General features: G+C 32.8%; 6 protein-coding genes across 7 annotated transcripts; 3 read left to right on the top strand and 3 right to left on the bottom strand.

Moving 5' to 3' along the window:
- Positions 1-18,659: 18,659 nt before the first annotated feature.
- LOC133324482 (alpha-tubulin N-acetyltransferase 1) lies at positions 18,660-42,548 on the top strand. Of its 2 annotated transcripts, none has more exons than XM_061533314.1 (6): positions 18,660-18,781; positions 18,891-19,046; positions 20,714-21,094; positions 25,861-26,023; positions 31,692-31,738; positions 42,493-42,548. In XM_061533314.1, exons 1-6 carry the CDS (start codon positions 18,675-18,677, stop codon positions 42,533-42,535), a joined length of 897 nt encoding a protein of 298 aa, XP_061389298.1. In that variant the 5' UTR covers positions 18,660-18,674; the 3' UTR covers positions 42,536-42,548. The 2 variants fall into 2 exon arrangements, with proteins under 2 accessions (XP_061389298.1, XP_061389299.1); XM_061533315.1 differs by lacking the exon at positions 42,493-42,548 and adding an exon at positions 42,253-42,308.
- Positions 42,549-45,524: 2,976 nt separating this feature from the next.
- On the bottom strand, positions 45,525-50,149 carry LOC133324481 (cleavage and polyadenylation specificity factor subunit 5). Its single transcript, XM_061533313.1, has 5 exons — positions 49,994-50,149; positions 48,630-48,894; positions 47,993-48,158; positions 45,804-45,918; positions 45,525-45,727 (listed from the first exon to the last, which is right to left on the bottom strand). Exons 1-5 carry the CDS (start codon positions 50,131-50,133, stop codon positions 45,706-45,708), a joined length of 708 nt encoding a protein of 235 aa, XP_061389297.1. The 5' UTR covers positions 50,134-50,149; the 3' UTR covers positions 45,525-45,705.
- Positions 50,150-50,227: 78 nt separating this feature from the next.
- LOC133324493 (ero1-like protein) lies at positions 50,228-53,595 on the top strand. The gene is made up of 5 exons (XM_061533327.1): positions 50,228-50,248; positions 51,757-52,433; positions 52,498-52,651; positions 52,825-52,979; positions 53,054-53,595. Exons 1-5 carry the CDS (start codon positions 50,228-50,230, stop codon positions 53,103-53,105), a joined length of 1,059 nt encoding a protein of 352 aa, XP_061389311.1. The 3' UTR covers positions 53,106-53,595.
- Positions 53,596-53,798: 203 nt separating this feature from the next.
- On the top strand, positions 53,799-54,781 carry LOC133324490 (putative nuclease HARBI1). Its single transcript, XM_061533324.1, has 3 exons — positions 53,799-54,089; positions 54,148-54,292; positions 54,358-54,781. Exons 1-3 carry the CDS (start codon positions 53,946-53,948, stop codon positions 54,717-54,719), a joined length of 651 nt encoding a protein of 216 aa, XP_061389308.1. The 5' UTR covers positions 53,799-53,945; the 3' UTR covers positions 54,720-54,781.
- A 21-nt stretch (positions 54,782-54,802) lies between these two features.
- On the bottom strand, positions 54,803-56,178 carry LOC133324492 (uncharacterized). The gene is made up of 3 exons (XM_061533326.1): positions 55,878-56,178; positions 55,622-55,808; positions 54,803-55,564 (listed from the first exon to the last, which is right to left on the bottom strand). Exons 1-3 carry the CDS (start codon positions 55,889-55,891, stop codon positions 54,803-54,805), a joined length of 963 nt encoding a protein of 320 aa, XP_061389310.1. The 5' UTR covers positions 55,892-56,178.
- A 3,086-nt stretch (positions 56,179-59,264) lies between these two features.
- LOC133324491 (acyl-coenzyme A thioesterase 13-like) lies at positions 59,265-60,076 on the bottom strand. Its single transcript, XM_061533325.1, has 2 exons — positions 59,990-60,076; positions 59,265-59,609 (listed from the first exon to the last, which is right to left on the bottom strand). Exons 1-2 carry the CDS (start codon positions 60,074-60,076, stop codon positions 59,265-59,267), a joined length of 432 nt encoding a protein of 143 aa, XP_061389309.1.
- Between the last annotated feature and the right edge of the window lie 12,013 nt (positions 60,077-72,089).

Raw genomic sequence — 72,089 nt, 5'->3', positions numbered from 1 at the left:
TAAGTACTATACATCCATATCTCGATTCTACACTCCAACAGCAACCATTGTTCCAAATTTTATGTTTCCAGCTCTCTCTTCGTTCACCCAAATCCAAATTGTGCCAAATCTAGTGCCGTTTAGTACTTTTCGTACAAATAAATACGAATTTTCAAAGCTGTATATATAGCTCAATCCTCAAAAGTAATCCTAATTCCAAATTCCATGTTTCCAGCTCTATCCGTTCACCAAAAATCCAATTTGTAGTAAATTTATTACCTTGTAGAACTTTTTGTACCCATAAGTACGAATTGCCTAAACTACCTCAACCCTACACTCCAACTGTCATTTTAATTCCCAATTTATTCTGTTCACCGAATTGACTGCAATTTGGTATATTGGATACTCGTTGAGAGCTAAACTTCTTACCACAAATCAAAAATTTTCTCAGCTTTTTTTCGGGTGCTAACGATATCTCCCAAATTTCGGTATTTTAGGAAGTTTGGGCACGACGGTTTTCAAACAGTTGGCTGTAATTTAGTATTCTGGATTCATACTATGTTATTTTATACTAAAAATATTTTATTCCCTTATTTTTCCAATTGCCACATGGCAACCCATGTCGATCATATACTATTGTTGCTAGCCAGTGCAAGGGTTTGTATTTAAGATTGCATATTTGTGTAAAGTATGAGATTTTTTCTTCGCTATTTAAAGTCAAAATTTTACGTTGGAATTACAGCTATTTGAAACGGAAAGTGTCATAGGAGAATGTGACCTTGCAACTGTTTTAGTAAGATAGGAAAATCTGACCTTGCAACTCTTCTTTTTTCAGTTTGTTTGTATAACAAACGTATGTTTTGCACACTTCCATTGTGAAATCTTCTTTGTCTGCATATACTGGAAAATATTCATTCATGTCTTATATCATTGTCATTCAAATAAAAAAATTGATGATATTTCAAAGCTTATCTTGCTGCTTATGCAAAAAAATGATGGGGAAACATGTAGCATTATGTAAATGAAGAGCAGAAAATTTTAAAATTACGAAAACAGCATCAAGGGACGAGACTATTTTTTTACGTCGTCAAATCCGCATCGATCCTTCTGTAAATGGCGTAATTGGCTGACAGTTTAGAGTGCTTACGCCTCAATCAGTGCGAAATTACATCAGAATAATTGGTTTTAAAGTTGGTATGCTTAGAAAGCCATATATTAACGGTGTTAATAAGCAACAAGTACCAAAATAACACACATTAGTTGGATGGATGAACAATGTGTAATGTTCGGCTTACTATTGTGGCGTCAAGATGGACTAGATAACCAAAAAAAGTTTTTGGATTATTTAATACCCGATCCTCATCGAAAACCTCATGCAAAACTTCGTAGCCATCAGCGTTACATTTCCGCCCTCTAGTGTGGTAATGGTAATACTAAACAATGTCAGAATACTTAGACACTTGTAAGTATTTATGTAAAACTATCACATCCGAGTAGATAGAATAATAAAATTGATATCAATTTGTAGGTCAACCACTCCTCTTGGGTATATTAACAACTTCTCCGGTTTATGTCCTTCAGGAGTAAACATAGAATACAAAATCTGTAATTTTTCACACAAAAGTCTGGTTCCATTTGAACCGCTAAAACAGTCATGCTTATTTTATGGTCAGACACATTTCTCCTTGTAATGTTGGGCTCATAATTGGGGCCTCTAGAGCGAAAAAACAAATGTTGTTGCTCAATTTAATCCCTTAAATGTTAATGGATCATTCATTGGTCCGAATGGGAACTACATGCAGAATTTCGTAAAGATTGGTCCATAATTGTGGCCTGTTTCTTGTTTAAAAATTAGAATGGACAGGGGGACGAAAAGACAGACATGTCTAGATCGAAACAGCTAGTCGAGATATGACTATCGTCGAAAAAAATTTGCGATAAATTTTGAAGAAAAATTATTGCACCTGAAGTAATCTCCAAACTAGTGGAATTTATGCCTAGGCGTCTAAGTGCGGTCATAAAAGAAAAATGATATCCAACAAAATCCTAACCTTTATTGGAATGTTTAAATTATTCTTTAATTTTTTATCTTGTTTCTCTGTAAGTATACGGTTTTTGTCATTCATAATATGAAAACTTTTTCTTCAATAAAATAATAAATCTATTTGAAACTTTGAAAAATCTGGATTGAAACTTCGAAAATTCTTCATTTTTATTGGGATTTTGCATAGTGTATCTGACGTTGAATTTATATTTTTTGGGCAGAAATTTGTTTACATTTACAGAAATTCGCAAATGTAAACAATGGCACGTTCTTTTCTCCTCCGACAATAATTATTTGCTGATATTGTCTTACAAATTCGTATATGTGCGTTTCTTTCATCTCTTCCAACATATGTTTCATTCCTACTATATGTTTATACAATGACTCGACATTAAAAATGTCGCTCTATATCTCGTGTATAAATTCGCACTTTCTAAACAAATGAGGCCTCTGTGGGCCCGATTGAATGACTACTGCTCGCTGATTTCATACACTTTCTGAAAAAAATAATTTATGTATGTTTATGTCATGCTTTATACTATACAAACGCACGTTTTACGCACCACACACAACTTGTCGGCGGTTATCAACAGCATACATATGAATAAACTGAGGGAACGATCAACAACTGGGCACACATGATCACGTGTTTCTCGCATGTTTTGTTTTGCTTGTCTTGTTCTTGTTTTCTTCGCTTCATATCTTCCGTTAAATGTACTCGGTAATAAATGCTAACAGTACAAACGTTTATTCTACTACTCTCCCTCTTTTAAGAAGTCAATAAACGGTTTATAAGATTTGTACAAACAAACATATGTATGTAAGTGTGTGCGTTATTCCAAAACAATAACATTACCTGGATCACCTGATTGTAAATAAACAAAACTAAGTGGTAGATTTGTTGTCTTTTGGTGGTTTTAGTCAGTATAAATCATATACGATTACATACAAATGATTTTGATCATGATTTCATTTTTATTACAGTAGATATCGGATATAAGAAACTCAAAGAAAGCCGGCGATTTCTTTCTTATATGCGTTTTTTCTTATGTGGAATTATCGGATATATGAAAGTTGTTTCTTATATGCTTACATACGCCTATAAAAGTACAAAATCATTAAATTAAAATCAGTTCACAGTTTGACTAAAAATAGGTGCATATTTTTCTATTCGTATAAATAATATTCTTTCAAATGGTTTTTAATGGTCCAGTTATTTTAAATATATAATTTCTGTGAAATAGATTTCGATAGAACCCTATTTGATTTGCCTGGCATTAAGCCCTCATTTTACATGAAATCAGCTCGCCTATATCAAGGAGGAGTTACACCAATATTTTGCAAAATGTGCTAAATGTTGGTAAATGCACTGCAATAACGTTTAAAGGAAAGCCTAAGGTGGTATACCCAAATTTGAATTCGTTTGTGCCTGTCCTGAGAATTGGTTTATAACTTATAAGTAACTCTGACCGAACTAAACACCTTGGTGTGATATTAAATAGCAAATTTGACTTCCGTAGACATATTGACCAAATTTTGGGTAAGACTTTTTTTATTATGGCTACCAAAATCTATAAAAAATGAAAGAGCGCCCACAAAATAAGATTAAATTTGTAATATATTTCGCCAAATAGTCAGAAAAGCATTCCCTGCGTGGTTTGGGATATCATTGCCTAGGCTTGCGTCCAACCATAACGTTTGATGGAAATTCCAAAAGCCACTCCTCTAGAAGGGTATATGACGGCTACAGCTATGACAGAATCGACAAATTGACTAGTCAATGGGGCGCACCATAATAGGCAATTATATCATAAGATATTGTAGCTTTTAGGAATAAGTCGCAGTTGCTGCTTGGAAGTCGTGAAATAAAAATTCTAAAGCAGGTCATGAATATTGAATAATTCTGGAGCATATACTTTATATTGTTAGACCTTCATCTTGAAATTACCTCCATTGAGGTTATACCTTATCTTTTCTTTTTTCCAATTCATAATTTTCTCAGTACCAGTACTAAAAATATTTTCCAAATTTCTAATTCCGGGGAAGATATGTATAGGGTATCACAAGGTCGGCTAAAATCTTTGTTTATTGGATTTTGTTTTGAATAATTTTTTCTTTGTCACATTAACCCCATGTAAATGATTCGTAAATTATTTTCTGATTTTGTTTTTTTGTTGTTTCTCGCTTAACAATGAAGAGACAAATCGACCAGAGAACAAAAATGCGTTCGCAGCCGAACTGTCCGGTTTATGGTAATGGCCTACATTTGTTATGCAGTTTTTGTACGTGTTATTGTTGTTGTTCTTCACAATAACATAACAAGCTGTTTATTTGTCGGTTGTTTTGGACTTCTGTATTGCCGTTGTTTTATCACAGAGTTGTACTATCTTTGTTGGTTTAATTTTATCTGATTAATTTATTTTATTATTATATCGGTTCATTAAACTTTAAACGAATTTAAATAACAAGTTATGTTATCTACATAAATGTACCCGATGTCAGAATATTTATTTTGTAACTAAATATGGAAAATAAATTGAGTTCAACAATATCAATATGAATAATGGAAATTGCAGCAATGTTGAGTTATTTCGTCTGTTATCAAGCTAGCCATAGTTATTTCGTCCATTATATAGAGGTCTAACATACTGACAAGAACTGCGACCGCGTAGACTGAGCTGTTGTCGAAGCACCGTCAGTGAATTAGTTCCATCTCCAGCCGATAGAGGTCCCTATGACATGACAATCCGAAATCCGATAAAACATAAATATAAATATTCTACTAAATAAAAATATTATAACGTTGATTTAACATAAAATAAAATAGGTAAGGAAACGTAGATTCAAACAGGTGGGGAAGGTATGGGGAATTCCATAATTGAAAATTGGAGAATAGGAATATCATGGTGGGGTGGGAATTTCTCCAGGCACACAACACAATTAAAAGTGCCAAGTAAACGAATCAATCTCAGGCCGACAATAACTTAATGCGTTACCAAGTGATTCGATGTGGTGTTACTTCTTGTGTCTTCCCGCTGGCCATAGTTATTTTGGAACTGCGACCCCATAGACTGAGCTGTTGCCGGAGCAAACTGTCAGCCGGCCAGCGCCGTCAGTGAATTAGTTCCACCTCTAGACGATAGAAGTCTCAAGAACATGAGAAAAATTTGATACAATATTGCATCTGAAACATGAATTAGAAAATTGATTTAAAAACTGGATGGGATCAAATATCACGCGAATTAATCTCCAACTGATCGAATCCATGACAAGCCGTTTAAGTGCAGCCAAAAAAACTCAAAGGATATCCAACAAAATTCTGACTTTATAATCTTTATTATTTTTTATCTTGTTTCTCTGTACGCAAACTCTATTAAGATAGCGGAAGTCAGTTGTTTTTTTTTTCTCAAGTCTAATGTCAAAAATTTGGACTTTGTTTATGTTCTCATTATAGAAGTTAATTCACAATAATGGATTTTGGCAGCAAACTTGAGTGGCAGCTGATATCCAGCTGGTCTCCCTGGATGACCTTATTAATAGACCTTGTCTGTACGAATACGATTTTTGTCGTCCATAATATGAAAACATCGCCACCTAGCGTTTTTTCCACCATAAAAATAATAAATTTATATGAAATTTTGGAAAAATCAACTTATTGGAATGAATACTTTGTAAATGCTTCATTTTTAGTGGGGGTACGAATACGGTTTTGGTATACTGTACTTATTAGGACTCAGTGTAGATTAAATCCTTTCTATAGATCTTCAATCGTTAAAATACTATGTCTTCTTTTTTTAACAGATAAAATATATTCTATAGATAAAACATTATCTACTATATTTCAATAAATATAATACCTTATATATAAATATTATCTGGGGAGTAAAAGTTGGACAATTCTGTAATCTAGAATTGATCACATGTCGTTGTTTTTCTAGTTGTTTGTTTATATTGAATATCTTTGGAATTTCTAGTTAAATTACAACAATACAAACTGATACAAAAAATTGTAAAATTTTGTAAACATTTTTTTTACTTTTCAAAAAATTGAAAAAAAAAACAATTAGGAATGCCCATTGGGATAGATATTGTTAAATTTCCCTATACATTGTTAGTAATGATATCCTTATTTTTTAACTGACTTTTATTTTCCCAAGACGTGTCAAATATTTTAAATTTTCCTTTTGGAATTTTTATAGTTATTTTGGGCCACACAAATATAAAACCTTAATTAATATTAGGAAAACAAAAGTTCGCCTTCTATTCCAAGTTTCACCCCTGTGGGATTTTAAAATACACAATAATATTTTTTTATTTTTAAAATCGTCATCTACACAATAAAAACTTCTCAAGTGTTTTTTTCTAATTTACAACCCTCTTCCGTCAAGTAGTTAGTTACACGATCAATCTTGGAAACTAAACAATTATCAGCTATACTATGTATAGACATACATAATTTAATAATAATAATAAAAACCGAACTGATAGATGAGTCATAAATGCAAAGAATAAATAACAAATAAACATAACACTCGAAAAGCAAACACCTGCCAGCGGTTATAGCAACGTGCAATGCCCCTGTTTAGTTTAGTGTCGTTTACACGCGATTTACCTGTAAACAAAGTCCCGCACATGGTGTAATCCATTTCTAATCACATTGGGCGGGTTGACAACAAACGTTTATAAAAAAATATTTATTTTCTAACCTTCGTTTCTAAGCCATAAAGCAATTTCTTCGAAGTGCGTCATTTCCAATGCGAAATATTAGACAAAGAAAACAAATAAGTCCCATTCGAATATACAATAAACAAAATCGAAAACATTTCTATTGTAAAATTATTCAGACACGTTTGAAAGGTATTTTGCAATAATAAATAAATATTGGTATTTTCCTAACGTCAAAGTGTTTCTAGCGGCATGAAAAATAGTAATAATCACGAAGATGATGATGCATCGTCTCCATCACTGGCATCATTAATATTGTCCCGTCCTGTTAGCAAAGTGTATCAGCTGTCTGACACAGAAATTCTCCAATGAATTGTTGATGGAGGCTGAGTGATCTAAACGTGGACGATAGACAGACATTTAATCTTGATTTGTATTTTATAATTGCCATGCGAATTGAAATGATATTGGATTGGTGGCATCTTGCATCATTTTATTGATTACAATACACTCAAAAAAAATATATACTTTTTTTAATTTGGGTAGAAGTTGCATTGATTGCCCAAATAACCTTAACCCATATAACGTCAGACATTTTATCTTCAAAAGCATAAATTTAATTTTCTACAGTATGCAAAATTCGTATTCATACACCCACCAAAAATTAAAAACCTACAAGTATTGAATCGAATAAGCAGATTTTTCAAAATTTCATACATATTTATTATTTTTAATGGAAGAAAAACAAACTTATGTATACCAAATTAATCACTCAGCCGCTAGATGGCGTAGTTTTCATATTATGGTTGACATGAACCGTATTCGTACATAGGAATAAGACAAAAAATAAAGATATTACTAGGGAAGTTCGGAAACTTCTTAGCTTAGCACAAAAAGAGCGGTATAAACAGAAAAAAGTTAAGTGTTTTGGAAATTTCCATCTCTGTTATCTTATGTTGTGTTAAATTTTGTTTCGATCTGGCAACTCCTTCGTATAGAAACAGGTTTTCGAAATAGACGCCTCCGCAATTTTTTTACAATGGAAAAATTAGAAATAAAATGGATTTTAAGCATCGTTTAATAACTGTTGATGAGACATGGATGCATCACTATACTCCAGAAACAAAAGAACAATCCAAATAATGGAATGAAGTTGGAGGAAGTGCCCCAAAGAAGGCAAAAACAATTCAATCGGCTGGTAAGGTTATGGCAACTGTATTTTTGGGACTTCAAAGGAATTTTATTTGTTGACTATCTGCAAAAGGGTAAAACAATAAATTCCAAGTACTATTGCAACAGTTTGGATAAATTAAATGAACAATTCGAGAAAAATGTCCTGGCTTACAACAAAAAAAAAAATAATAATAATTTTTCATCAAGACAGCGCACCAGAGTATTTTAACAATGACTAAAATCAATGAATTAGTGACCACCCACTCCTTTCTCCTTATTTAGCTCCCAGTGACTTGTACTTTTTCACATATTTAAAAAATCCTTGCTGCCAAGCGTTTTACCTCAAATGAAGATACAATTACAGTTGTAAACCACTATTTTGTAGACCTCGAGGAAAACTATTTTAATTAAGTTATAGAATTGCTAGAAAGACGTTGGACTAAGTGTATTGAAGTTTCAGGAGATTATATTGAAAAATAAAATTATTTTTGAAAAACTAATCTATAGACACACAGTAAACAAATACAAATCTGTTAGACTTTAGTTGAAGCAAGAACGTTGACTTAAAGACAACATAACTTTTTTCAAGTAAGTTTATTTACATATTGTTATTGTTTTTTCAAAATCTGTTAAAATATATATAATTGTAGTTCCCTGAGGATGATTGGAGAATCCAATCGAAATATTGGAAACAATAAATATTAAAAATCAAAATTAAAAACGATTTTTACTTTAAAAAGTATACAGCCAAACTAATACAACAAAGATAAACTAAATATTCTCTTCCATTGATAGGCTAATAGTACGTTTATATTTAACCGGATTTCGTTAACCCAATGGGTTTCAATTGTCAATTCCTTGTGCCGTTTTATTTGAATTATTTCATCACATATCTTGATTTAGAAATGAATTTTTAAGTTTCTAAAAAATAATTTTTTAAGTGTCTTATGGGTGTACGAATACGGGTTTTGCATATTGAACATGAAACCAGCGAGTGGAGCAGTATAGACGGACCGGGCCGACTTTATGATAGCCTACACAACTACCACGAAAATCTAACTTGCTGCGGTTCTATATTCTGAACCTGACAATATTTCGGGATATTTTCACACTCTTGACCGATTATATGTCAATACAGCTTCACTTTCTAACCCAGACATATTATCCAAATCTTGTTTTTCCGAAGTGAATATTTACGCCATAAAATACAAATTTGGTCACTATATGTTTTGGTTGATTTGACCCTCGGACCATCTAAAACGACGAAAATCTGACAAAAAAATCAAGTTTTGCAATTTTCCACACAATTTTCCAGACAGTCGAGATATGACGATCGTTATACTATAAGGTCTAGGACCAATATTACGGGGCCACACAAAGCTATAAAGTAAGAAAGTGTCAGTCGGTATTGCAAATTGTGACCCTTTGTAGGGGAGGCACCAGAAGTCCCATCATTGGATTTCAAGTGGGCTTGATAAAGATAATAGGTTTTGCAAAATTTGGTTAATTTTTTTTATTAGGAATAAATTTATTTATTTTTTTTTCTTCGAGTGTATGACAAAGCGAAAACAACATGTGCAGTTCAGCTGATGTTTTTGTTTATGAAGAACTGTCAATATTTTTTCCATCGCGACGAAGAAAAACAATATTAAAAAATACACACATTTGTATATATGCATTTATGGAATAAAGTGGAAAAATAACTGTAAATGTAATTCGCAAAACAAATATATATATATATATAATTATTATATTTTTGAACTACGTTGGGGGTATTTACAACGTCAGCAGAACAAAGAAAACAATAACAACAACAATCATAAGTTCTTTTCAGAGAAAATTGTTGTTATCAGTACAGTGTTGTAATCTTATGAAATTCTATATGACATTAAAAAATATTTTTTTGAATGAAAATAAAAACAATTGCAAACAACAACAACAGCATAAAGTGGCGAATTGCAACTGGAGATTGTGAAAATGTCGTCATATGAGATGTGATGTGTATGGAGGCTAAAATGATGATTTATTTGTTTATGGGTCGTCCTGCCCCCATCTCTCTCTTTCCATATGATCTAAATGTAATAGCAATTTTTTCTGCTTTTGAGTTCATTCACTGATTGGCCCATAAAATGTATTTACCCCAATTCAGGGTTATTTTTATTATTTCTATATTGAATTGTGAGAGACAGTTGTCAATACAGAATATTGTTTTTGATAGTAGAATTTTTGCATTGACTGCAATATGTTTTGAAATTCATCTGTTTATGCATGATCCGTATTCGTATGCAAAATCCATATTTGTAAACCCATGATAAACCTAAAAAATCATTAATAATTCAAGGTATGTAATATACAAATTCAAAATTTTATGAAAAAAAAAATTATAAATATAGGTCAATTTTTTCGGATAGCCCCCATATAAGGGTACCCCCAATTTTCGGTATTTTGGGGTTCTTGTAGTCGTATATGGTAAGAAATCTCCTCAACAAAAATTATGAATATTTGCTCTTTTTTTGGGGTTGTGCCCATATAACTCCCTTTTTATACCCTACACAACTATGTTGTCAGGGTATTATAGCTTTGTGCAGCCCCAAAAGTTTGTAACGCCGCGAAATATTGGTCCTAGACCCACCTTTAAGTATACCGATAGTCATATCTCGTCTAGCTGAGTCGATCTAGACATGTGTGTCCGTCCGTCTGTCCATTATAAAAGATCAGTTAATATTTAGGGGATGAAATGGCCAAAAAACTTTATTTTTGTCTGATTTTCTGGTCGCTTCAGAATTTTTTGCATAGAGAAGTGGATCGGGCCAAAGAATAAACATGGCTGGGGCAATATTTAGCGGGTCAAATGGACCCATACTTTTGTGTGAAAAATGACAAAATTTGTATTCTATGGCATATATATTTACTCCCGAAGGACATAGACCCGAGAAATTGATAGTATATACAAGAGGAGTTGTTGGCCTTTAAAATGAGAGTTACACTTAAATATTTACAGGTGCTTATGTATTCAGATATTATTTATTAACCCATTACCACACTGTAGGGCGAAAATACAACGATGATCGCTTTTAAAATTTCCATGAGGTTCCGGTTATGGTCAAGGACAACACCTATAATTTGCGGTGATGATCAGATAATAATTTTGGGATGAAGTGGACCGAAATTTATTTTTATTGTGTTTTTTTTTTCAATTCGATCTATATGCCACAATTATAAGCAGAATATTACACTGGAGAATGAATCTGGCCAACTAGTTTGATGGGCTTTTGTAATGATCTGTCATTATTCAGCGGGTCAAGTCAACCAAGAAAAATTGGATATTGTGATATAAAACATAATTCGAAATATCATGGCAAGAAATAGGAGCTATTGACATCTAATCCGTTAAGAGGGTGCAAATATAGCGAAATATTGCCCATTCTTGGAATATAGATCTGCAGAAAGTTAGAGTTCCGTGGTAGTTGTGTAGGGTATCATATGGTCGTCCGACTATACTGCTCCGCTCACTGTTTTTATATTAAAATTTTTCTGAAAAAAATTTGGTCCAAAGAAACAAGAATTTCTGAAATTTGTATTATAATCGAATTGTAGGAATGTCGGTATATGTCCACTTTTTGGTATTTTCCCTACATTTCCATTTCATGTACATGTCAGTATATCTATGGCTGAAGGTATCCAAAGGTCGTCCCGGTCGAACTTAACGCTTTTCACGTGTTTTTTTTTGTCATTGAATCTATTTTTTCTTACAAAAATTTCATAATATTTTGCTCGTTTTTTTCGTAGAAAAAATTTTTCAGTTCTTAAAATTTACTGTTTATTTCTATTTTCTATAGAACAAATCCTCTATTCCCAGCTAATTATTTAATCGAATTTATTGAAAAAAGTTATATTTCTGGTTTATAATATTTATTAATCATGCCGTTTTCTAATACACCAAGAAGATTCCGACACCATCGTGGCCGTATTTGACGTAATTCATTCGGCATCGATATTTTACGTTTCAACAATAAACATATGGGGGCAGGGCATGATTTTTTTATTTTAAATAATTTTGTATACGTATGTGAACATGACGTATAATTGGGAAGGCCTTTATAGAACAATGCTTAGAGAAGAAAAAAAAAACATTTGAAAAAAGTTCAATGAACAGCAATTAAAATGGGAATAGGGAAATGAAAGCGCTTTTTAAAAATTAACAATCCCAATTGTTAAATAATAAAATGGTCAATATTTATATTCAAATTTAATATGAATAGAAGGTGGTAATTTGTAAAATAAATATAAAATAAAAAATTGCGTACGAAATTAAAAAAAATGATTGAAAGATTTAATTTCTCTTAGAAAAACATACAGTGTAAATATTTTTTCTACAGAATAAATGTGAATTAATTTGTGGCTTTTATCTAGACTTTTTATTAATAATAATTATTAATAATACTAACGAACCTGAAGATTTGAGTGTCGATCGGTGTTTGATGCAAATTGGAATGCAATAATATTAAGGTCTGCCAAGACCACATGGGGTTAACCGTTAACCAAATGGTCGAAATTCGCATTTGTTGACTCTTCTAAGGGTACGCCAAGAATGGCTTAATTTTTTTAGGTTTTTATTTCATCATGATAATTACACTTTTTTGTATTTGATCGCAGTAAATGCTATCGATAAGTGCATTAATTACAATAGGTATGCTACATAATTCCACTACACAATATTTATAAATCCAATATCAAGGTGAATAGAATGTCCGATTTGAACGAAACTGTGCAAAATCTATTATCTTTATCAAGCCTTGATCGAAAGGGGTCAATATTTTATAAATTTGTAAATTTTATTTGAATCGATCTGAATAACCGATTGGATCAACATTAAATCCGAAATCCTTTTTATAAAAACATAAACCTTATATAAAGCGAATACTAAAACCTGTATGTAATTCCGATGTCCTGCGCAAACCATATGCTGAGGCAACACAGACTGATACTTTTTTATTTATTAATCTATGTATTGTGGAGTATCTCCCCAGAAGAAGTTGCCCTATAGATTTCATCATATTGAATTTTGGTTTGGTAAAAATATTTCAATAGAATAAATTCAGAAACGTACAAGTTTAAAAAAAAATTTGATATTTTGTAGTGTGGGGAGGTATATGGAGGTGTGGATCCTGCCTTCGGATCTAGATTTAGTAAGAATATTACCAAATCCAATCAATGGATCAAATCATATGATTCATTAGATTGTTTAATGTTTAAAAATGTTGAGATTTTGTGGGGCTTGTGTTCCAGATATCTGGAGGCGTGGACCCTGCCTTCGGACTTGATCTAGATTTAGTAAGAATATTACCATATCCAATCAATGGAGCAAATCATATGCTTCATTAGCATGTTGTTGAGTTTAAAAATGTTCAAAATGTTGAGATTTTGTGGGGCTTGTATTCCAGAAGGTTCCACGTCTTCAATTTTCGTATTTTATCTAGGTTTTGTATAAATATTACAATGTTCAAAGATTGAACCAAATCGGACTATTCCCACCACAAAATGTCAATTGTTTGACATTTTGTGGTGGGAATACCAGACGAGGTGGATTGATTGGTCCCATCTTTAGACTTGAAATTAGGTTTACTAATTTTCAAAATGCTAACACTTCGTGCGGTAGGGTCCAGAAGGAATGGACATACGAATTAAATGATTATACGAGGGCATTTCGGAAAGTTCTTAGCCTAGCACAAAAAGCATGGTATAAACAGAAAAAAGTTAAATGTTTTGGAAACTTCCATATATGTTCTATCTATGTAAATGTTGTTTCGATCTGGCAACTCCTTCATATAGAGATAGGTGTTCAAAAAAGACACATCCGCAATTTTTTTACAATGAAATCTCGCATTTCTAATTTTTCCATTGTAAAAAATTGCGGATCCGTCTTTTTTGAACATCGAATCAAAATTTAACATGTGTTCATAACAGAGATGGAAGTTTCCAAAACACTTAACATTATTCTGTGTTAGGCTAGGAACTTTCCGAACTGCCCTCGTAAAGGCTAAAATTATAGGATTTGCAAAATTTAGTTCATATCGGATTCTCCATTCGTATTATATCAATAATTATCAACAACATTTTGGCCGTTTTATTAGCGGGCTACTGGTAGGACTGGTATTTCCCATTTTCGAATTTGATTTAAGTTTCAAAGAAATATTGCGATGTGCAAAGTTAGGATGAAATCTCTTACTCCCTTCGAATCAGACAGACTTTAAGCTGTTGGTCTAAGGAGACATATAAAACCAATATTTGAAGAGTAATATTGTTGCCGTAGCAAAGTGTATCTACCTCATTAAGGCTGTTGGTTGGTAACTAAGTAATTTCAGGATATTTTTTCTAAAATAAAATAAATCACTATCAAAATAAAATTTCCTTAATATTCAGTCACGCAAATCACACCATTATGTGCTAGAGCTGTTTACTATTTTTGGCCAATAAAACAAATAAGCCTAATATTAGCGGTGGTTGGTTACTTTAGTAATAATAACCAAACCGTAAATATTGATTTCACACAAAAAGGTGTTGAAAATTATAGACTGCCATGAACGAAAATGCTTATATTTATTACAAAATTATCAACAATACACCCACCTACATACACATATGATTTTCCTAACTTTTCAAGGTTGGTTTTCTTCGTCCTTATACTTGCGTTTTTTTTTTTCAAAAGTCGGATACCATATTTAGTTTACTTTTCGTACAACCGCTTAATTGGCATATTTGAGCTTTATTACCAACTATTTGTAGTTGGAAGTATTCAAGGTTAAGTACACGTTTAGTTTTTCACAGTTTTTCCCACATTTGTTTAAACACCTGGCCATTGAGTTGAAGACATGTATAGCTAGTCAACAATTGAAGCATTTTGCTTTGCGTTTAAGGAAATAAAATAATTTTTTTGCTTTGTTGGTGTAGTTTTTAACAGCTGCCTTCAATCCAAAAGACAATGCGTGCCTGAGAAATTTAAAGACTGTTAAGAACAGTTTTGATGTTTTAATTATGGGCTATTTGTGATTGAAAAATGAAATTGCCTTTTAGTTTCATATGTGAATGTATAAATATTCAAGGACAATCAATCGCGTTAATTATTCACTTTTTAAACATTTTTTTCTGAAGGTAATTTACAAGGTATTTAATGAATTATTAAAGTCGAATGTGACCCAAATTCCAAAGGGGAAACGAATTTCCGGAGCAGTACATTTATTCAACAGGGCCAAAGGAAAACACTAAGTCATAAGTATTTGATTTTGACCTCAAAATATACAATATGTCAAGAATGAGTTTACACATGATATATTGCATTAAGCATTTATATCGAAATAATTTGGAAAATATATATGCGAATTTTGTAACGCAAATGTCGAGCCCGGTAAAAGCGTCTAAATAAACAATGGAATGCAAAACTAATCACAATCGAGTGAGTGGAAAGTTGGCGATTGTTAGCAACAGAAATAGTAGTCAAATGGACGGCACCACGCTTTCTATTTTCTTGAGAGAAATACATTTGTTAATGGTGGTCTTTGGTACCAACACTCGGTTACCAAAGACCATCATCAATAAACTCGTGGTACGATCAGGAGTGTCGTAATGCCACTGATATAAAAAACGAAGTGTATAGGGTAACCCTACAGACAGTAGCAACACGTAATGCTAGAGAGAATGTCAGGAGAAAAGGAGAGAGAGAGAAGAAACGTATTTCCAAAAAAAGAAAGAACAAGAAAAACGTGAGCGGGAGCAAATCGAGATGTACGGGAGTCAGAAGTCCAGAAATTTTACCAACGAGGAAAACACCAAACTGAAGGCTTTGGTGCAGGCACACTCTCCTTTAGAGATGAAGAAGGAAACCTGGTGACAGATACACACATCGTGTTGAGGATATGGAAGGAGCATTTTACAAAGTTTCTGGTATGAAATAGTGGAGGTGAAGATGATACCCCAGAACCAGAAAGGGAAGGCGATAAAGTGTTAATACACCTAGCCAAGACGAGGTCAGAATAGGAATCAATCAATTGGAGAATAATAAAAAAGCGGGTGCCGATGGGAAACCTGGTGACAGATACACACATCGTGTTGAGGATATGGAAGGAGCATTTTACAAAGTTTCTGATATGAAATAGTGGAGGTGAAGAACCAGAAAGGGAAGGCGGTAAAGAGTTAATACACCTAGCCAAGACGAGGTCAGAATAGCAATCGATCGGCTGGGGAATAATAAAACAGCGGAACTATTCAAGGCTGGTGGTCAGATGCTGGTCAGAAGCATGCACCAGCTGATTAGTACAATTTGGCTTGAGGAATGCATACCCAACGATTGGAACCTCAACATCCTGTCTCCCGCGCCCACAGAAAAAGGAGACAGGACGATATGAGCCAACTAAAGAGGAATAAGTATCCTTACCATCGCATATAAAGTGCTATCCAGCGTACTATGTGAACGACTGAAGCCAATGATCAATGACATTATAGGACCATACCAATGCGGCTTCAGACCTGGCAAATCCACCATGGACCAAATTTACACTCTGCGCCAAATTCTGGAAAATACCCATGAAAAACAAATCGACACATTCCATCTATTCGTCGACTATAAAGCCGCATTCGACAGCCCTATCCGATCAGAGGTGTTTAGAGTCATGTCTGCGTTCAAAATTCCTGCAAAATTAATACGGCTATGCAGGATAACTTTAACTGGGCACAATGTCAGCAGTAAAAGCCGGAAAGGACATGTCGGAGCCCTTTAATACCGAACGAGGATTCAAACAAGGTGACAGTTTGTCGTTTAGTCTTTTTAACATCCTGCTGGAAAAGGACGTACGAGACGTAATGGTGAACAGCAATGGTATTATGTACACCAAACAACACATGTTACTGGCCTACACCGATGACATCGATATAACGGGTCGAACATTGCGAGTGGTAACAGCCACCTTTGAACCAATTTAGAAAGAGCCTGCCAAAGTGGGTCTGGCAGTAAATGGCGAAAAGACCAAGCTGATGGTATTAACGCGCAAGATGTCCAGTAGATTCGAACCAATTGTGAGACTTGAGAACCACAGCTTCGAGGCAGTCAAAGATTTCATATACCTTGGTAAATAATACTAATGACATCAGTTTTGAAATTCGGAGGAGAATAGTGTTGACCAACAGATGCTACTATGGTCCAATTATGCAATTTAGAAACAAGGCCACCACCGACCAGATCAAACTCACACTCTACAAGACGCTGATACTACCCGTGCTGTTATGTGGATCTGAAGTATGTAGTATTTGAGAGAAAAATTCTCCAAAAGATATGCGTTGACGGCGAAAAGTAGCCGTCGAATGAACCATGAGTTGTAGCATCTATTCTCGAACATCGACATAGTCAGACGTATCGAGCTGCAGCCGGACACTCTTGCGAGCTCTGTATTGATGTTACAAAATTCGCATATATATTTTCCAAATTATTTCGATATAAATGCTTAATGCAGTATATCATGTGTAAACTCATTCTTGACATACTGTATATTTTACGTCAAAATCAAATACTTTCTTACTTTTCAAATATCATTTTAAATCATGAGTTGGAGTTTTCGCCGTCGAATGAACCATGAGTTTGTACCATCTATTCTCGGACATCGACATAGTCAGACGTCGATCATGAGTTGGAGTTTTCGCCGTCGAATGAACCATGAGTTTGTACCATCTATTCTCGGACATCGACATAGTCAGACGTATTGAGCTGAAGCGACTACTTTGGCTTGGTCATGTTGTGAGAATGGATGAGGATGCCCCAGCACAAAGGCATATAAAAGCGAGCCTAATGATGGTTCCCGCAGAAGGAAAAGTCCGTGAGTTAGATGGAATGATCAAGGAGAAGAGAACATTTCGAAGGTCATGTTTCATGTTGGAAATCTTTTTTAAGCTCAAATGATCTGTCACAAACTAGTTAAGTAAGAGCATTAGTTTTTGCAAAAAAAAAAAGAGCGAGAGGAAAGTGAGCGCAAATAGTGGTAAAGTAGAAAAATAGTTGTGATATTAATGAAATGTTTACATTTTTTGTAGATTTCTCATGATTATAAGAGGTACATACAGTGTGTGTTCAATAATAATATTATGATATTATAAACTTGGAAAAAGCTAATTGATAGTGTCAAAATTGAATTTTTTATGTATTCAAACTGAAATTGCTATTTCTTTTGTAGTATGTATGTAAAAAAAAAATAAGTTTAATAAATAAACATTTATGTTTATTACAAGGAAAATTAAAAAAAGTTATTATTTATTAAATGTGTAAAGTGATTTTTGACATACTGCATATTTCTCCACAAAAATTTTTTGCATTGAAAAATGGGCATACAATGAGGTTGGGCATACAAACAATTATGCAAAATAAAAATATTTGTAGTTCTGAATACCTCTCGTTTCAGTTCAATGTTTATTTATTGCCCGTCTAATACACAGGCATACCAAATGAATAAATCATTTCCACATTCGGTTAACCTCTCATACCATATTTTTTTATATATCATATTTAGATAATAAAACCATAACGAACCACTTTTTTTAATTAATGAAGTAATAAAATGCATGATGGTCTTGACATTAAATCAACGCAATAGTTCGATGCTGAACATTTAATGCATAATTTCCATTCCAATTAATGTTATGCTCTATTTAATAAAAATAAATACTTACTTTTTTATATTTTCTATTTTTCTTTCAGATCAATTTTGTTTAGGAATATCTACATACTCAAATTGAACCGGAGAAGAAGTAACAGAAAGAAGACAGCAGCATAATGGTTGAATTTCGTTTTGATATACGTCCCCTATTCACGCAACCGATTATCAAGGTTACTTCAAATCTACTGCCACACACATTTCGCGGAGATCGTCGTCAGTGTTTGTGAGTGTTAATTTCATTTTTAATATATCTTTAATATATTTAAAGAAAACAATTCTGAATTGCCTCTTTTTTCAATGGATTAATATTTTTTTAATTTCTTTTATTTCAGAGATGCAACATCAAAAATGTCCGAAATAATTGATCGTCTGGGTCAGTTATCGGCCAATGCCCAAAAACTCAATACCCCCGTGACGACAGCTCAGCGTTTGCGAATGTCTGAGAATCAAACAATCTATTTGATGGCAGATATCAATCAGGGAAATAAGTGAGTATATCTACGAACACATTTCTATGCGATTCTCTCATAATAAAATTAACGGCTATAAATCAACTTAAAAATGGCAATTTAATAAATTGACCGATTAGATATGAATTTTATTTTCTTGTGGTGGTCGTCTGGTCTGATGAACTTACATTCAAATGATTATTAGGCAATTTTTTGTGTTAAGTATTATTAACGCATATCATGATAACGAATTTGAACATTTGTGAGTTTGCTCTTTTTCAAATTTCCATAATAAGTGTTTATTAGATAATGTAGTGTTTTATGGGAATATTTATGAGTAAATGTGAATACTATTTATTGAAAAAAAATCTTAGAAATTGAAGGGATACTTTCACGAAATTGTATATCATGAGAAAAAATAGATAAAAGTTTCAGTATATATTTCAGAAAGGACATATGTTGAAAATCTCAACATAGGCGTGGATTTTTTGAATTTTTTAAAAATATTTTTAGAAGCCTCAAATAGGCGTGATTTTTCAAAATATTATTTAGAGCATAGGTGTGGATTAAGAAAAAATAGAACATAGTCGAGGATTTAAAAAAAAATACAATATAGGCGTGGATTTTTCAAAAAAAAAAAAAAATTAGAATATAGAAGCCTTAACATATGCGTGGATTTTTTTTTATTTTTAACCCTTTCAGTGTTTTTGTCGAATATATTCGACATTTAAAATTACTCTCTTCCTTTGCGATTTGTCGGTTATTGATGTCTTGTTTTTGCTGAAAGACAGTTACAATTGATGTCTTTGTTTTTGCTGAAAGACAGACAAAACTGTCCGAGGGTTAAAATAAGAATTGCTTTTTTTCTAAACTCTGTGCCTTCATATTATTTTAAGTACAACATTTTAGATTTTTATTCCGACAAAAATTTTTTAAGACACTGAAAGGGTTAAAAGCCTCAACATAAGCGTTGAATTTTAAAAGGATTGACTTTGAAGCCTCAACTTAGACGTTGACTTTTAAAAAATATTTTTTAGAAGCCTCAACATAGACTTGGATTTTTAAAATATTTTACAAAGCCTCAATGCACGCGCGGATTTCATAAAAATGTGTTTTTAAAAATGTGTTTTTAAAGCGTTAACATAAGAATGATTTTTTAAAAATATTTTTAAACCCCTAAAAATAGGCTTTATTTTTTAAAAGCCTAAAGATAGGCTTGATTTTTTTTAAATATTTACCCAGAAGCGGTAAAAAAGGCGTGGGTTTTTTAAATATATTTTTTTCGAAGCCTCAGCATAGGCGGATAATACATACATGTATATAATTTCCATATAGAACAAAATTAATGAGTAGGTCTGACCAAAAATAACCGTTTCAAATTTCGTAAATTACGTATGTTCGATTTTCGATTCGATTAATCAAATCTTTATTATTTATGTAGGATTTCATTTACTAAACCTCTATTAATTAAATTGTAGATCCATTTAGTTAAACACGTATTTTTCATGTTACCCGTGTTATTGTTTGATGTACTCTTATAATTATCCCTAATAGTCTCAATAGTTATATTAATTAAATTTGAAATAGGTCAACGACTAATTTTTTGGGGTATTTTATATTTCCTTATACAAGTTCATTTATTCTTCTGGTAAAGATTTATTAATGTTTTATTTGTTAACTTCATTCATTTCTTTTTTTACTTTCAGTGGTGCTGTAATTGGCTTGCTTAAGGTGGGCACCAAAGACCTTTATCTGTTCGACGAAACCGGCCAGACGCGTAAGGTCGAGAACACCCCATGTATTTTAGATTTCTACATACACGAGTCGAGACAGCGGGCTGGTCTCGGCAAGGATCTATTCGAAACCATGTTGGCCGATGAAAAATGGACACCCATTAAATGTTCAGTGGATAGGCCGTCAGAGAAATTATTGGGTTTCCTTAAGAAACATTATGGTTTGGTGCGTACCATACCACAGGCTAATAATTTTGTTCTCTATGAGGGTTTCTTCGATGACGTGAACTCGTCGACAGCCGCTACAAATAAACATACAAATGGTGCCGGCAATGGAATGTACATTACAAATAGGTAAGTCTGCCAAGAAATTATGTCGTGTCACTAATATATATGTTATGCTGTCCTCTACTCCTTCCACAAAAATTCGTTATCCATCCTACATGGCTTGTATGTAATTAATTTCCCCCCTTGGCTTGGCGTCATTTTATGTGGAAGCGTACAGCGGACGGAAGTTCTAATATTTAGTTTTATGATTGTGAAATGAAACGAAATGTAAAATGTGGTTGTTGGTGACTGAGTGACTGACGGCCGGACTGACTTGTGGATGACGTGTCTTAAGGATAATATGTTCGTGCCTTAGTTTTAAAGAAAAGGGCCGCGTGCCAAGCACCTAACATTATTACAAGTCAAAAGAAAGTCGTGTGGCTTGATTTTTTGTTGCTATTTTTTTATAAAATGCATGGGGTTTGTGTGTCGAGTAATATGTTAGATCCTTTGGATTTTTTCTTCACACACACACTTCCATTATTTATGCCTTCATTTATTTGTCGAAGTTCTATTTGGACTATTAAGTTTTGTTTTTTCTTTTTAACACGTAGCGACCGAGTTGTTTGGTCAATATTTATTGTTGGAGAAGTATTCTAATAATAGGAATCAGAAAGTGGCACACATGTGTGGTCGCTTAATATTTCATGGATAATTAGGTTAACAATAATTAGATGTGTATGGGGAAATCTATTTAAAAAGCAGGACGCTATTTATATTCGACAAAATAATGGAATCATAATGATTTTCAATTATTTCTCATTCGAAAAGAATTTACGGAACGAAGTTGCAATGACAAGGGAAAGGCAAAGGAATATCTTACGTGAAACAATATTTTGGTGGGGCTAAAAATTATCTATTTGAACGAAAGTTCTTGGCAAGTATATTTTTTAAGATGACATGTCTTCAGTCATATTGAATTAGAGAGTACTTTTGTAAATTATATCCACCATCTATCTCGAGTCCTTGTGCAAAATTTTCATCCTTATTTCCTTGAACCGTAAACTAAATATGACAAGATGAAATCTTTGACATTAAAATAGTGTACAAATATATCGTACATACGATTTAAGATAGGGTCATCTCAGACAAAAAATCGATATCTGTATGGTTTCGTCGTTCTTTTTCATTTTTACCCGATCCTTGCTCAGAAAATCGTATATCTACGAATACTAATAAAACTCGTGTACTTTGTAGATTATAAATAACTGTCGATTTTTTTTTGAAATATTTACCATAAATTTTAACATTTATGACAGATGCGGATCCCAACATATTTAAAGCGGATTTTCGGATAAAAACCCGATTTTTGTACCGATTTTAATTCATCAATTAAACACCTATATGTCTTTCATTTGGAGCAAACAAAATTTATATGCACTTGGTATAAACCATAAACACAATTGTTAACTGGATCCGATGCTAGAACAGTAAACCCTCTTGTCCTTCCAAATCGTACAAAATGGGACAATTAGACAGATATTTCGTTCTCCCGCCGGTTCTAGTTTATTATTTATCTACTTAATTTTTTTCATGAAATTGGCAATGTTGTTAGCTTTCAAGTTATATGCAAGTTTTATGCAACTTTAATCGGTAATTTAGGAATCAATCTTCCGCAAATAAATGTGATTAAAGCCTTCGCTAAATATTTCATACGATTCTGATTGTTTTTCATAATGTACAAATTATTATAAATTTATTAGTGTTCTTAGATATGCGGCTTCCTGAGCAAGGATCGGATTAAAGTGGAATAGATTGATGAAAACATACGAATATTATTCTCATAAACGATTCTATTCGTCAGAATATTTGAAGTTCAAAATATCTCGTATTGTGGTATTCAGTTTCCGCTCAAGAAAATAAGGACAGAAAGGACGCACAAAGTCTGGCCACAGAAGGGGGATATGTTCTACAAAAAATCTGCCATTCGATTTGTCCTCCGACATATCACAAATACCCTGCAATGGCCGCAAGAGTGTATTGAAAGCTTTTTCTACACGTTAGGGTCTCCACTAAAGACAAGGCAATCACTTCAATTAAACTCAATACTTTGTCCTTCTGCGTTACTAACTGTTGTGCTTTTGCGTGGGTTAAAATACGATTTGATTGTTTTTATGTTGTGAATAAAAGACTTGGTTTATGATTTAACAAACTTAGGCAAAATTTATTCTGGAAATTAAATTTACGTTAGAAAATGTTGAGCGTGCTACGACAGAATTGTAAGAGCTAAGCTTGTACGCGAAAAGGAAAAAATATATGTTATTGTATTTGTGTGTGCAAGAAACAATGATGCCAGATCTATGCTGATTGGCAGGGCTACCCTAACACTAATATACTCACCAAGGGTGTCCATATCCAAGTGGAATTTACCACACCTCCAGGTCAAGAGCTCAATTATATTTATAATCCAAATTATTATTGAAAATTATATTTAAATATCCCTATTGAAGAGCGATTCAAATAATTTGGACCGTACAAGAAAAAACTATTGACACTAACTCGGTGACTTGACTTATGGCGAATTTGTCTATCTGGGGTGTTAATATACTCGCCAATGGCATACCCGCCAAATGGAATTTCCCATACCTCCAGGTCATCAGCTCAATTTTCTCGCATACTGTATTCTATTGTCCAAATTATTATTTTAAAATTATGTTGAAACATCCCTAGTGAAGACCGATTAGAATAATAATAATAATAATCTGTACAAAAAACTATTGGACTATTGTTTTGATGTTTCTAGGCGCATTTCCGACGGAAGTGCCTTGTTATTTGACAGGTCCATGTTTTTACATAGACCCCATCTTATATTTGGTATTATCATTTAAAATTCCTCGTTAATTGAAAATTTTTAATTTGTGGCATTCTTCTCTTTCCACAAACAATTTACAATTTAACACAAATTACTCAGGGTACGAATATTTAAAATAGTGCATGCCAAAAAATGGAAACTCACAGAGGAAATATTACAAGACATTTGACGAAAGTTAATAAAATCTAATAACATACACGAAAGTTTGGATAGGGAAAATCATAAAATTCATTCCAAACCGCAATCAAGATATTGAACATGCAATCTTAGTATTATTTACTTCTTGGCAATTTTGAAAATTAACGACTATAATATTTTTTCAAATCATCTTCTGTATTTGAAAATTAAACTTGGTTTTAATTATACGAGCTCTAACCCAAAAAAATATCATTATTTAGGTATGATCAAAAAATGAACAGTTCATTTATTCCCCTTTAAACAAATCCCCCTCAGATATACGCCCATGTGCTGCATTTCGAGTTTGCTGGAATGTGAAACATTTTCCCAAATTTGGTGTGCTCCATTCCGAATTCCCATAAAATATTGGGAATATAATTCGACCACATATAGCCTTGTGGATTGAAAACGAAATGAGGTCGTACGTGTTTTTCTGAGCACGTACAAGTTGAAAAATAACTCTGAAGTTATATTTAACGTCTTTTTGCAACATTTATTTAAAAAATACAGTATTTACATTAGTTTTTATAGTAAAATTAATGAAAATAAATAAAGTCACACACCTAACTGAGAAAGAAAAATTAGTTTTACGATTACCTACATTGTTTTCCTTACAACCATTGCATTCATACAGAAGTATCCTTTTCTATTGCAGTATAAAGATGAGTCTTCATGTGGTTGAACTATTCGGATGTGTGTTCCATCTACACAGCCTATAACTCATGGAAATCCGAAATTTTAATAAAAATGCAATTTGGATAACCTCATAGTATCTGGTGGAAACTATGGCAATTAATAAGCCAGCAGGCATTTTTTCTCAATTTTGTTGTTAAACAAATTGCAAATTCCACTGAAACATATGTTTTTTTATTAAACTCAGTTCGTAACATATTGAACACAGCTATGCTTTCAAGCCGCACTTTCGCTCGAAATTGAGCACACCATTTTGCGCAACATGGGAATTTAAAAAAGTATGGGAATTCAAAAACTCTCGGAACATGTCACATGGGCGATAATACACTTTTTTCGAAACCAATATACGAATACGAAACGAAACGGTGAAAATGTGAAAATAACATTTTTATCAATCCTAGTATATCTTTGCTGACTCTTTCTAACTTATTACATTATATTCAATTCAATTTCATTTTATATATTTCTTCAAATATTTCCATTCTGTAACTGACGACTTCAACTGATAATATTTTGTTTAATATTTTTTCTTGTATTAATTTCATGTAAAACAAAACCAACAACAAATTAAATTCATTCTCTCTGTAATCATCATCCTCATCATAAACGTCCTGACTAACCAACAAAAAACAACAACAACAATCTAAAAATATTAATATTAAATTAAATTAAAAATATTAAATTGAGCACACCATTTTGCGCAACATGGGAATTTAAAAAAGTATGGGAATTCAAAAACTCTCGGAACATGTCACATGGGCGATAATACACTTTTTTCGAAACCAATATACGAATACGAAACGAAACGGTGAAAATGTGAAAATAACATTTTTATCAATCCTAGTATATCTTTGCTGACTCTTTCTAACTTATTACATTATATTCAATTCAATTTCATTTTATATATTTCTTCAAATATTTCCATTCTGTAACTGACGACTTCAACTGATAATATTTTGTTTAATATTTTTTCTTGTATTAATTTCATGTAAAACAAAACCAACAACAAATTAAATTCATTCTCTCTGTAATCATCATCCTCATCATAAACGTCCTGACTAACCAACAAAAAACAACAACAACAATCTAAAAATATTAAAAAAAAACAAAGTCCTAACACACAACTCTTTGGTGCTACTTATCTGGGTGAAGAGAATAACAAGAAACGAATGCAACGCCAGCTAGAGGCTACACCAAATTTGGCATCACAAATAACACAAATCTCACCAGTTGGACGTTATGGTGCAAGGAGACCAACATGCAGCATGGCCGAGGTAATTAATTGTATTATATTTATATCTAAAATATGTATTTGTAATTTATTAATGTGACTAATTTGAATAATTAACAGAATAACGCTTATAACTTATGACAATATTCGGCTGAATATTGTAAATCTATAGTCTATAACATATTAAATGCGCTCTCAACTATTTGACGAGTATTTGTTGACTTTCTGCCCTCAAAATTCATCCAAGCATTTGCACTTTGTCAATTTACCTTGAACAGACCTACGTAGTTTGAAATGTTCGAAAATTGTTTTGAGTTTTCTTTCACAAACTAAAAATATATGTACACATATACAAAGAGATTATTTCAAAACTATTCCGCACAAATATTTATACAGATTTGAAAACAAATATTTTTTTTTATAATTTAACGGTTATCTTTTAATTGCGAGTGATATATTAGTAGTTCCAATTCAATTTGAAAAATATTAGTACAAAAAAATAGAACAAAACAAAAATGGATTCGAAACGACGTAATCAAACTCCAAGCACTTCCAGCATTACCCATCATCCTAAATCTGCCGAACATCAACGTGTAGCTTCAACAAAAAGTAAAATAAAAATTACGGTAAATATAATAACGAATTTAATTTGTGAATCGTTCGTTTAATTAAGAAATTATAATTTATATGTGGAAGAAAAATCCCAGTCAAGTTAGTCTGACACCCAGTCAAATTGCGGAACAAGAAAAGCTATTGGTAAGTATTTTTTTTCTAAAGAAGTTGGCAAAACAGTCGATACAATTTTTAAATGAAATTTGAAGATTTTCGACCTACAGAAAAAAACCTGCTATTGATGTTTGTATTATCACGATGGTTTATGTTAATCCGATCTATTTTGCAAACTTCCTTAAATGATCCTCATATTTAATTCTGCAATATATTTTTTATATACAGGAACGCAAAAATCCTTTGGATGCCTTGAGTAAAATGAATGTCCGCCAGACAATGTTAGAACGAAGATCGGTAATACGTTTTGACATTTAATATTTATTTATTATTAATTTGCATTTATTTCCAGGGATTGCAAGAAGTCGATGAGGAATATCTGAAGCAAAATGTTTTTCGAAAGGCACAATTTCAACGAAATTCGGTAAAACTAGTTTTATTACTATCCGTATAAACGTGAGGATTGGAGAATAGTTCACAATAAATTCAACAAATTTAGAAAAACGACAATATACTGCCAGAGTTTAGGAATCTTAAAGGATCTGAAGGTTCACATGTTATTTAAGATTTGGAAAAAATATAAGAAAAGACATTGAAGTTTTGCCTTCAAAGAAAGTAGCAGATTCGAAATAGATCGACAATATATACATTCTCAGAGCAGAATTATATTTCATATCATTCAAAAAAAAATGTAGGGTATTTGGTACACCTCACGTTCTAATTTTTTTTATCTCGATATCCTTTGCAGATAGAATGATTACAACAATGTCTTAGAACCCAATCTAAAACGCAGAACAAATCAGATAATTTTCGCCCCCTAAAATTACTAATTTTTTAATAAAAGGGAGAAATTTCGGGGGTACCTTTATATGGGGGTTACCCGAAAAAATGGGGCCATATATATTAAAATTGTTAATGGAGAGATTTGCTGCCCAATATATACGACAACAAAAAATCAAATTACAAAGAATTTGGTTGAAAAACGCGTTGAAGAACTCCAAAATATCGCAAATTGGAAGTAGCCTTATATGGGGGCTACGCGAAAAGATGGGCCTATATATTACAATTTTTAATGGAGATATATCCTACCCAATAAGAACTCGAAGTACTAAATTATAGCCAATTCGTTTATAAAACGCGCCCAAGAACCCCAAAATAACGAAAACTGGGGCTATCCGAAAAATGGACCTATAGTTATAAGTTTTAGTGCAGTAATTTGGTACCCAATAAGAATCCAATGTACAAAATTTCAGCGAATTCAGTTATAAAACGCGCCCAAGAACAAGAAGTACTAAATTATAGCCAATTCGGTCGAAAAATAAGATCAGAACCCCCAAAATACCGAAAACTGGGGGTACCCTTATATGTCCGAAAAAATTGAGTTTTATTTATAATTTTTAGTAGGGAGATTTGCTGCCCAATAAGAACTCAAAGTACTAAATGTCAGCGAATTCAGTTGGAAAAAGCGCCAAGAACCTCAAAACACCAACATATTGGGGGTACCCTTATATGGGAGCTATGCCTAAACGAGGACCGATATAGCATATCTTCGAACTTGACCTACCTGCAGACAAAAGACTATGCAACATTTTGGCGATCTATCTCAATTCGTTTAGACGCTGATTACAACAGGCAGACGGACATGCTTAAATCGTCACAGAATTTTACGCTGACCAAGACTATATATACGGAAAAACGAAACTTATATACCCTCCATATTATGGCGGAGGGTATAAAAAAGGCATCAGTATCAATCGAGATTACAACAGTCAGACGAACATGGCTAAATCGATATAGGTAAAATGTTATTCTGCGGTTTCATGTGAATATTTCTAGGTGTTATCAACTGATTGACCAATTTAATATACTCCGTAGTTGTTTTCAATAGTAAATCCCAAAATTATTTTTTAAAATAGAAACAATTCATGCTAGACTAATAATAGTTGTTTTTCATACATAGGGTTTAAATAATGAAAATAACACCCAAAATCATACCCTAACGTCAGCCGTCCATGCAGCTGGTCAACCATCAATTGTAAGTATTTGAATAGTGGGAAAATCTATATCATATTGGAAATCACTATTTAGATATTTCAATGTTTCCAAAAACTAAAAAGTAAATGAAAATTGAATTTGCAATTATTTTTTGCCATCTACATATCGTTTTCCTATAAATCTCAAGGTGAAAACAAAAGATTAATCAAAAAATAAAATATTACAAATAGAGTACAACATATTGTGATAGGTAAACGTTAGACTTGATATATTAAATGATTTTCTATTGTGTATAGCCACACAATGAAACACATTATTCAAATGTTGATCCAAATCAAGCAATTGGACATCCCCAGCAACAACAAATAAATCAACAGCCATCTGTTGTACCGAAAACAAGTTCAAGTTCCGGAGATAACCAAGTAAATTATTACATATAATTCCATTTACTAGAGTAATTGATTTTTATCCAATTTATTTTTTCAACATTTCCTTAAAAAAAACAAAAAAAGGCATCAGTACCAGGAAGTCAACAACAAGTGCCGTCGCAAATGATACCACAACAGGTAGTCGCAAATGCACAGCAGCATCATCAAAATCACCAACAACACTCAGGACATCATCAACAAACACCTATGGCAATGTCGTCGCCACCTTTAAACGTTGCATCCATGCCCGAACCTGAGATGTGTACCACTTGTCCTAATTGCCAGACAACAATATATCTGGTGCCAGCAGCAGCAGCAGCAGCTCAAACGACAAACCAAAACCAACACACAATTCATGAAGTACCAGCACCAACAAATGCACAGTCCGAGCCACAGGCTGCAAGGGGATCAAACTAAAATTGTCAGCAGAACACGGCATTGTTTAACTTCTTTCTATTTATATAAAAAAAAAACTAAATTGTTATTGTAATTGTTATTTCTCTTCTTATTTAAAAATTGTTGTTTTTATCAATGGATTTATTTTTTATTTGCGAAATTTATTTGATGAGATTCCATAACATTTATTTATATTTTAATTTTTATACATGTAAATGGAAAATAATTTGGAATCAATTGTCGTGAATGGTTATTAGTTGCTCCTACAAGGACATATCAATTATGGAGAGTGGAGGGTAAAAGTCCAAATCTAAATTTTTATTTTATAAATTTTAGTTTTGCCACTAGATTTATAGATTTAAGATATATAATAACATATATTTTAAAAAGGAAAATGTTTCTCAAATCTCAACAAGCGTAGATTTTTAAAATAATTTTTTTTCAAGGCACAAAAAGGCGTAGATTTTTAAAATAATTTATTTCTCAAGGTCTAAAAAGAACTAGATTTTTAAAATAATTTGTTTTCTCAAGGCCCAAAAAGGCGTATATTTTTAAAATAATGTTTTCCATTGCCCAAAAAAGGCGTAGATTTTTAAAATAATTTGTTTTCTCAAGGCCCAAAAAAGGCGTAGATTATTAAAATAATTTGTTTTCTCAAGGCCCAAAAAAGGCGTAGATTTTTAAAATAATTTGTTTTCTCAAAGCCCAACAAAGGCGTAGATTTTTAAAATAATTTGTTTTCTCAAGGCCCAAAAAGGCGTAGATTTTTAAAATAATTTGTTTTCTCAAGGCCCAAAAAAGGCGTAGATTTTTATAATAACTTTTTCTCAAGACCCAAAATAGGGTAGATTTTTTAAATTATTTTTTTTTCTCAACGCCTAAAAAAGCATCGATTTTTTAAGTAATCTTTTCTCATGGCCCAAAAAGACGTAGATTTTTAAAATAATTTTTTCTCAAGTCTGAGATTAAATAAACATTTTTTTATTAAATTACCATTTATTGTTTAAATATTTTTGGATCATTGCCAACAATTTGTCAGCATATCCTTTTATACTCTGATGTTAAGCATGATTTCTTTTTGCGTTAAGTAGATAAATTCCTTACGACTGACGAAAGGGTCCTTTACATTGGCTCAAAGCCAATGTCTTACTTTTTATGCAAAGCAGTTCAAATAGTTTTCACTTTCCTGCGGTTGTGTATGTGTGTGAGTGTAACCTAAATCTAGACACAATGTAGATATGTACTACTTTTTAGAATTTCATTTTCAATAGAATAATTAGGCGTATCACATATCCATTTGTATTAAAAAAATAATTTTCTTATTGATTTTCAAGCTCTATAAAAACAACATTCCGTAAAAGAGTTATTAAAGTTGCGCTTTAAAATTGCCTAAAATCAAAGTTTATAGTTGCGAATTTTTATAATTTAAAAACTGGCCTCGTATCGTATCAGAATTTCAATTGACAATATTTGAGGTGTGTATGTAAAAAACGTTTCTCTTCTCAAAAAAATGGTCAGCACTTTATTTTTTGACTCTATTGTCTGTTTTCCATGTCAGCCCAGTCAAGGGGGGATGGGGTCGTTTTTAGTATAACAAAAGAACAACAACACAAAATTGGCATATTGTTGCAAATATCACGAAGGATGAATGCAGCAGGAAACCTATTGTAATATGTTGTCTTATTTTATTCCACACAATGTTTTCTTTTTGCTTCCATAACTTGCCTCCTTTGCATAGCCTGTATTTCATATGGCGAAGACAAACTAAGCCAAGAAGACAAACATGTGCCAAAGAAGAAATTCAAGACAAAGGAGCTAAACAATTACACCACATGTGTGTTGAAAAGACTCAATTGCTTGGAAGGAGGCCATGCTAGAAATCCTTTTTTTCATTTCACATGACATTGTTTATGTTTTTGCGCTAGTGGTCGATAATGAGGTTTCTTTGTTGCTGGCCACTGTTGCAACAGCCTGTCGCTGCTTCTGCTGCGACTGTCACAATTTAAATGAAAGTGAAATTTTGTTTTGCCAGAAAAGAAAACATGTATTTTGCCTCGACTAATATCATATTCTGTTTTTTAGTCACATAGAATATTCCATTGGATATAGTCAAACATTTTGAATAAGTCTCATCAGTTTTATACGCTTTCTGTTTTCTTCTTACAGATAATTCACAGTGGAACGACACCAACTAAAGGCGCTGAATCGGGCAGGTAAATATCCAAGTTGCAATTATTAGAAATGCTTGCGCTTTAATCATTCCATCGTGCATTGCATTATTAACATGAAAATACTCTCAGTGTGATATACTAAGTTAATTTTATTTATTTATTGTCTTTGCTTTTTGTTTTTATTTCGACAAACCAATTTGGTTTTTTTTTCAAGAAAATTTTGGATTTTTTTTCAATTTTATTTTTATAGCCACGTGGCTAATTAAAAATTAAAGGAGGCCTTCGCCAAAGTCCTTTATTTCAGTTTACTTATTAAAATTTGGAACCAATTGGATTAACCTGACGTGTTTAGTAAACTCCAGTTAAAAAAAAACACATAGCTTCGAGAAAGATTTTAGAAGCAATCCTCGAATGGATCTACAATTTTGTGCGGCATTTTTGAGTGCTTACAGGACTTCCCAATAAGATATGTTATTGTGGTATTCAAAGAAAGGCGTAGATTTTTAAAATCATTTTTTCTCAATGCCCAAAAAGGCGTAGATTTTTATATACACGGGATAAAAAATAAAAATTTCTTAATAAGATTTGGAACCAATTGAATTAACCTGACGTGTTTAGAAACCTCCAGTTAAAAAAACACATAGTTTCGAGAAAGATTTTAAAAGCAATTCTCTGATGGATTTAAGTTTTTGTGGTATTCAAAGAAAAATTCAATTGTTAATTATCAGATGTTTTTCTCTATATAACAAAGAGACGAGCCTATATTGAAATACAATATCAGCGAAGTGTATCCACTACGAGCACGTTCCATGAACTTTTGCATAACCAAATCGAAAAATGGTCCCGATACCCTCCCGTTATTTATTAATTTATTACTTACTTACATAGCTGGCTTGTGACAGAACATTTGTTACATAAGCCAAGCTTAAGAAAGATTTCCAGGTGGGTCGATGTTGTACGTAGCACTTTCAATTTTCAAGACCATGCCCCGAGATGATGTCTTTTAAGGGCCCCATACACTATACATCATGCCGTACAGCATTTATAATAGTATGTGTTATTTTTTGAAAGTTTATTTATGTATGTGTGACACACACAATGCATGAAGAAAATCAAAATAGTTTTGATTTTGAAAATGAAACCCTATCAATCTGGTGAATAATATTCATTTTGAATGTTGTCAGTAAATAGTTTTGTGTACAAAAATAATAGAATTGTGACGGAATAAAAAAACAGCTGAATTTACGACTATGCAATTTTTGGGACAAACATCGATTTTTTGGAATAGTGATTGAAGAGTTTGCCATACACTAGTCAATCTCACATATACAAAAAGGGGTTCATCGGCATGACGGCATGATTTATAGTGTATGGGGCCCTTTACTTGATATTTCTATCGAATGCATGGCCTTACCCTTCTACGTGATCCATGAGTTGGCTTGCGTTCATGGCCTTACCCTTTAACGTGATCCAACAGTTGGCTCGCGTTTATATGCCTTTTGAGCTGGGACATACTCGTTGGAAGGCGATATTCATCGTCGACGCAAATCGCCCCATAGATCTTTTGGAGAATTTAGCTCTTAAGCACTCCAAGAGCTGCCTCATCTGCTTGCGCAAGTACCCATGATTCTGATCCATACAACCAGCACAGGTAGTATCAGTGTTTTGTAGAGTGTCAGTTTGATCTGGCGAGAGGTGGCCTTGTTTTTGAATTACATACTTAGTCCACAGTAGCATCTATTGGCCAATACTATTCTCCTCCGAATTTCAAAACCTGATGTCATTAGTTGTATTTATAGCGGTACTAAGGTATATCTAGTTCTCTTGCGCGATGATACTCTCTGCTTGGTATTTTCGCCATTTACTACCAGATCAACTTTGCCAAATTCCTTCTCAATTTGTTCAAAGGTGACTGTTTCCGCTCGCAATGTTCGACCCATTATGTCGATGTCATCGGCGTAGGCGGGTAACATTTGTTGTTTGGTGTACAAATTGTCATTTTTGTTCACTGCTAACCTTATGCCCAGGAATGCCGAACGCAGACATGGCTTTAAACACCTCTGAACGGATAGGTTTGTCCAATGCGGCTTTATTGTCGACGAATATATGGCATGTGTCGATATGTTTTTCGTGGGCTTTTTCCAGGATCTGACGCAGAGTGAAAATCTGGTCAATGGTAAATTTGCCAGACCTGAAGCGGCATTGAAGCCATTTACCATCACACAGTACGCTGGATAGCACTTCATTTACGATTGGAATAAGACTTATTCCCCTATATATTGCACACATCTTACTACAGTAGTACGTTTACATTGTACCGGATTTCGTTAACTCAGAGGGTTTAAATTGTCAATTCCATTGTATATATCAAATAAACCCTAATTAGGTAGGTTAGCGCCGAAAAAGTTTTAATGTAAATGCCGTTTTGTCTCTTTTTTTCTGCACGGGATACAGGATGCTGAGGTTCTAATCATGCATTCCTTCAGCGAAATTGTACTAATCAGCTGGGGCATGCTCCTGACCGGCATCTGATTACCGGTCTTGAAGAGTTCGGCTGATTTATTGTTCTTCAGCCGATTTATTGTTATTCTGACCTCGTCATGGCTAGGTGGTTTTAACTCTATAACGTTATCTCTTATTGGTTCTGAAATATCTTCTACACCACCATTATTTGATACCAGAATCTTTGCAAAATACTCCTTCCAAATCCTCAACAGGCTATCGGTATCTGTCAGGTTTCCAACTTCATCTCTACATGTGCCTGCGCCAAATCCTTTGGTTTGGTAATTTATTCGTTGGTAAAATTTCCGGACTTCATTCTGACTTCTGTGTTCTTTTCTCTCGATAATTCTCTCTTGCATTGCCTGTTGCTACTGTTTGCACGGTTGCCCTATACGCTGCATTTTTCAACCCCGTAGCATTACGACACTCCTGAACGTACCACAGGTTTCATGGTACCCAAGTATTGCTTTCGCTGCAGTTTGTAGGGAGTGGGCAATTCTCTGCCATAGAGCTTCTATATTATTATTGGGACAGGGAGTACTTTCGTCAAGCAGATGTGTTTGCAGCTTTTCGACGTCGAGTTTCCGTTTTGTGTTAGATCGCACCTTTGTTGCTACATTAAGACGAAGGCGAACTTGGGTGCTACAGTGTAGTTGTCCAAATCGATATTCGCTTCTCGGATCGATCGAACGTCTAAAACACTAGATGAATGCCTTCCATATATCACAACATGATCAATTTGATTTCTCGCTGTTTGTTCTGGAGGCATCCAAGTAGCCTTGTGTACATCGAGTTGGTGCTGAATCTAGTGCTGCTAATTACCATGTATTTTGCTGCCGCGAAGTCAATCAACCTCATTTATTAATTTATAATAATTAATAAATAACACTGTGAAAACATTTTTTGGTAGTAGTGAAAAAGCCCCATAAAACCCCAGATGGTAAATTCGCCAAAGGTCAAGCTTTAGAGATATGGCTTAATACATTTCTTGCTGGCATGACAGGTTATTTAAAAATTTTTCTCAATTACCAATATTTTCAAATCAAATTGGTTACTAATTTCTATAGATTAATTTGTTCGTTTTATTTTGTTTCATTATTTTTATTTCATTGCATTATTTTTATTACATAATTTTTATTTTATTTCATTTTTTATTTATTATTTCATTTCAGAATATCATAATTTTTATTGCGGATTTCATTGTACAAACTCACCTTTGGTAGCTGATTTTCTTTTTTGTTTTCTTTAATTTTATTCTTTACTACTTTATTTTAAAATTTTAGTTTCATTTTTATAAAACAAAATAATAAAAACAAATACTTTCTTATAATATATATATATTTTATAGTTAGAAAGTTTCTAAAATTTAATATATAACTAAAATATGATAACATAGAAACAAACTAACATTTGTTACTCTTTTCTTTATAAATAGTAAAAAAATATGTATTTTATTTTTTTATGTTGAGAAATGCATTTAAAGAAATAAAAATGGCAGCACATTTAATATTTAGTTTAGTTTGTTTTTAAAATGTTTAAATTTCATGTGATTTTTTATATATTTTCTGTTGTTTAATGTATAATTTTAAGTTTTCTATTTTTTAACTATTTGTTTTGTTTTTAATAAATTTTAATTTTTGCCAGCGCCTTTTTTACGAAAAAAAAATACATTTCTTTATATTAATTTAATAAACAAAACACACACACAAAAAGACCATTCATCATCAAAATGAATTTTTATTTTTTAATAATGAGCTAAGCAAGCAATGGATTTTTTTTTAGATATTAGGTATTTTATAATAAATTGAAATTACCATGTGAAGGCAAATTGCAGGAGGGGAATAAAACGAATCCCACTGTTATATCTTCTTAAATTTGCCGGTTTTTAGTATAACAAATATTGAACATGTTTTATTTATTCGAAGTTTACGGCGAGAGAATTCTAGGCCAACGTTTTGCAGTAGCTCAAACCGATTTTGCCAATAAAGTAGCCAATGGGCGGTTTAGCAGATCCCTCAATCGGTAGATTGGACCACTGTGAACTTCCTCGGGCAAGCTCATTCTATCTCACTCCTCGCTATAGCAAACACAAGGCTTACGTTTAGCCTTTTTCATTTCACTATTGTACCTATTGAATTGTTCTCTATAAACGTCCCAATTTGTATTATGTTTCGTTTTACTAGATTTATTATATGCTTTCCTAGCAGCCTTTCTCAATGCCTTTCTGTTTTCCTCTATAAGCTTTCTGTTTTCCTCCAGACGTAGGAATCTGAAAAAATATCTTCTTATGATCCCCAGAGTTGTCCATATTTGTACCGGCTGAGATATCTTACCAGTGTATCTCAAAGGACAAGAAGCCTTATAGATTCTCAACAGAGTATCTGTGACATTATTCACAGCTTTCTTAACATCCTCATTCGTCCAAATGCTAAATTGCAGCCTTTTCGGTTGGGCAATGAGCCTAAAACCTTCAAACTACACATAATTGGTCAGTAACGGTAGCTATACCAAAACGTGAACCGATATACTCCACACTAACAACCAAACATTCTTAAATATTACAATCCCCATCATGATTTCAGCAGACGGACGAACATGGAATTTTATTTCGATCAAGAGTAAGGAAGAGCTAAGATCGAAATAGCACTTCCAGTTCGGTCAGTTGTGAATGTTTTGCCCATTGTTTCCTTCGGCAGCTTTGGCAAAAAAACGTTATAAAATGCCTCCCCGACAGTAATCATCGACATGGCTCCCGATGACTTTTTCCTCTTGCAAAAAATTAATGAATGATTTCGGTGGTAGGGTTACCCTCCCTTATATCCAAATATCCATTATATGCAAAACTTAGCCATCTCTGCGGTGGCAGTCTGCTGAACCATTTCGAAGTTTGACAGAACAAAAGTAGCAATTTATATAAGACAGATCTGTTAAATTTCTACTCTATTGGTCATAAATGACAATTAATAAAATGAAAATAGAAGAATGGGTTTAATTTTTCCATTGTTTTTGCTCGTTGTTCTTTTATTTTCCCCCTTTTTCCCGACTTCTATTAACTTTCTTTTACAAAAATTCACTCTCAAAAATGTTTTTTTTTACACAAAAATAGTATTGAACAACAAAAAGTCGATGTTGTTCTTGAAAATCTGCAAAATTTACATGTCGAAGAAAATAATAAATTCGAATTACAACAACAAGAACAACAAGACACAACAAATGCTATAGAAGACGATTTACAAACGCAACCCGATTTAGAAGAACCCGAAGTTTCCAACGATATTGAAAGCAACATGGAACACACCACCGCCGCCGAACATGAACCGTCCAATAGTCAACAAAACTCATCATTTGTACAGACACCATCACAGGCTTCCAAGGCGACGGCATCGATTGTCGGTTCGGATAGCCATAAGTCACCGCCGACATTCCAATTGAGCAAACAACACACGGGCATGAAAAATCGCTCGTATGGTGTCGGTATGGCTGTAACGCCCACCACAAAAATGGAATTCGATCAGGAGTCACGTGAAGATTTCGGTGTGGTAAAAATTACTCGTCCCATTGGGAAGTGTGCCCTGTCGCCAACAGCCAGTCATCCGGGTGACGATGTTATATCCACAGTGTCAAGTGGTGAAGGTCTCACCGATCAGGGTTATAATGATTTGAAGTTTTATCACAATAAATTGTGGTAATTTCATATCATTTGTTAAACGGACATACAAAAACAAATATCATTTAACGAACACCATATTAAACATTTAAAGGCATATATTAGAAAAATAAAAGAAAACAACAACATAACATAGTTTAGAGTTTAAGAAGGTCAACGTTTTGAGTATTTCAAGTTACACATTTGATAATGTTTTGTTAATGAAAATAATTATTTACTGATATCCCATTTTTTGGAATACCAAAAAAAAAAATTAAATATTTTTAACAGAAACCATTTGTCGCTAAGTAACTAATTGTTCATAACAACAACAAAATAATAAAAAAAAATACCACACCACAAATCCACGTTCATAATTTTCCCCCCAATCCCCCTTTCTTTTTAATTCCTTTCACTAATTTTGTCACTATAGTAGTTGACCCACCTCACAATGTTCCAACCCGTTTTTTATTAAAACTACACTCTATGCAAGCTGTTATACTCGAGCACTGCTTCTCAAACTGTATGTTAGTCTATATGATTTTTGTTCATGTCCAATGTATGGAGTTTGGTGAATAAACTTAAATAACATTGCTTGGAAAACGATTTAAAATGTACGCCATTATAAAACACATGCCACAATAATACAAAAAGCAACTCTGTATGTAGCGGCTTATTCCGTCAGATATAAAATCAATATACGCTACTAAAATGAATGAAACGTCATGATTTCTTTCCAATGTCGTAAAGGCAATTTTTGATCTACTATTTCGGTAATATTTACCGTCGCATATTTCATATTAAAATTATCTGTTCCAGAACCTGCAGTAATTTTCTATTAATCGATGTTACTTTTATAAATTTGAAAATTTTTACAATTTTTTGAGTACGTCGTCACATATTTCATATTAAAATTATCTGTTCCAGAACCTGCAGTAAATTTGAAAATTTTTACAATTTTTTGAGTACTCATCTCTCTACTGTGGAGTGGTTGTTTAAGAATGGACCTGAAGTTGACCCATTTAACGACTTCCAGAAATGTGAGAATTTCTGTACATGTCTTCCTGTCATAAAAAATATTTAATTTCCCACATATTTATTTAGCGGGCTTTTGACAAAACATTTGTTCCATTTGTTCCAGCCGAGCTTTAAAAAGATTTCCAGGGGCGTCGGTCTTGCGCGCAGCTTTTCCAATTTAAAATACCATGTTTCGCAATGTTCTCCCCCACTTGGTTTTTCCATCTACTTCGTGGTCTTCCCCTTCTACTTGAGCCATCAATTGGTTCGCTTTTATATACCTTTTGAGCTGGGCCATCCTCATCCATTCTCACGCCATGACCTTGCCAACTTAGTCACTACAGCTCGATACGTCTGATAATTCCGATGTCCGAGAATAAATGATACAACTCATGGCGATATTCACCGTCAACGCCGAGAATTTTTCTCTCAAACACTCCAAGAGCTGTCTCATCTACTTGCACAAGTACTCATGCTTCTCATCCATAAACAAGCACGGGTCTTGTAGGGTGTGATTTTGGTCTGGCGGGAGGTGGCCTTGTAGTAGCATCTGTTGGACCAACCGGATTTCAAAACTGTTGTCATTAGTTTTATTTATGGCGGTACCAAGGTATATAAATTTTTTGTCTACTTCGAAGCTGTAGTTCTCAAATTCCACAATTGGCAGGAGTCTACTGGACGTCTTGCGCGTTTATACCATCAGCTTGGTCTTTTCGCCATTTACTGACAGACCCATTTTGGCAGACTCCTTCTCAATTTGTTCATAGGTGGGTGGGCTTTTACTGCTCGCAATGTTCGACCCATTATATCGATATCATCGGCGTAGGCGAGTAACATGTGCCATTTCTGTTCACCTCTGCCTCTCGTATAACATTTTCCAGCAGGCTGTTCAAAAGATCACACGACAAACTGTCAGTTTGTCTGAATCCTCGTTCGGTATTAACACATTGACTGCCACGCGTGTTTACAACAAAATCCCCGTCAGGCCACCCGTACCACTGTAAGACGAAATACGCATTGCATCGCCGTTCGCAGAAATAATTTGGGGAAAAGCCTTAGACGCGCATGCAAGCGGTGTTACGCAAATAAAAGAGAAGAACTCGAACGATCAAAGGTACGAGCAAATCTCAGAAAACTCACTACTTTTTGTACAAGCTGCCGTGGTCAACCGCAACATTGCAGTGAATGCTTCAATATTCAATGTAAATAATTTTGTTAATAAACGATGTTTAAAAACATCGTAATTTGGAAGGAGTCACCCGACGTGTCCTGATGAGAACTCTTGCTGTCACCCGAATACGGGTGACGTGGCCTTATGAGAACTTTTGCTATCACCCGAATACGGGTGACACGGCAGTTAACGTGTTAAGGGGACCCCCCCCCCCCATTCTCGGGGTCAAAATTTTTGTTGACATAATTTGAATCTAAACTGATTAAAGAATGTCTCTACAAAATTTCAAGTGAAAATCTCAAGAACTCTTGAAGATATATCCGATTTATTGTGTCCGCATCAAGTGACGGCTGAAGGGCTTCTCAAACTTTAAACGCGTTTTTCTCTAAACATTTTTTTGCGAATGGCGGGCACGATAACTCAAAAACTAATAATCCAATCGGTTCCAAATTTTGCAACGTTTCTCTGGGAGTGTATAGCTCTCGTATGAACTAGGATAAAGCCAATCGGTGAAGATCTTCCTTATTTTTAACTTGTTTTTTGGTCAAAAATCGGTGATTTTCCAAAAATATTTTTTCAAAGGTCCACCATTTTGTTAATTTTAGAGCGAAGCCAATAATCCTAGTTCATACGAGAGCCAGACATGTACTCTTTCTAACACCGTTTGAATTTTCGGATTCCGATGTTCCATCGAGGAGTTATCATGCCCGCCATCAAAAATAAGGACTTTTCTTTAATTACAAAAAACAACAACAAAACAATAACAAAATTTTGTTGTAAATTTTTTTCTTCTCTTTTAAATCTTCAATTATATATGTGCCAAGTTACAAACCTTAACAAGCATTGGTATTGATTTACCAGCCCATTGAAAATCTTGAAAAAATAAAATCGAGAATGGGGGGGGGGGGGTTCCCTTAAAGGGCTTATTTTGCAGGAATGCCTTATGCACACATGGCTTTTAACACCTCTGAACAATAGGACTGTCGACAGAGTGAAAATCTGGTCAAAGGTGGATTTGGCAATCCTGAAGCCGCATTGGTATGGTCCAATAATGTCATTGACCATTGGCTTGCGTCGTTCACGCAGTAGCTCTTTCCTACATAGCTACTTTTTTTAACCTACGAACATCGCTCACAATGTTGTGGTCTCAATAAAGGGAGAAAACACCAAATTCCAAACTTCAACATATATTAAATCCAACAAAAAAATGTAAATTCCTCACATCATTTAATATCCGAACATATCAGTATGCAATCTTGGTATTTATTGCATTCAAATCCAAATATCAAAAACAACGTCGGCAGATTTTAATATCGATTTAACAATTGGAATTGAAGTCGATCCCTAGCCTGGAATCCTCTGTAAAATGTTTTGCTCAAAATTGAACTCAAAACTTATCAACCGAAATTCCTTCATATATGTTCCTTATAATTATAATTTGTTTAAATTCAATAATTTTTGCTTATTGTTATATTTATGTTACTGTTATTGCCTTTGGCTTTTATTTTTTGTTCTACCAGCATCAATAATCCTAAGTACCTAAATAATAAAAAAATAACCAAAATATATGTATATTAAAAAAAATAAATATTATTGCACTCAGTTCCAAGGAACTATACTGAATTACATAGCTTGCTATCTAGCCGATGTGTTATAGCCTTAGTTAATTAAACTTTATTTTCGGCTACATATATATTGTGTACGAAACAAATATAGATTCACAAGTTAATTTTTATTTAAATTTGTTATATCGTGATAAAATTCATAATTTTGTTTTATTAGCTAAATCGGTTTTCCATACAAAATTAAATCATCTAATTATATCGATTTGTTGGAAATCCCGTACGAAATCGAGATAATTTCAAATACAAAACTGTTTTTACCATGGCATTCCCTTAAAGTACGAAAATTAAACAATTTTAAATTAAAAAAATATATATAATGAGCATTAAGCTACAACAATAAAAATCTACATCGTTTTAACGCGATGTAAAATACAAGTTTCCAAAAAGTTATTAACAAAATTGAGTGAACCTATTTTCTTTCGTTCGCTGTGTGTATGTACATATACTATATACATTTTGTAATTCAGTGTATTTTCTTTATAAAGCCAACACATTACTCTAAACTGCAATTACAAAATACGCTAATCGCTAATACACTCACCCACAAGCACACACACACACTAATTTACATCAACAATAATTTCCACAATTTCAGCGAAGATTTACAAATGAAAAGTGAAAATATTAGCACAAACTAAAAAGTATGTACTCACTACTGTAATAATCTATACATAAATACCGAATACATTACAACAATATATTAACAAAAATTAACAAAAATAATATATGTATAATTTTTGTTTTTGGTATAATTTTTGAAATATCGAACACAACAAATTTATTTACAATTCAATATTAACAATACCAAACATCAATGTATTTCTTCCAATTACAGTGGTCAAACATATGAAAAATTAAATGCTGATTATATTCTCTAAGCAGCTAATGAAAGATTTATATATCTCTTTACATACATACATATATTCATAACAGATAAAAGAAACATTTATGATACGACATAGGCTCTTTAGATCTGCTACATACATAATTTTATAAATTATTTCTAATGAAAAAAATACAAAATTATAAAATTTTCTAATATTAAACAAAATGAGATCCACGTTCTTGTCTTGTGGTCAAATACCAATATTGTATCAATGGCATACATAATAAATAAATAATATATGAAAATACAAAAAGCGTTGTAATTTTGTGGTATAATTTTTATATTAAGGTAAGTATATATGGAGGTATATTATCGTGCAAAATCATTGTCAATATGGGATACAACTTTGGAATTTCCTCGAACCAGTTGTGCAACACACATTTATATTGTTATAAAGTATAAATAACAATAAAAATTATTTTTTTTAAGAAATAAATAAAATAATGAAAAATATTACAAAATTAAATTACAATGGGGCAACACACATTACAACTTAAATTACAATATGGCAACACGAATCTTCTTTTCAACAACCATTTTCAAAAATTCGGGATCCGCATCTCGCATTTTTTGCTTCTCTCTATTCATTCAGAATAAGGCGAGAATGTGAAAGCAAAACTTTTTTCATGCGAGAAGTCTCGCTAGCGAATATCCAGAATAAGGCTGCATATAATTTATAACAGTTAAATTTAAAAAGAGTTTAATTCTACTTTATTTCAAGTACAAACACTTAAAAAGTATCACAAACTAAATATTTGTGCTCTTTTTTAAGGGACAACAAATACAGACTTATTCTGAATATTCGCTGGGGAGAGATCTTGCTTGTGAAAAATGTTTTCGCTTTCACATTCTCGCCTTATTCTGAATGAGTAGGGAGGAGTAAAAAAATCTCATATTCTTGATTCTTTTATCCTTCTAAATCGAGTATAACTTACTTATTTTTATATTTTCTGAAATTGTACCATTTTCTCGATCTTCCCAATAGACCAATGTAATTAGTACCATAATACATATTTTAAACTTGTTTGTTCCTTATAGTAATTTAATACTAATGGTAAAATATGTACTTGTAAGAAATTTTGCAGAACGCATCATTTATTGTGCAGAGTCCTGGCTCCATAGGGAAGATTTCCATTAAAATTGTAGAAATTTTGTATATCTGGTGCGTTACGTGTTTCAAACTCCTGAATGGAAAAAATTGTCAGTATTTTTAGTATATCCTCGACATAAAGATCCAGGCCCCTTATTCATTACATCGGAAAGCGCTACTGAGTAATATATTTCCAGTGTGGTTGAAAATATATATCAGTACTATTGTTTTAGACATTTTTGAAACATTTACGTTTAAAAGTGTAAACACTTTAGACTTGTGACGTTCAGCGGCTTGTTTGCATAGTTTAACTTATTTGTATATGAAGTCTTGTCCGTTTTTGACTACATTGGAAGTTTTAACCAAAATTCACATAATAATTCGCTATAGTATAGATCCATGTGGGATTGGAAATATATGAAATATTTTATTTCATTCCATAAAAAATTTATCATTTAAATCGATTCGCGTTTCAAATGTACGATCTATACTCTCCAAACTATTTTTAATTTTTTTAAAATATAACCTAAAGAATAATTAAAAGTAATTTTTTGTCTTCGATATTGCATTTGCTTTTCTCGATATTGGACTTTTATTTTTCAGAAAGAAAGTATTGCATCTTACGAATGCAAGGATGTAGTGATGCCAAATTTTGTTCTTATCCTATTTAGAATAGTTGCATTAAATCTGCCCCCAGAAAATAGTTCTATAGTCACGAAAAAAATTCGGAGCTCAAAGGGTTAAGTACAAATATGAAACAAAATTGCCAAAAGCGTTGTTTTTCATAGAAATAGCCTTATACCCAAATTCTATATCCGCGCGTACCACCGTATACAGTACGTTGTACTTTTTAGTGCATTTTAGAACTTATTGTCATAGTTCGTGATAAGCGTTTAATAGCAGGTTCCTATCTTTATCCGTTCTACCGTACACAATATTTAGTACTTTTATTCCATTCGTATTCTATTTGTTTATAACATACAAAACTATATACCGCACTTCAGAATTATACTTCTTCCCACACAGTGTAATATTTTGTATTTTTTTGTGCCATTTGGAATAAATGGAAATTTTTGTACTCTAAATTTACGTTTATATTTTTTACCATTTATATAGATAAATGTGAAATGTCAAGAATCCGCTGTAAAACTGTTTTATAATTAAAAGAAAATAAATTAAAGTTTGAAAATGTGGCAACATATGATGCAATTCTCCATCTATTGTGAGAAATTCGTTGTGTCTCTTCATTTTCTTCAAGACCAATTTATCAAACCGTTTTCCATTCGGCATTAAATTTTTTGGAGTTCGCAAGAAGATAAGGTCATCTTCATTTTTACCAGCAGCCTCTTTGCTACCTTTAAAGATTCCAAGTGCTATGTCAGTATTACTTTCCATTATGAACATTCAATGTTCCATTTGGGTACTATTTTTTTTTTTTTTTTTTGCTTAAAAAAAATGGACATTTTTAAACTCCCTTAAATTTTATTGGTGATTTTTTTTAACACAAATCAAATTTGTTTTTGATGCCTTCTTCTTTTTCCCTTTTCTCCCTTTTACTCCTCTTTTGCACAGTGGCAAAAAAGGCAGATTTTAAATATTTCTGATTTTTAACATTTGTTATTAATCTTCAATTCCTCGTGAATGAACCCATAATTTACTACCAGTTATAGCATGTATTCCGAAATTACATTTATTATCTGTTTTCAAGAATAATAAAAAACAAATTCGTGACTTTCATTTGCTATATATAGAATAATATTTAGTCGTTTTATTCGGTAAGTTTTGCTTTCTATTTATAAAATCTAAATAATTTGGATTTTTGTTTATTATTAAATAATTATTATATTTTTGTTTTGTATGTAGCTTTTTGTTTTTTTTTAATATAATATTAATAATAAATTTTGAAATGTTCAAAAATTATGGACATTTGCGCGGGGCAACAAATTCGAGTCCATATAATCATCATAGGCTTCTGCGTCATATGACTGTTGTTGTTGTTGTAGGACTCTATTGGAATAAGAGCTTTCCTGTAGATATGCAGACGCAGACGTGGATGTAGAGGCACACTCTACTCACATATATATGAAATTAAATCTGTAATTAAAATAATATTAACACAAAAATACATTAGAACATATAATCAGTTAGAGTTGTATGTTACAAAACAAACCTGCATAACGCTTGCGGCAGCGATGAAATTATTGGTCCATAGCCTTGTGAATTATCATAAAGCTCAAATAAGGGTGCAGCTACCAATTTGTAATTTTTCGGTACAGCAAATAGAGCTATTGGTAGAGAAAGAAAAACATTCAAAATTAAATTCAAATATTGATTCGTATACTAAAAAACAATTCAAATAGATTTAAAACTTTTCTTAAAATTATTTCATGAAAAAAAAAACTAATTTCCTACAATTTTAAGAATTTTGAAGTTAGAATTTTTGTGGCAAGTATATTTGTAAGGTGTTGTTATAAGGATATTCTTATACATATTATTAGCATTTGCTGTTAAAGTAGCAGATGTGTTGCATTAAATCGAATCGATGTATATTTTGTCATATAAAATAAATAATTCTCTAGATTTTTAAATACACGATCCAGTCATATGACAAAAATCCCATCTTTTCGATCACATCATCACATGACTGTACATAAAAGTTCATATTTACAAACTTGTTTGAAATATTATTGATTAAAATATATATTTTTAACTGAAAGATAAACAATATTGTATAAAATTGACAAAAAAATACAACTTTAATAATGATATAAGTATTAATAGATAATTTGTTTCAATAATGACGTTCTATAATCAATGTTTGGAATAAAATAGTGCTTTCGAAAACGATAGTATACAATTTGAATAAAATTTGCTGTTCGAGGTCTGTTAATGAAATTTTATGTTCTCCAGAACATATTTATTCAATTCTACATAATTTGAACCTTTCAAAGTTTTACAATCGCGTACCAGTTTAGCTTTAATTTTTGAAAATAATATGCCCTTTCGGAGTAGCTTTTTGAGATTTGTATCTCATCCATCGCAGAAAAAAAAAACAAAATCCTAACCCTGTCAGTGTAATTGGTATATAGATCGAGCCTGATACCATTTCACATAGAAATATACAATTTTTATATTTTTTACATATATAAACCCAGACTATGGAAGTTTCAACGGACTCTAGCACCCGAATAGTTATATATAAAAATTGTATTATATTAACGGGATATAACGGGATATATTTAATTTAAAACAATAAAAATTAATGTATAAAAGCTAATATAAAATAAAAAATATAGAACGACATTATTTGACTTATAAGATTTTACAAAACTTCAAAATGAAAATCCATATTCTACAACTATAATCCTAATACTAAAACTATGTGGCCTATACACATAAAAGGTCACATCACAGGACACATTGAAAAAATGTTTTCGAAGTAATTTTACAAATCTTATAAAAACTTGTAAATGTGATGGATATTTTTTTTTAACAATAAGTATCAGCCAATTCAAATTCTTGAACAAAATTAATACATTTCAAAATATATTGTGATTACAAAAACCACACACACTCATATGTCTTTACACAAACGAGACATATTCACAAAATTCAAACATAAAGTTAAACACATATTAAAAACTGGCAAAAGAATTTGAATGGCACTTTGTATGAAAAAAATTGCAAAATATTTGCCAAAGAAAGGGAAATATTTATAGTTGAAATATGTGAATAGTAAATTAGTTGTAACATTCATATGTCATTAAAAACGTAACATTGACGTCACGACTCTCTTAATTATAGATACAAAAATATTACTCTGATTCTTATGTAAAGTTTTTTTTTTTTTTTTTTTTGGCTTTGTTCATTTCATATTTTCAATCATCATTGGGGTTCTAACAAATTATTTACAAGCGTGTTCCTAGGCGAGGATAATAATAAATTATTTTAAATGTTATTGTTAATTCAATTACAATGGTATCTACGTGCATACAATGTATTAGGAAAATAGATTTTTGGTTTAGTGGTTTAAACTATACCATCAACTGATAATTGTTCTTATAACATTTAATATATAAAAAGTAGATTAATTTTGTTTATAAACAGTTATGTACACAATTGAAAAATAATTGTTAACAACATTTAAAATATGACATAGAATTGAATAGAATTCTAACTGCAGAAAATTACTTAAGTTATTGAAATCAGTCCTCCAAACATTTTCCAAATACATTATTTTGCACGCATAATTTGTTTTTTTTTTTACATCACATAAAATCTATCTTACAAACTAGACATCATTAACAAATAAATAAATGAAATAGTTTTGAGAAAATAATTAATAAATGAAAACTTTACCCTTTTCGTGGAGTTGTACTAAAAACAAACGTTTATGTTCCTTTGGTTTGGTTATATGCGGAGGTATATATGGATACTGAGGAGGTTCAAAATTCGGTCGCCACCAATTTCCAATTGTATCTTCGACAATCCATTCTTGCTTAACACCATCTTGACGGCCTAAAGTCTAAATAAATTACAATTCGGATATACAATAACAATGCAGTAATTTCTGAATAAAAACATTTGGATTAATTATTTGGTTTACAAACATTTTTGCAGTTTCATACATTTTTTTGTTTTGGTTTCCATATAAGGTAAGATGTGTGTACTATTACAAATTAACAAGACATCAATCAATTCACAACGCCAAATAACTATGTAAATGTTTTACAAAATAATAATAATACACAATCATTTGTTGACGGGTGGCATAGTAAATTCAGTTTACAATTACAACATATACAATTTCTTTTTGTTGTCTACACCCATAATGTGTTTGAATTAAAGTTTATATTATTAGTGGCGTTCATTCAATTCAATCATTGTTTTACAATTGACTTATTTTTCTTGGGGGTTTCTCCACTGACCATTATAAAATGATCTTGCAACATATTACTGACTGTATAAATTTGCAATAATTGATTTAGTAACTTACTTCTGTCAATAAACGTTTAAGTCCCTCCACTTCGTCTTCTCCGGCATTGAGCTCTCCTCCTGGTAGTTTAAAGAATGTTGTACCCAATTGCAGTAAGAGTACATGTGGCAAGCCATGTTCGTGCACTAGAAGAACACCTTCAACGGATCTACGCATTCCGATTCGATCAAATTCCTCACGCATACGCTGAAAACGTGAGGGAACTGAAGGATCTTTTTCGAAAAGTGGTTCCTTTGTACCGAAGGTATAATTTGTAAGGGGATATCTAGAAATATAATATGAGAATGTAAGACATAGGCGCGAATAGTATTAAAAATTAAATGAGGATGAATTACGGAGCTCGCCACTGATTGTAATCAACTCCCTTTGTTTTTTACAAAGGATAAAGTCCGCATTATCTTGTTTATAAATGTCTTGCAAAAATGAAGACAAGTCATGGCCGAAGTTTTCAATTGTGAGGTTTCGCCGATTACATTAGAGACCAGACGTTACGTTAAGATGAATTTGGGTTTAAAGTTTTTGGCATGGAATTTATTAAAATAGCTTCTGAAGAGAATATAACTAACAAATAATTAGAGGAACTGATTAGTATCAGTGGAAAAACACGACACTATAGTTTACACTGCCTTTCCAATGGCAAACAATGTCATATTTTCCCACTATGAAAGTCATAGTACGATTTTGGTTGCAGAACTCTATATTTCCTGTGATATTAACCCAAAAATGTCCGCTGTGAGCCTTGTATTTTTTATTTTCATTAAGGATATATGGCTATCAATTTTATCTAGGCCTCTGTTAATCTGTTGGCATCTGTTAATAAGAAAGTCTTAATGGCCGGTCAATTACGAAAACTAGTCTATATAAAAAAAATGGGCCGTATAGTAGATTTTGGAATCTGAAAGGGTCCAAGAGGAACTTTTGCAGCCAATCTAAGGAAGTATGGACTTCTCCAGTTTACTTGCGGAAATTTTTATCGTTCTCTTTTGAACTTGCTCCTTGCGTCTATACAAGGCAATTCGGTTTCCAAAACATTTAAATATATATAAAATGTCAACAAATACGAAATACACAAAACGAATTGCCAGAAAATTGTCGGTACGAGCAATTTTTTTTTTTCATTTCTATACCCCTTGCCCCTCTCTCCAACAAACAAAGACTTGCCGCAAGTAAACTCGCCTAATCTAAACTTGGACTATATGGGGAAAACATTCAAGGGACTATATGGGGTAAAACTTCCAATAACAACATATTCCCTCTTTGCTACATCTGGCAACACTGCCAAACGTAACAACGCTCACCCACTTTCGGCAACCCACAACAATGTGTATTTGCAATTTGCTACCGCAATATCTCCATCTACTTACAAATTTATTGTACGATTTATGGTCAATGACTGGCTTGGACTGAACTTCTGGGAGCCATTGTTAGCATTATCCACTTGTCCTTGGCTGCCACGGCGTGGCCAACCTGTTCCGGATTTATTGTTTGATACTTGTGTCGCCATGCTCGGGGTTGTGTTGAAAATTCTTCAGTACACACGTACAAAATTCTCTTTGTTTTGTGTTCAATCACACAAACAAATTCAAATTTTAATAATAATGTTTTTCTTCACTTTAGGCGCAAGTTTTTGTTTAATTTCATTAATTTCACAAACAAAACACTAATTTGTGTAAAATCAATCAATCAATTGTTGGTTGAAGAAGTTATGCCAAGCCAAGCAATTGGGTAGCAAGCAGGGATGGAAAATTCAGTACAATAGTACTTTTTTCAATACCTTTTTACCCAAAAAAGTACCGTAGTACCCCCGTGACCATTTCAGTACCATTCCAATCCTTCATTAAACCATGATATATATATATATATATATATTTGATTTTGATTAGAATTTGTTATGGATTTGACCGACATACGTATGCAGATAAAGATATTGATGTGATTGGAATATTTCTCTTGAATAAATGAACAGGTTTTCGACCGATAACTGTTCAGTTATGATTAAAATTACAAACATTACATTAGGTTAATGAGTTCCAATTTTTTAAATGGATATGTTTGTTAGATACTCAATTTGGCATCCTCATGTTTGTTTGGGGTATATTGGCTTTCTAGAAAGAGGTAGTGAAATTAAAATTAGTCAATAGCATACATATTCAAATACAATCGAAAGAAGCAAGAATTGTCATATTATTACCATCAGAAAGATACACTAAGTGATATCTTGAAAATCAATCTGTATGAAACTGAATAAAATGTTTTTTTTTTATTTTCTTGAAAAAAGTACTCTTTTATTAAGAAAAGTATTCTTGTGGTACCTTTTCACATTTTTTATTTTCCATCCCTGGTAGCCACACGGCAAACGACTGTCGCTGACTCTAGACTCTATGGTTGCGTTTAGACTCTAACAGCAAGTGTTGTTGTACAAAAAACGATACAACAACCAAATGGAAATTTGTTGTTGTAAGTTCTACTAGTGTCAACTCATTTGACAGAAAAATGTAAACAAACAAATTATCATTAAGTTATTTTTATTTTGAAAATGAAATATTTTCGAATCCTCAAAATAAAAATTGGAAAACATGAATGAAAATCTATCAAATTTATATTTCTATCGCTTCCACATCTTTCCTTTAATTGAGCCATTGCCATATATATGTGTAACACGTATGAAAATGCTGGGAATAGCGAGTTATTCCTTCAAGAAAGATTTGCTTCCTCAAACTTTCCCAGCAGGCAGATTGATTAAATTGAATACGGAAGCACATTAATAAAGAACAATTTCAAATTGTATGCGTTCCCAATTTTCCTGTTGGGTGATTTTTAAAAACATAATTTGTCAAATTCATATTGACACTAGTATTACGTTGGAATCAAATCAGCTGGGATTTGCTGTTACCTTTTATAATTGTACCATGGGCGACTAGATTTTGAAAATTAAAAAGGATTTTTGTCATCCTTTTTAAAAATATATTTTAAATAAAAAGTAGTAGTATCATGATACAATAATTACAAGGTACGGCAGCTTGAGGTGAATAACAAAAAAGCAACTATGCACGTGTGGCCTCTTCTGACAAAAATAAAATAAATATACGCAACAAGCGTTTGTGTTTATTTGACATTTTTTCTGCAGAAAACTAAAAACGTGTTGCGTGGGACTGACTGCATCACCAATTTTCTTTTAAGCGTACTTGGCATTATCGACACCAGTATTAGCGATCAGGCACACAAAGAATTCGAACTATGGGCCAAACATGATCAAGCCGAAGAAGATTTTTGTATTATCGATGAAAATGATGAAGGCAGTCAATATGTTGATTTACTATTAAATCCAGAACGTTATACGGGTTATAAAGGTGAATCGGCACATCGTGTCTGGAATAGCATCTATAAGGAAAATTGTTTTGGTGTACAAAATCGTAGCAATACATTTTCTGATTATTTGGCTCAAATCGATTTACACAAAATGTGTTTGGAACAGCGTGCCTTTTATCGTATTATTTCCGGTCTACACACCAGTATTAATATACATTTATGTTCGAAATATTTACTCTCGGAAACGAAAGATTTCCTATCACCTCAAGGTGTATGGGGACATAATATTCAGGAGTTCAAACGTAGATTTAGTCCGGAGACAACGAATGGTGAAGGACCACATTGGTTGAGAAATTTATATTTTATCTATTTGGTGGAATTGAGGGCTTTGGAAAAGGCAGCACCCTATCTGAGAAGGGAGAATTTTTACACGGGCATTGTTGAGGAGGATCAGGAGACTAAAATGGCCATTAATGATTTGTTATCCGTGATAGAGTAAGTAAAACAAATCATATTATCAACATTGAAAACAAATAATATGTGATCCATCTTTTTTTAGGTCATTCCCAAATCATTTTGATGAGAATGCCTTGTTTTCGCACAGCCCTCAGGGTATACGTTTTAAGTATGAATTTAAAGAGAAATTTAGAAATATTTCTCGCATTATGGATTGTGTTGGTTGTGATAAGTGTAAATTGTGGGGCAAATTACAGGTAAGATTGTTTTAATAATTTTTAACTTTATATGTACACTTTTTTTATTATTTGTATTAATTAAATTACACAATTAAACAGTTTCAAAATAAAAATATTGAAATTTTAAAAAAATAAATAATATTGATAGATTATGAATTTTTTAATGACAACTTTTTATTATTCAATTGCAGACTCAGGGATTGGGTACAGCTTTAAAAATATTATATTCAGAAAAATTGAACATTGCCACCGAAAGCGGTTTATGGGAGAAACCACATATTGAAATTGATCCCATTTTCCGATTGAAGCGCAGCGAAATTGTTGCATTATTCAATGCATTTGGAAGGTATGCAAACATAATTGAAACTATTTCTTGATTTCATTACTTACTAATATTCTTCCTATTTTTTTTTATTTCAGACTCTCTAATAGTATTTACGAAATGGAAAACTTTAGAAAATCTCTTAGATAATAAGAGTTACAGTGATAGTAAAAGACATTACCTTAGCCAAACCATTTCCTTAGGCATAGAATACTTAATTTATCAGCCTGTTCCACGATCTCGAAAGAAAATTTGTGCGAACGAAGGCTACTCACTCACTTTCGCATAAGAATGCGTTCCACTAACTTTCGTTCTTTCTTTCGCATAGCCTTACGTGATTCAGTGTTGCAAAATATTTTTTGGCAAAATTAATCGCGAAATAAGGCAAAAAAAGCGCCAAATGTCTAATTTAAACGCGAAAAAGCAGCAGTGGCTCTGTCTCAACTGACAGTTCAGTTGTAAACAAACAAATTGTAAATAAACAAACAAAATAAAATTTCTAGTGATTGTGTTCAGATTATTTGTGTTCTTAAAAAAGAAAAAAATGAATATTTCTGTGGCCCTGTTTTTTATGGATGATGAGGAGGAGGTACAAAATGTGCCACGGAGGCATTTAAGAGATGCTTCGAATTTATTTGAAGTACCTAACAACCAGTAAGTATGATTGTATTTTTACATTTTTGAAATAATAAAAAATGATTTTTTCTAGGTTTGTGGCCAATTTTCGTGTGTCGAAGGAAGTTTTTCGGGCTCTTTTGGATATGATGGAAGAGAAGTGGGTGGCCGGTTGCAGAACTACCCAAATCCGCCCCGATTTAAAACTTGGCACATTCTTGCGGTTTTTGGCAACAGAATCTAGGGAACGAAGCCTTGACTTCAACAGCGAAGTCGACAGTGAGCAGAACCATTGCGGAATGTCTGCAGATTTTTGAGGACCACATTTGCGGCCAATGGATAAAAAAGCCGACACTTACAGAGGAACGCAACACAATGGAGGCTTTCTATGAAAGAACAATGTTCCCTGGAATTGTTGGATGCGTTGATGGCACGCATATCCGCATCAAGTCACCAGGGGACGAATTGAAAGCCCTTTACTATAATAGAAAGGGTTATTATAGTATAAATGCAATGGTGGTAAGTAAATACATTTATCGTAAAGCGATTTTAAAATTATTGTGTTTTTTCGAATTAGATATGTGACCATAAAATGCGTATAACATTTGTCGACGCTAGACATCCCGGAAGCAACCATGATGCATTTGTATGGGAAAGGAGTGATCCAGACAAGTGTATGCAAAGGGAGTTTGACAATGGAAAACGAAACTTTTGGATTCTCGGTGAGTAATTTGTATACATCTTATATCATAATACATCAATTACATTTGTGTTTTCTTTTTTATAGGGGATGGAGGATACAAATTGAAGCCCTTTCTTATGACGCCTTACCGCAGCCCTAGAGATGTCGCCGAGAAAAAATTCAATAAGAGACATGCTAGTGCGCGTAACGTCATTGAAAGGTGCTTTGGGGTCCTAAAAAACAGATTCCGATGTATCATCGGATCTCGGGGCCTTCATTATGACGCTGCAAAGGTAGTGCAAATTATAAATGCATGTTGTGCGCTGCACAACATGTGCATACACTACCGATCTGAAGAGCCGCCAGGTGATGTTATTGATGATGATCTGGAAGACGAAGTGGATGACAATAATGATCTTGAAAGCAGAGCTGACGCAATAAGGAGAAAAATTGCAATAAATTTGTAAAATTAAAAGAATTTTTTATTAAAATAAAATAAATTAAATTAAAAATTAAAAAATTAGTTTAAATTATTATAAAAGGACTATAGTTAATTGTTTTGTGAATTGTTTTGCAAAAAAGTTGATAGAATTGCTTCTATAGACTTAAGCATTTTTGTTTGGGCCTCGGCACAATCTGCCATTCTCTCTGCAGCGTCAGCCATCCTTTTGCTTGCATCTGCTTGCTCCTTGGCTATTGCATTTGCCTGCTCGACCAGCCGCAATTGCCGACGGATAAGAGGTTTTTGCTCTCCGACGTTGGAACGTTTTTTTGCTGATGATGTGGATGGAAAATTATGTTGTGATGTGCATTTGAATGGGGGTGATTTCTGCACGGTTTGATGTTCCATGTGTTGACGAGGGGACGTTGTTTGTTTACGTTGGTGTTGCTGTTGGGTCTGTGTTTGTTGTGTGTGTGCTGACTGTGTCTGAGTTTGTTGTGTGTGTGCTGACTGTGCCTGTTGTTTTGCATATTGTTGAGTTGTGATGGTACAGGTTTTTACGTTTATTTGTTGTTGTTGGGTATGTGATTCTGGGGAACTGAACTGCCTGGTAGGTGTTACCACTGCTACGGCCTTGGATGGTCTTGATGGGGTGGTATCCAATGCCTCGAAGCAGTAATCTATTTCGTCCGCGTAGCCAAAAGTTTTACCACTTGGTGCTGCGGACTTCAACAAGAAGAGTGTCCGGTCAATTGCTGTTTCCAGCTCCGTTAGGCACTCAAACCGGTATAAACCACCCCCTGTACCTTGCAGCCCTTTTTTATTTTCCGCAATTTTCTTTTTGGTGCGGGACTTTAGATCGGCCCACGTCTGTAAATAGTAATGCCGGTCAGACAAATAGATCGTAAGCCGAGTTTTCTGACTTACCTTTTTCCACTCTGCAATTGTGCGGGAAGGAGGACCCATGGTATTTAATTTAAAAACTAACTTCTTCCAGTGGTCCTCCAGGGATTGCCTGCTGCTTCCAAAAATTGGCACTCCTCTGGCAAACTCGGGATTCTCCTCCATATACTCAACTAGTGCCCGCAGCTGTGTAGTTGATGATTTTTTCGTGCTGGAATTGAGAAAATAAAAAAATTATTTATTGTTCCCATAATAAATTGGATTTATTATTTTTACTTACATTTTTGTTTCCATTTTCAATTAAGCAATGTTTATGTTTTAAAACAGATTTTCCTTAATTGTTATCGTACGACAGCAAACACACAAGTGACTGATTTTGACATTTGTGTTCGCATGCGTACGAAAGAAAAAAGATAGTGGAACGCAAAATTACACTGAAACGCTTACGTTTTCGTTCGCATTGATTTTCGTGCAAATTTTCGTTCTGATGGATTTTAGTGGAACGGAAATCAGCTGTTTGTCGTGTAAAAGTTGTGCGAACGTGTTCTTTCGATATCGTGGAACAGGCTGTATATTTGACAATTGTTGAGGCATCCTTTATGTTTTTTTAGAATATTATTTTTTCATCCGTTAATTGTTTTGATTTATCTTAAAACTATTATTGTTGTTACATGTTTTGTATATACACTAAAAATACCTTTCTACTAAAATATCCATCCAATATTAGTATAAAATAGTGATTTGGACATACCAAAAGGAAATTATAAGGTTTCTCTTTTCCGGTCTAATATCAATATTCATTTTTAGCCCCTTTATTCCCAAGTCCTCCCAACATCCTCTTATACACGTATATTACATTTATTTATAAACTACCCAAACATAAATTAGATTTTAAGTATATTTATTATGTGTATTTATAAATGAACTTTGTAATATATCTATATTTAATATGTTGTATATTATTTATACAAATGATATTTAAAAACAAACAAAACAAATTATACAGGTGCAATTTTGAAATAAAAGTGTAGAACATTTTCAAAAAAAAGTGTTTTTTTTTTTAATTTTAAAGTGTACACTTTTATGCTATGAATACACATTGTAGTTACCATCACTAGTGCCTTCCTGGAATTTTAAGTTCTGTAAAAAACAGAAGCCCTAAGGTCCATTTTAAAGCTCTTCAACAGGTAGGTAAAATGATATTGTGTTAGAACTGTTACATGGTTTCCATATAAAAAAACCGACCCCTTTCTGCCAACTTTCCAATCTGTATTTTTTATTATCTGCGATTTAGTAACTATTCCTCTTGAAGGATAAATGAATGGAAAAGGCCATGGTTTCCATATAAAAAAAACCGACCCCTTTCTGCCAACTTTCCAATCTGTATTTTTTATTATCTGCGATTTAGTAACTATTCCTCTTGAAGGATAAATGAATGGAAAAGGCCAATTTTTTAATTGAATTTAAATTTCCATACCCATACAATACTATACTACAATAAATGATTTTGAAAAGTGAGGTTAAAACTTCCGAAGTAATGGAAAAGTCCACTGGTAACTATGAAATACAACGTAGGATCTAAAGTGACAATTTTCAGCACGAAAATGTACCTCTTTTAATATAAAAAGGGGGTAACGTAATACAGCCAATTCAGCTGGGAGATGTGTTCCAAATCCTCAAAATAGATAAAATGACAAAAAGGGAGGGCCGTTATATAGGAGCTACCCAAAAAGGGGACCAATATTATTGGTATGGACATTTTATACTACAACATATTTTATTCAAAATTACAAATTATAGAAAACGTTCCCAATCTCTCCAAAAATACACAACTTTTGGAAGTACCGTAATAGGTGTGTTACCCTAGTCGCTGCAGCTCGTTACGACTGACAATGTCGATGTCCGTGTATATATATGGTAAATCTTGTGGTTCTTTCTACGACGATATTCACCGTCGTCGCAGATCGGATCGAAGATGTTTTCCCTTGCGCAAGTACCCATGCTTCTGATCCATACACCAATTCGGGTAGTATCAGCGTCTTGAGTGTGAGTTTGGTCTGGCCTAGTCTCTAAACTGCTTACTTAGACCATAATAGCATCTGTTGGCCAACAATATCCTTCTCCGAATTTCAAAACTGATGTTATTAGTTTTGTTTATGGCGGTACCGAGGTATATAAAATCTTTAACTACCTCGAAGCTGTAGTTGCCAAGTTCCACACTTGGTCCGAGTCTACTGGACGTCTTACGCGTTCGCAGTAAATGGCGAGAAGACCAAACTGATGGTATAGCTTGGTCTTCTCGCCATTTACTGCCAGACCCACTTTGGCAGATTCCTTCTCAATTAGTTCAAAGGTGGCTGTTACAACTCCAAATACCAAATTACAGCAATTTCGGTTGAATAACGTGCCCAAAATACCAATCTTTTGGGGGTATCGTAATATCGGATCTACACCTAATCCATTTAAAAACCGTTCGTTCGTTTACTCAATAATTTGTACAATAATTACAAAATGTTGTTCGTCCAGTAAAAGAGAGTGAATTGAAAGAGCACATCTGACAGTAGTGCTACTGAGTATTTGCAAATTCTTACAAGGAAAAATGTACTTAGTAAGATTTTTTTGTACCATCAGCTGATATTTAATTTTAATTTAATTTAATATTTAATGTTATTGAAAAAGTAAGCGAACGAAACTTATGTCGACATAAAATTTTAGGCTAATTAAGGGGACCCCCCCCCCCCCCCCACATGCTCGGTGTTAATTTTTTTATTTAATTCGAATCTACTCTAATTCTAGAATGTCCCTACAAAATTTCAAGTGAAAATCTCAAGAACTCTTGAAGAAATAACCGATTTATTGTGTCAGCATCAAGTGACGGCTGAAGGGCTTCCCAAACTTTAAGCGCGATTTTCTCTCTTGCGAATGGCGGGCACTAGGACAAAGTCAATCGGTGAAGAACTTCCTTATTTTTTAACTTAGTTTGTGGTAAAAAAATAGGCGATTTTCTAACAAAAATTTCAAAGTTCCGCCATTTTGTTAATTGTTGTGCGAAGTCAATAATCCTAGTTCATACGAGAGCCAGACATCTACTCTTTGTAACACCGTTTGAAGTTTCGGATTCCGATGTTCCAGTGAGGAGTTATCATGTCCGCCATCAAAAATAAGTACTTTTCTTTGATCACAAAAAACAACAACAAACATTTTTTGTAAATTATTTTTCTTCCTATTTAAATCTTCAAATATATATGTGCAAAGTTACAAACCTTAACAATCATTGGTATTCATTTACCAGCCCATTTAAAATCTTAAAAATAAAAAATTGTGAATGGGGGGGTCCCTTAAGTATATCCTTTATAGGGTCGAAAATTAATATTTAGGTAAGTTACAAACAAAATTAATATATCCTGTATAATAAACTATTGATGGATATGATTCCAATATAAACCCGCTTACATACCGACTGATTATAAGTATTAATGTCGTAAAGTTTCAGTTGTTATTGTTGTATGTGTAAATATATTTGATGCAAGAAGGACTTCAGGGCAGTTCAACAAACATATTTATTTTATTATTATGTTTATTTCATATTAACGTGTATATTCATAGTAATATATAAATGCAATATTTATTCACATTATTAACAATAACAAATCAACATTATATACGTTTATTTTTTAAAATTAACATATTTCGTTTGTCCACCCTGAGCAATAATCGAACCATCTGATTTTCTCTTTAGAACACAATCAATAAATGCCATAGATTTGCCCACCTTTAATGTTTTGGCATCGACAATTACATCATCATTTTCCTTGGCTGGTGACATATAGCTAACGCGCAGATCGACACTTGTGCCAGGATGTGAATCGGCCGACATTAGAGCATAACTTGTAACATGATCGACTATGGTTGCAATAAATCCACCATGCAAGGTACCGGCAGCATTTAAATGAGATTTTGCTACGCGAAATTCACCAATACAACGACCATCGCCACCACCTGTCACTTTGAACTGCAAAGAAAATATTTAATAACAAATAAAATCAGAAGCAGCATAATTAAATTAAATTAAACTTTAATATAGAGTACACATATCAACTCTGTGCTAATTATTTTCATGTAAAATTTAGCAATGATCTTTTAATATTCATCATAATTTTATAGATAAACACGTTTATGGGCCAATATGTTTTTTTTTTTTATCAGAACACACATTTTTATCAGTTTATTTTGCCTATGGTTTTGATTTTGCTACATGTTTTTACTTTCACTTTTGTTCGACAAACTCATAGCTACATAATGATCTAGCACTTTGATCGTTTTCAATATTAAACATGTTGTGAAACATTTGCGAAATTGCTGTGGAAAAAAAAATTAACCATTTGAATTTACCACATTGGTGAGAGAATCATGGCCGCCCGCTTTTCCATAATATTCAGCAATAGATTTTAAAAACTCTACTCCACGCTTAGCTGACATCTTGGGATAGTAATTTTTAATAGAAATAATGGAACTGATGTGGCTGAATGAATTTTATAAACTAACAACAAAAAGTTTAATCTATCTACGGAACATCTATATATACGTAACTACAAACATAAACAAGAGATAATGATTATGTTTGTAGCTGCCAGACTTATCAATTTAGCGTTAAATATAAACTATTTTAAACAAAAACAAAAAACCCGGCCAAGGCTCCAAACCAATGAACATTAACAATCGATAAACGATTATTTAAAATGTCTTAAATATATCGTAACCGTTAGCTGAGGACTATTGTAAGGCGACTAGCATGGTATAATAATAAAAGGTAACAGCAAGTGTTGTTGTACAAAAAACGATACAACAACCACATGGAAATTTGTTGTTGTAAGTTCTACTAGTGTCAACTCATTTGACAGAAAAATGTAAACAAACAAACAAATTATAAAGTTATTTTTATTTTGAAAATGGAATATTTTCGAATCCTCAAAATAAAAATTGAAAAACATGAATGAAAATCTATCAAATTTATATTTCTATCGCTTCCACATCTTTCCTTTAATTGAGCCATTGCCATATATGTGTGTAACACATATGACAATGCTGGGAATAGCGAGTAATTCCTTCAAGAAAGATTTGCTTCCTCAAACTTTCCCAGCAGGCAGATTGAGTAAATTGAATACGGAGCACATTAGTAAAGAACAATTTCAAATTGTATGCGTTCCCAATTTTCCTGTTGGGTGATTTTTAAAAACATAATTTGTCAAATTTATATTGACACTAGTATTACGTTGGAATCAAATCAGCTAGGATTTGCTGTTACCTTTTATAATTGTACCATGCGTCGACGTCGACGTACGAATTTTCAAAGTTGAAAAAAGAAACAAAACATAAAGAAATATATTTTTTTCGATAAGAATATTAAATATTTGAACACATTTTATAATTTCTTAATTTTATTCCGCGATTTTGTTTACTTCGCTAAAAGAAATGGATTCGATGTATTTGGGTAATATGGCCGTACAAAACATTTTTGCCATAGTGGGGATGTTGAATATTTTGTACGTAACGTTGTAATCGACATTGTTCTATGGACTATAAAATAAGAGAATTCACGTTCTCGTTCACATCGTACTGGATTTAACTAAAAGGATTAATTAAATAGTATAATAAGTAAGCGTGAAATTGGAAAAGTTTGCCACTTGTTCAGAAGGGGAACATACTCAGATTACATAAAATCACACATAGATAGATATTTTTAATATATTAAAATTATTAAATTAATCCAACCAATTTCCAAAATTAATACTTCCGGGGATTTGATGTGGTTGTCATTATCGGGGCACCATATTGCATTGATGAGATATGCCGGCGAAGTTTGAAACAACTGCTGTTATGATTTTTTATTCCCCAGGGAAGCGGTAAAGCGGTGTACACACTATCATTTTTGACTGTCAACTTTTTTATCGATTACTGACTGTCCAACAACCATAAATATTTTTGTGGTTGCCTGATGAATGACAAACATGTGAGGCCACACTATCAAACAAGCAAAATTTGGGCAAGAGTGCCATTCAAAAATGTTAGTGTGTATACCGCATATAGGGCTAAGCAGAATACTCGCGTTGAGCCATCCGTCACGTTATATAACAAACATATACATATAAGTAAATCGACTTTCGACTAATCGATCGAAGTTGACTTTTGATCTCTGAGAAAATCGTAAAGTCGACTTTTCAAGATCGACTTTCGATTTTCTTCATAAATACTTGGTTTTTTATCACAAAGCTCAAATTGCCCAAAAATTTCACTTTTCTAAACTTTACATTATCTGTTAAGAATAATTCATATAAAAATCAAATTTTTAGTCGATTTCGCAGAATTCAGTAAAAGTCGAAAATCGATTTTGAACAGTTTTTACAGAATCTAAAGATCGAAAAGTCGACTTTTTAGTCAAAGGCAATAATCGAAAAGTCGAAAAATCGACTTTTTGGTCAGAGACAAAAATCGAAAAGTCAAAAAGTCGACGTTTACTCTCGAATACGTTCAATGCGTTACGCGTTCAATGCGTCTGTAACAGCTGTAACAGAAGGCGTTGGGCAACACTGAGTGTGAAGTTAGCTGCATTACCAAGTTTTCGAATTTCCGTCATAATTCGCCATTGTCCCCCATTTTGGATTTATATGTACAATCAAAGAACACTTGTTACACTTGTTGAATCAAAGACGCTTTACAAACTTTTTACAAACTTTAAACGTACAAATTTTTTAAAGAATCACCAGAATCACACTAAACGATTTCAGGTTTGTTAATTTGGTTATTAATTATTTATATTATTTACTATATATATTATAATATCGTGCCTCACATGTCTTTAACATTACGCGTTCAATGCGTCGTTAAACACTTGCAGAAAGGAAAATTACATTTTATATGAGATTTATATAAGACCGATCAATTAATAATCTTCAAAACAGTCTAAGGACTTGTGCGTATACGTCAAAATCGTGACATATATATTTTTGTCATCATTGATGGACACCTGGGTCATGCCATAGTCGTAATTCGCGTAATTCGAGCGCAATCAATTCGACCAGCAAAACGCTTGGAAGAGACCCACATTTTGATACAGCATAATTCCATCCAGGTCTGTGTATTGTTGTAATCGGTATAACAATCTAAATCAAATACCACTATAAAACATATTAAATTACATCATGGGTTATTATTAAGATATTATTTAAGATATTTTTTTTTTATTATGCAATTTCGGCTGCTGGTGAAGACATTGTAAAAAATAAAGTCATAGTCATGTATGTTTTTTCATAGTCATAGGCAGATGTAATAGCGCAACTTGTTCTAGTGACCATACATAGGGTAAGTGCTCCTAATGTCGGCATGTACCAGTACTCGGCATCCGCAGATTAAGGGGACCCCCCCATTCTCGGGGTCAAAATTTTTCTTGATATAATTCGAATCTACACTGATTAAAGAATGTCTCTACAAAATTTCAAGTGAAAAAGAACTCTTGAAGATACAGCCGATTTGTTGTGTCAGCATCAAGTGACGGCTGAAGGGCTTCTCAAACTTTAAACGCGTTTTTCTCTAAACATTTTTTTTGAGAATGGCGGGCACGATAACTCAAAAACTAATAACCCTATCGATTCCAAATTTTGACACGTTTCTCTGTGAGTGTATCGCTATCGTATGAACTAGGATAAAGCCAATCGGTGAAGATCTTCCTTATTTTTTACCTTGGTTTTTGGTCAAAAATCGGCGATTTTTCAAAAATATTTTTTCAAAGGTCCGCCATTTTGTTAATTTTAGAGCGAAGTCAATAATCCTAGTTCATACGAGAGCCAGACATGTACTCTTTCTAACACCGTTGGAATTTTCGGATTCCGATGTTCCAGTGAGGAGTTATCATGCCCGCCATCAAAAATAAGGACTTTTCTTTAATTACAAAAAACAACAACAAAACAATAACAACAATTTTTTGTAAATTATTTTTCTTCCCCTTTAAATCTTCAAATATATATATGTGCAAAGTTACAAACCTTAACAAGCATTGGTATTCATTTACCAGCCCATTGAAAATCTTGAAAAATTAAAATCGAGAATGGGGGGGGATTCCCTTAAGTCACTTGTAGGCCTTGGGGAATTTTCACCGGGAATAGAAAAACGAGGGAAAAAACTTTAAACTTTAACTTTGGGGTTTAAAGAAGTTGTTTACTCAACATTAGTCAGTAATGCCAAATTACAAGCCACATTTGGTTACCTTAAGGGCATTTTCAATGGTCTGGTAAATGATCTTCACTCACTTCACACACTGGATATTTTTTTTCATTCCGTTTTCAACACCTGAAATCATGGTATAATAATAAAGGTAACAGCAAGTGTTGTTGTACAACAAACGATACAACAACCACATGGAAATTTGTTTTTGTAAGTTATACTAGTGTCAACATCATTTGACAGAAAAATGTAAACAAACAAATTATATAAATTTTGAAAATGAAATATTTTCGAATCCTCAAAATAAAATTTGAAAAACATGAATGAAAATCTATCAAATTTATATTTTTATCGCTTCCACATCTTTCATATAATTGAGCCACTACCACTTATATGTGTAACACATATGAAAATGCAGGGAATTGCGAGTTATTCCATGAAGAAAGATTTTCTTCCTCAAACTTTCCCAGCAGGCAGATTGTGTAAATTGAATACGGAGCACATTTAATAAAGAACAATTTCAAATTGTATGCGTTCCCAATTTTCCTGTTGGGTGATTTTTAAAAACATAATTTGTCAAATTCATATTGACACTAGTATTACGTTGGAATCAAATCAGCTGGGACTTGCTGTTACCTTTTATAATTGTACCATGACCTGAAATCTGAAATATTTACCATATTTTCCAGAGTCTCCACAAAGTATATATATTCTTAACCCTTTGTGGCCCAATGTTGCCCACAAGCAACAAAATATTTTAGAGCTTATATTTTATATGCAGCTAACAGATATATATTAACAGATATATATTATTTCATATGTCAAGACTTGATTATGGACGAAACATATCAAAAGAAAATTCAAAAAAATTCAAAATTTTGGAATAGTTATGAGCTTTTTAGTATAGAGAAGAGGATAAATTTATGTACAGTACTAATTTGTGTATACAGTCCAAATTATTTATATCGCTTCGAATTCAAATTGTACAAATTCTAACCACAGAATTATTTTTGATTCTTGTAAAATTGAATATATAGAATAATTTAAAATGATTTTTCTGACAATTTTGCATTTGGTTTTCTTGATATTGGACTTTAATTTTTGCGAAAGAATGTACTGTATCTCCCGAATGCAAGGATATATCGATGTCAAATTTTGTGCATATCCTATGTAGGATAGTTGCATTAAATCTGTGAAGAGAAATTTGTTCTAAGATTGCGGAAAAATTTCGGGGCTCAAAGGGTTAATCAGAATAAAATTCTATGTCGGTTTATGCGCGTCGGTATTTTGAGGATTTTGGACACACACTTCAAGCAATTTGGCTGTAATTTGGTATAATGTCTTTATTTTTCAAGAATTTCAATTTATTAATTTTATTTTGAGTGCTGGGGTACTGTACTGGGTTCTGAACATCTTCTAAATAGTTTAACTGTAAAGTTATGTCTGCATTTCGATATACACATGTCCTCTCGATTTACAGGAATCGAATTGGATTGTATGATATTGAATTTCTTATAATGTTTAAATTTAATGATATTGATGTCGACTTACCTATAATATAGGACGATGTCTCATATTAGATCCTGTTGTGTCCCTGATTGTGAAAATGGACAGAAGAAAACAAACCGAAATCCAGAGATTTCCATGCACGCAGTGAGGCCTTCATGGAAGGGAATGCTGGAGGACGTGTATGGAATTCCAATAAAAAATTCGTCACATTTATGTTACCGACATTTCAAACCGGATATGTTTAGCGGAAGGAAAAATCGAAAGATGCTTCTAAGTACAGCTTGGCCTTGCGTATTTTTACCAACTCCTCTGAAACATTATGATCATAATTTAAATTATTTAGAGGACAAAAATGAATGTAAGTCGTCGTCAAATATGTAATTTGTCTTTTAAATGATCGATCAATATATGAACTGTTTGAAGACATCTGTACTAAATCTAAGCTTTCGAGCAGAACATTGAATTTCATTTTATAATTTAATGGTCTGTTCCCTTACTGCAAGAATATACTAGTTTTTACTATTTTTGTCGATATCATAAAGGAAAATTTGTTATAGTAGTAAAAAGTAGTAGATTCTTGCAGTACGGGAACAGACCTATAATATTTACTCACCCCTATTCCGTATGTCGACGACGTTTCGACTGTTTCTCAAAAAAAAAAAAAAACATTTTTGAGTCGATTTATGCATGTCCCTCCGTTTATATATTTTAATAAACAAGATACAGATCAGCTTATAATCCGAATGGGATGAAACTTTATTTGGCCCAAAGACGAGGGCTTTTGAAATTGGTCAAAATCGGTTTTGATATATATATATATATATATACTAGATTTTCTAGAAATCGATTTCGATTTATATAGATCCTATATATTTTTCGTTTCTATTGTTTCTAAAATATTTTCTTAACGTATTGAATAGAGTCTAAAATCATGTATCCCGACAGACCATTTTCTTAACTTTCATAAAAAATCTTTCAAACACTTCAGTCGTCAACTAAAATAACGACGAAGAAATCATCGACATCTGGAATAGGGGTGATTAAATCAAAAATATTTTTTTTGTAATATACTAAAAAGGACTACAGACAGTCGTATACAGTATCCCTATATTTTATATGTATATAATTAACCACTCCATTCCCTTACCAGTTTCTCCCTGCATTATTCCAACGCCGTTTCTATTTGCATTTAAAGTTATCGTTAAAAAAGAAGCGTATCTGATGTATTCCTGTTTCCCCTCTATTTACACATATTCCTTTAGTTGATGCCACAGTTGCCATTTGTAAACAAGATGGCACAGATACTGGCAATAACGTTCATGCAGACATTTCAAATGTAGATCATTTCACTGCGGAAGATGTGACATTAGATCCAATGTCTGTTCTTGAAGCAGAATACGCTACTCTTCAAGAAAAATATGCTGCTCTCGAAGAAAAACATGCCATCGCTGTGGAAAGTAAAAATTTACTTCAAAAGGAATATGATTTCCTTCTTCAGAGTGCAATTTTTCCTTCTCAAGATGCCAGTGCGGATAGTGTATCTTTTTCACGAATAATTTGCGGCTCCTCCATTGCACCTTATACAGAGACAGAGATTGATGTTATTCAGCATGTGTATCTTCTTTCGCACGAGAACTATGATCACATGATAAATGAACTAGGATTCTCTCTACCCAGCGGAAGTACCGTACGAAGTTGGCGACCCAAACCCAGCCTAGAGCAATTTGATGAAACTGTATTGAATACGTTGACCAAAATATTCGAGGGAAAGGATGAAAGATACAGACAGTGTGCATTGCAATTAGATCAGCTCAAAGTTACTGATACGGATGATGGAGATGTACCAACATATTCATTGGGTGTAGAACTAATTGGACTATGTGACGGCTGGAGGATATTTGTTGCGTTTGTACTCACGAAGGAGTACAACACCTTAGTGATAGATGACACAATTAAAAAGGTCCTGAAGAAACTGCAACCATTAAATGTAAACATTATTCTGTACATTTTTGACAGACACCCCGTCCAAGCAAAGTTTATAGACCAATACACTGACGGAAGAACAATGAATGTGATGTTTCCTTCCTATTTTGAAGATGGCATCCGGATAATTTATGACATTACCCACCTCCTTATTAATATCACAAACGCTTTTTTTGAAAATACCATATATATTAAGAGCAATCTGGGAAGACAAAGAGATCTTGCATCAACAACATTTCTTAAACTAGTCTTTGATTTGGATTCAGAGCTGGATGAAGATGAAAAAATGGCTCCACAATTGCTAAACACGCAATTTTGTATAAGTTATTACAAAAACTACAACTATCAAACATCTCCCTTTAAACGAGTAGCTGCGATCTACAACCATGACGTGCTTGCCGCATTAGAGAACCTCTCTGTTCAAGATGATGAGCAGAATAGTTTGACAGCTACAAGAACTGTTATCGCTGCCTTAGCACCACTTGTGACCATGTGTTCAAAAAATCTAAGCAGTGATAAAGTGCGATATTTGATTGCGGAAGCCGAATATTTTTTACAATTTTTTGATTGCGACAACCAAAAACTTCTCAGAGCACTAAAATATACTCTACTAACCTTAACGTCGCTTTTAATTGAATATCCATGTGTCTCTGTGAGTAATTGTTTAAATGACTTGATAGAGAGCGATTTCGTTGAAATAAGAAAGCGCTTTTCTAAAAGACCTTCATATAGAGGTTTGTGTGATGTTTGGTCTAGATCAGAGTGCGCGATTGCCCTAACCGGATCCCTTGACCGCAAACTTTTTTGGTCTGAAAGAAATTTTAACACTTAGGTAACAAACATTCAATGTAGCTTTTTATGTTCTTATGGTGATTTTATAAGGTTTGAAGAGGATCTTCAAAATCTACAACTATCTATATAATTTAATTGTACCTTATGAAATCACATTGGTTCGTTATGTTCAAACAATTGCATCAATTAATAAATATTATTTTTTTTATCGAATTACAGGAGTTTTGGAGAAACTGAAATTCCTCTTTTTATCCATATCCAGAGGAAGGAAAAACATTCATGCTTCGAACTAGAAGTGCATCAATAAGTTTTGTTCAATTCGATTTACAAAACAGTCTATATGGATGCAAATGTTGGGTATTCGAGATATATGGCTGATGTTGAATCAATTTTAGCTACTACCAACAATACCGTTCTCTGTTCTCAGTGTGTGCATTAAGTCTCCTTTACTTTACATTGAATTTGTGGGAAATTGCTGGCAGCCGGTTTAATTGTTCGTTTAGCCGGTTTAAGTGGGGCAACTGCCGTTATAATGGGTGGAAAACATTATTTGGTCAAGATTATCTGTGCCCAAGAACAAATGGAATCAAAGGCCGTGTTCGAGACTTCTAATCGTTTTCAATTCCTGCATTCATTTGCACTCTTGGCAATGCCACTGGCCTGACGTCCGGTATTGGTAAGTTGAATGTAATTGCTAATAACCATAAAAATGTAGGTAAAAAAAATGCAATTAAGTGGACCCCCATTCTCGGTTTCAAAATTTTTTTTATTTCGAAACTACACTAATTCAAGCTTATCCCTATTCAAATGAAAATCTCAACAACAAAGTGCTTTTCAAACTTTAAATGCGTTCTCGGAACAGTGGTTTCACGAATGGAGGGCCAAACCGGAGCTACATACATATGTACTCATGGAATGCCGTTGGAAATTTTGGATTCTAACGTTTCAATGCTCCACCGAAAACAAGGACATATCTTTAGTTACAAACTACTACAAAATAATAACACCAAAATTATGTCAATTCATATTGTATCCTTTAAGTATTCATACACATATGTGCAAAGTTACAAGTCTTCAATACATACATCCAACTTGACACGATTTTCTGCATTCAATACGACGCAGTGTGCTAAATTGAAAATCTATATTTTTTTAATTTCAGCGTAGCTTTACTAAAAGAAGTTGCCGATGGCTTGCATATTTATTTCAATTTCACGATTGCTGATTATTTGCTGTACAAGGAATGGTTCAACGATGCAGCAAATGCAGTTGCAATGTGACATTAGAAAATCCCATTGGTGAAACACAACAGCAGCTCTCAACAAATATAACAGATGCAACCAAACAACAACAACACCACCACAAGAACAGCCACAACGTAGAAAATTAAATACCAATATTCCGGCATCTGGATTAAATCACTTGAAATCCCTGGCAGCCATTTCACCACAGATACGTGATTTTTACAAAATGTCTTATCATGGCGTATATTACCAGCGAATGCCCCTCGGCACCCTCAATGATATTCGGAGCACCACATTTAGCCAGACTTATAGGTATGTAATGAAACAATCTGGTTATAAATTTACGGCCTTAAATTTAATAAATACTCTTGTACCGCCCCATGTATAGTATATATAGTTGAACTGCCAGAATTTCTTCTAAATGCATCTACAATGAGTGATGAAAAAATTTATTTTTATGACATGACATTTGAATGATTATGATTTTAAATAATCACATTACATTTGATGTCATTAAACGGCGCACAGTGGGTTAGAGTACCATGTTTTCTTGGATCAAATCAGGGAAGCTATGTTAGAATAATTTTTCTTTATTTTTCAGTTAATACCATTAAAATAATTTTAATTTTATTAAGTAGTGCCAAATATCAGTGTAGGTATATAGTGCAAGGAGTACAATATGATAACTTAAACATTGCATTTTATACATCTTAAAGTTGATCATCCACATCGTCATCATCCGCAGCCAGGGATGGTCCGTATGACGAATTTTCAGGTTTTCGACTGTCAAAAAGGTGTAAACGTCGAAAACGTCATATACCTGTATAAAATGTAGTAAACGTCATTTATTTCAATATTATCACCATATACAGTAATTTTCAAGAACATATATTATTTTTACTGTATATCTGGCTATTCTTTACTAGAACTGATAAAAAATTCTGAATTTTTTTAAGAAAAAAATTTTGATATTCGATATGAATTTGAGTAAAGCATACGTTATTTCCAAATCGATAAATGTAAATAGCTATTTTATAAAAAACATAATGGTTTTGAGTGGGTTTCCGACGTTTCTGACGTATGTATTATACGTCGGAAATGTATGTCATTTACGTCACTGTTTCTGACAGGCCATCTCTGTCCGCAGCATCACCAACTTCTGATAATTGCTCAATATGTAAAAGGGCATTTGACACAATTTCGGGTCCGTGAATAAAAAACTTGTGCATATTATACCAAGGATACGTTTCAACAAAAAGTCGTCGTGTATTGTGTGCATATATTTGAAATTCTTCATTATTAATCTCATGGCCACTGGATACAGCTATAACCGACACGTGCCATTTTATTAAATTAACATATATTTTTGTTATTTCGGCAGATTTTTTTAGCGTTTTGGTGCGTTTTTTTGATTTCTTTAGCTAAAAATGTCATCTTGGCAATCATTGTTTGAGCGCTCGAATTCATCATAAGCTTCGACGATTATAAAAAACAACGTTCGAACTTGTACCTATAAAAAAATTCTAATAAAGAACCCTTTTACCCGACTACTTGAAACTGCACAGCACAATCACTATTTGTCAAAACAATGAATATTATTAAAATAAACAAAAACAAAATATTATTGTAAGAAAGAATATTATTAAAAGAAACAAAAATAACAACAATAAAATAATTAGAAAAAATAACATGAAAAACAAGAAAACACAACACTCAACAACGGCACCAGCCACGAGATCAATGTGACTTTTAGCTAATTTGACTGCTGCAACACTTGTATTAAACAATGCATAGCTTCTAAAAGGCACAAAAGGGCAGCGTAAAATTTAGCAATATAACACAGATTTATGTCCTCTTTAATATAAACCAATAATTATGACACGAATGTGGACGAATAATAACTATTTATCCATTTAAAATATAAAAATATTAATTTTTTTTTGCATTTTCAATATAAATAACTAAATCTTAATCACTTCCAAACACAATTTCATACTCAAATGTTAACGAAGTATTTGCAAAATAACCTAAACTTCATGGTTCCGTTGAAAAATGTTTAACTTTTACAATACTTTTTTAAATAAATAAAATTTTCAACGGGAACGATTTCACTTTTTTCAGCCTTTTTTGGCACAAAAATTTGTATGAAGTTTAACTTTGAAGTTTCACTACAAAAACACCAGTCCACTTTTGACATTTATTTCAACGACAAGTGATGTAGAATTTTATATACTTTAACCGTGTGCAAAAATTTTTAACGATACTTAAAATTTAATTTTTTAATTAATCCAAGGAAACAGGGTATTCTAACCCACTGTGCGGCGGCCACCACTACTTTTTCCAAAAACAATACAAAGTCGCCAAGTTGAAGATGAAAGAAGTTATGCCAAAATTGGAACTAGGGATAAGTAGATCGACTTTCGACCAATCGACTTTCTGTATTGAAAAGTCTAAGGGACCTAAATTCATGCGTATGCGTACACGTTTGTTCACCTCAACAGTTAAATATTGCTCTGTTCCGGTACAGCAATAATATACAATTTTTAATTTTTTTTTTCATTGATAGTTGCGCAATACAACAATTACTGGCTTGGACTGATATCATAAAGCAAAGTTCGTAATCGTTACCCAAATACGCATTGCTTATAAAAATATAAAGTTGACAATTGGCCTGTTCCCGTACTGCAAGAATCTACTATTTTTTACTACGATAACAAATTTTCCTTTATGATTTCGAAGAAAATAGT

Source organism: Musca vetustissima, unplaced genomic scaffold (assembly GCF_032173495.1).
Source record: "Musca vetustissima isolate MV318-11 ecotype Yass unplaced genomic scaffold, APGP_CSIRO_Mvet_v1 utg3405, whole genome shotgun sequence".
Classification (NCBI taxonomy): Eukaryota; Metazoa; Arthropoda; class Insecta; order Diptera; family Muscidae; genus Musca; species Musca vetustissima.
The sequence above is the reverse complement of the archived record's forward strand: the minus strand, read 5'-3'. Positions and strand labels throughout refer to the sequence as shown.

Bases quoted from the DNA above. Each gene is read 5' to 3' on its own strand.
- LOC133324482 (XM_061533314.1), top strand. From the start codon at position 18,675: ATGGTTGAATTTCGTTTTGATATACGTCCCCTATTCACGCAACCGATT. The intron at 26,024-31,691 runs GTAATTAATTGT...TTCTTCTTACAG, and splicing joins CAACATGCAGCATGGCCGAG to ATAATTCACAGTGGAACGAC. The intron at 31,739-42,492 runs GTAAATATCCAA...TTCCAATTACAG, and splicing joins AAAGGCGCTGAATCGGGCAG to TGGTCAAACATATGAAAAAT.
- LOC133324481 (XM_061533313.1), bottom strand. From the start codon at position 50,133: ATGGCGACACAAGTATCAAACAATAAATCCGGAACAGGTTGGCCACGC. The intron at 48,159-48,629 runs GTAAGTTACTAA...TAATTTATTTAG, and splicing joins TTAAACGTTTATTGACAGAA to ACTTTAGGCCGTCAAGATGG. The intron at 45,728-45,803 runs GTTTGTTTTGTA...TTTTAATTACAG, and splicing joins CTGCCGCAAGCGTTATGCAG to ATTTAATTTCATATATATGT.
- LOC133324493 (XM_061533327.1), top strand. From the start codon at position 50,228: ATGTTTTTCTTCACTTTAGGC. The intron at 50,249-51,756 runs GCAAGTTTTTGT...TTTTTTCTGCAG, and splicing joins TGTTTTTCTTCACTTTAGGC to AAAACTAAAAACGTGTTGCG. The intron at 52,652-52,824 runs GTAAGATTGTTT...ATTCAATTGCAG, and splicing joins AATTGTGGGGCAAATTACAG to ACTCAGGGATTGGGTACAGC.
- LOC133324490 (XM_061533324.1), top strand. From the start codon at position 53,946: ATGGAGGCTTTCTATGAAAGAACAATGTTCCCTGGAATTGTTGGATGC. The intron at 54,090-54,147 runs GTAAGTAAATAC...TTTTCGAATTAG, and splicing joins ATAGTATAAATGCAATGGTG to ATATGTGACCATAAAATGCG. The intron at 54,293-54,357 runs GTGAGTAATTTG...TCTTTTTTATAG, and splicing joins ACGAAACTTTTGGATTCTCG to GGGATGGAGGATACAAATTG.
- LOC133324492 (XM_061533326.1), bottom strand. The intron at 55,565-55,621 runs GTAAGTCAGAAA...TACTATTTACAG, and splicing joins CAATTGCAGAGTGGAAAAAG to ACGTGGGCCGATCTAAAGTC.
- LOC133324491 (XM_061533325.1), bottom strand. From the start codon at position 60,076: ATGTCAGCTAAGCGTGGAGTAGAGTTTTTAAAATCTATTGCTGAATAT. The intron at 59,610-59,989 runs GTAAATTCAAAT...TTTTCTTTGCAG, and splicing joins ATGATTCTCTCACCAATGTG to TTCAAAGTGACAGGTGGTGG.